The sequence below is a fragment of the Epinephelus fuscoguttatus genome, linkage group LG1, assembly GCF_011397635.1.
Source record: "Epinephelus fuscoguttatus linkage group LG1, E.fuscoguttatus.final_Chr_v1".
NCBI classification, from domain to species: domain Eukaryota; kingdom Metazoa; phylum Chordata; class Actinopteri; order Perciformes; family Serranidae; genus Epinephelus; species Epinephelus fuscoguttatus.
The window spans coordinates 5,380,216-5,452,304 of NC_064752.1; the positions used below are offsets into that span (position 1 = coordinate 5,380,216).

The window sequence follows — 72,089 nt, forward strand, 5'->3', positions numbered from 1 at the left end:
TTTGAATTTAATTGACTCAGGAGCATGTTTTATTCAGATGGGGGGAGAACAGCAGGAAAGGTAGGATGGACCCTGGCAGTCGACGCTCTGTGCTGATGCAAGACTTAAAGACAGACTGACTTCGTGTGTTGCAGAGATTAGGGACTCCGCTGCTGAACCTCAGGCATGCTGGAGACAAAGTGGTGGATTTTGTCTCTTGAAGAATAAATGTGGAGTCAAATTGGGTTATGGTGAGAAGGGGAATGAAATAAAATATTATTCGCTGCATTTTTAACTTTGCCTTTTGTTGGCTCAAGAATAAATGAGTTTGCAAGATGCAAGAAACTAACCCTTAACATAACTTTGATCTAAGCCCCTAATGATCAGACTCATGAAGTCATGGAGTTTCTGCTGTTGGTAACAGAATATAGAACATCTTTTAAAGGCATTTCTACAGATCCAACAATACAACCCTCACTGATCTGTTCTTAAGCTCTTAAACAGTTTCTCCGACCTGTAGTAGGCTACTTTTTGAGGTTTTATTATTAATTTGTTAACGTCCTTTATGTGACAATGAAATCTGGGACTGGTTGCAGAAAGCACCTGAAAGGGCAACTTTGGTATTTTTCAACCTGGGCCCTATTTCCCCATGTGTATGTGTGCGTATGATTCATGGGTACAACTCGTAGAACAAGACGTGCTTTCCAGCCACTAGATGGCGCTATTTTCACCGTCTTTAGAAATTGGAATTGCTGCTGAGGCTGTCAGACGATAGACTTTATTTATTATTTTATCCACTTTGCTTCAACTGATCACCACCAAAATTTTATCATCTGTTCCTTGTCCCATTATCCACCTTTCCTGAAAATGTCATCAAAATCCGTTCATAACTTTTTGAGTTATTTTGCGGACAAACAAACAAACAGACAAACAGACCAACGCCGGCGAAAACATAACCTCCTTGGCGGAGGTAATGAAGGGTTCACAGTTTCCACTTCACCACTGTGTCGTTCTGGTTGTTCCTATTACAGAGAGTGTTACTGCTGTCAAGGTCTGTTTACCTCACGCGCGCGCACACACACACACACTTTACAGATAAAAAGAAAGAGGTTTACATGACATAGCACTTTACGTCTTGCAATCTCTCAACACATGAACTAGTGACAGCACCCTCATTTTCCACCATAATGTGATACATGATTGTACAGTACAACTGTAAATGGGCTTCAGAGGCATAATAAATATCCTGACCAGTTGTGTCAGCATGTGTAATAGACCTTTGAAGGTGAGTTCCTGAACCACAGTTTTGGCACTGCTCAGGAAGTGATACTCAATCCAGGTTCCAGGTACTCTCCAAGGCTATTCAGTGCAGGCTGGGACATGCTCTTGGACCCCATGGCAGCTACGGGGTATGACATATGCGTGATGTAACTGGAGCTGCCATGGTGCATGCCAGGTGCTCTTTGGGTGCTCTCAGCCTGACATAAGTTTTTGGGTACATTCAAATGGATGGCGGTCGATCTACAATAGAATGTTTTCATAAATTAAAAATATTGTTAAAGTCCTTTATTAAGGACTTTAACAATAATAATAATATCAGAATTATAATTCTCACCCATATCTTTATTTTTTGTTTAAAACATATTCTGACTCAAGGCTGACTGCAGACCCCTCAGCGTAACAAATCAATCATCTCTCATGTTCTATGACTGCGCTCCAGCTGTTGAACCTTTTGCCAAGTGAAACCAGATTTCACTGCACATGTGTTGTGCCCCAATTTATATGGTGTGATATGATGCCATGACAAGATATACTGCAATTAGTAAAGCAGGACTTGTATTTGGCTAAGTGCTGTAAGTAAGTGTGTTTCAGTATAGGCCACAGAATATCCAAAATCTGTGTATTGCTGCCTTGTTAAGCATTTGTCTGTTTAAAAGTTTAGTGTTTACACAGTGTTAGGGTGAACCAGTCGCCAGGATAAATGTTGGAATTATATGTTTCTGCAAACCACAGATACATTTGTACATTATTATCTAGCGCATATGTTGAAATTTTATTTTACCTTTTTAACTTGTGGTTCAAGTTGGTTAGGTTTGGGTACAAAAACCACTTGGTTATGTTTTGGAAAAGATCATGTTTCGGCTTAAAATATCTAGTTTTGGTGGTACCGTCCCAGCTGGAAATGCAGCGATGCCTCATAACAAAACTTAAATGTTGGCACGAAACATTTTTGCAAACTACAGCTACATTATATTTGTATATTATTATGTTGTGGTGACATTGAAACTAGTCTCACTCACCAGATCTTTCTCAAGAAAAGAAAGGTCTGGCTTGGCTGACTGTCACTTTAAGATTGAAGAAAAAAACGCCCCGGCTGCTTTTATTTCTTTCAACCAATCACAATCGTTCTGGGCGGTGCCACAGCAACAGTGCGCTTGCAAAAATATTGCTGGGGGGAAACAGTTTTTGGTGTAATACGCCCACAAAAATATCGCCTACAGGACGCGAACCATGGCAGAAAAATGGCTACATCCCCGCAAGATCAAACACCGCAAAAGTTAGTAAAGGACATGTTGAAAACGGTTGAAGACTGCAACACAACCGGAGGTGGTATGGCGGGACTTCAGTGGTTGGCTCGTTCCGCCCAATGAGAGGCTGATCTCTGCAGCAAACTTCCGCCCACTCAGACTACGTTGAAACTGTCTTTATGTTTCAACAGCACTGTGGTTACATGTAGGCACAAAAATCACTTGGTTATGATCATGTGGCTTAAAATACCTGCTTTCGGTGGCTCAACCCCAACTAAAAAAAAACAGCAACTTTTTGTGGCAATATCCCAGCTTAAAATGCAGCAATGTCTTGGTAAAAAACAACTGCCTTTTTGGCACTATCCCAGCTTGAAACGTTATGATGTCCCTGTAAAAATGACTGCTTTTTGTGGCTTTATTCCAGCTGAAAATGCGGCGATGTCTCAGTAAAAAACATCCAGTTTCTGTGGCACTATCCTGGCGGGAAACACAGCAATGTCCCCGTAGATACAGCTACTTTTCCACTGGCAAAAGTGTCACGAAACACTGTGACAGGCCGCTAAAAAACACTCAATAATTCAGTAAAAAACAATCAATTTTGTTGTTTGTTGGTCTCAAACTGTGGTAACTGTGGTATCTAGGCATCATCCACCTCCCCTCCGCCCCCTGATAACAAAGTCAGCTCAGATACCACGCAAGTTTAGAAATGTTGATATCATACATATGAGAGGTACAAATGTAATGTAGCCAAAGTGCACAGTTTGTGTGTTATTACTGACCCACGCTGCAGTCAGAGAAACACATGCTCATTTTTAAAAAGCATTTGGAGACACTGATACAGCTGTTACATATTTAAAACTTTGCCTCACATTTCTCTCTCTGTTAAATCTCACTGCTGCTGAGCTCTTGGCTACAGAATGGTGATTTCACTCTTTCCTCTTCTTCACTCATTCATTTTTCATAATGATGTTTAAACTCCATCCCGCTGCTGTTGCCCATTTGCTTGAAGAAAACTCAGCTGCAGGCTGCTCTGTCTGTGCACACTGACACTTGTTGCTGTGTTGTGGTGCATTTGTGTGCTGTGGGGATACTGACAATTAGCTGATGAGGTTTACATCACAATTTACTTTATGATTTATTGTTTAATTTTTTAACATTTGCTTTATTTGAAAAATAGATAATGTGATGCTGTTTTGCAGACAAACACGCCTTTTGGATATCTCTGAGCCCCCAAACTTATCCTACAATGTCCCTGGGGAAAACCTAGTACAATGATGGGTGGGAACTGTCCCCTTCACACACTCAGGCACACAGCAGGAAGCAGGAAGAAGCTGCTGTTGATGTCAATAGTGATTACAGCTGCAGGTTAAATCTCCTGTGCTGCCGACAGACTAAACCTGAAGCTCTCTGCAGGCTGTCGCCACCTTTAACAGCCGACCTGCTGGCCATAATGCAACCTGACAGGGACGAGCAGCCAAGGAGAGGTGAACAAAGCTTTGCAGTACACCTACCTTTGTTTTGTCACCACTACTTACTGTTCTCCACTGCTAACGGGATAAGAAGTGAAAGGCTCCATGTTCAGACAGTCAACCCAAATTTGTTTGATTTGCACGCCAGGTGTTTTGTTATACACCAGAAACCTGTCCACGTCCACATTTTGGACCTCTGTAGTTTTCATTGTTAATGGTCCATCCTTTCATGCAGGAGTCATCCAACTGTATAACCATGCATACATGCACCACACCATGCATCATGGGTAACCATTCATACGGACGTAATGCAGAAAAGAAAACATGGTTCAGGTTTTTATTTATCCAGACTTGTATCTTTCATACCATATTTTAATGCATTGTCACCAGAAGAAAAAGTTGTCATTGTACATTTCTGCGAACCACTAGTATGTTACATTTGCACCTTTCTTATGTATCGTATCAATGTTTTTAAAGTGTAGCAGATAAACTGACTTTGTCATCTTGAGGTTGAGGGGATGGTGGATGGTGTGTCACTTAGGCTAGATGCCTGCCAAGCTGCAGACCACTGTTCGAGACCAACAAACAACAAAACTGCTTGTGATTTCATAAGTCATTGCTGTGTGTTCAGTGCCTCTAAGACACCAAACATGGGTATTTTGTAGCTACCTGACGCTGTTTTTCCAGCGTTTTTTTTAGGCATGAAAAGCAGTTGCTTTTTACGAAGGCACTACTGCTTTTGCAGCCAGGATTGTGCCCCTCAAACTGGGTATTTTAAGCCAAAACATGATCCTTTCCTAACTATAACCAAGTGGTTTTTGTGCCTAAACCTAACCACATGTTAAAATGTAAAGTTTCAATGTATCCGCAACATAATAATGTGCAAATGTAAAGTATCCCTGGTTTGCAGAAACGTACAAAGCTAACATTTTTACATTTTTTCTGGGTTGCAGAAGTTCATCTTTTGTCTTGATGCTTCAAACCAGAGAGTTTCATGTCCATCCAAGCGTTGAAGTTTTCCAACTGTCACATACGGTAAATCTATGTGAAAATGAACTTTTACTTCTGGGTCCCAGCATAATGGAAGGAAAATGAATTCTACACAGTCTGTCAAACTAACCAAGTTAATCACTTTAGTAAATTGTTCATAATTCATTCAGACAGGAGTTCAGCACAGTCCTAGAAAAGTGTCATATCAGCTGTTTACAGGCATGAGGAAGAATACCAGTGCCCTTGAGGTATGTGAAATGGAGGTATTAGAAGAAAAAACCCACAAACACTTGTTTACAAAGACTTAAAATTAACAGCTTATTATATACATTACTGGCGCAAGTAAACCAGAAACTGTGGTTGCTTGTTAATAAAGCATTCACAGCACAAGGCCAATTTATTACACTGAACAAAAATATAAATGCAACACTTTTGTTTTTGCTCCCATTTTTCATGAGCTGAACTCAAATATCTAAAACATTTTCCATACACGCAAAAGACCATTTCTCACAAATATTATTCACAAATCTGTCTAAAATCTGTGTTAGTGAGCACTTCTCCTTTGCCGAGATAATCCATCCAACCTCACAGGTGTGGCATATCAAGATGCTGATTAGACAGCATGAATATTGCACAGGTGTGCCTTAGGCTGGCCACAATAAAAGGCCACTCTGAAATGTGCAGTTTTATCACACAGCACAATGCCACAGATGTCGCAAGTTTTGAGGGAGCGTGCAATTGGCATGCTGACTGCAGGAATGTCCACCAGAGCTGTTGCCCGTGAATTAAATGTTCATTTCTCTACCATAAGCCATCTCCAAAGGCGTTTCAGACAATTTGGCAGTACATCCAACCGGCCTTACAACCACAGACCACGTGTAACCACATCAGCCCAGGACCTCCACATCCAGCATGTTCACCTCCAAGATCATCTGAGACCAGCCACCCGGACGGCTGCTGCGACAATCGGTTTGCATAACCAAAGAATTTCTGCACAAACTGACTGCAGTTTGTCGTTGTAACTGACTTGAGTGGGCAAATGCTCACATTTCGATGGCATCTGGCACGTTGGAGAGGTGTTCTGAATCCCGGTTTTCACTGTTCAGGGCAGATGGCAGACAGCATGTGTGGTGTCATGTGGGTGAGCGGTTTGCTGATGTCAATGTTGTGGATCAAGTGGCCCATGGTGGCAGTGGGGTTATGGTATGGGCAGGCGTATGTTATGGACAACAAACACAGGTGCATTTTATTGATGGCATTTTGAATGCACAGAGATACCATGACGAGATCCTGAGGCCCATTGTTGTGCCATTCATCCACAACCATCACCTCATGTTGCAGCATGATAATGCACGGCCCCATTTTGCAAGGATCTGTACACAATTCCTGGAAGCTGAAAACATCCCAGTTCTTGCATGGCCAGCATACTCACCGGACATGTCACCCATTGAGCATGTTTGGGATGCTCTGGATCGGCGTATACGACAGCGTGTTCCAGTTCCTGCCAATATCCAGCAACTTCGCACAGCCATTGAAGAGGAGTGGACCAACATTCCACAGGCCACAATCAACAACCTGATCAACTCTATGCGAAGGAGATGTGTTGCACTGCGTGAGGCAAATGGTGGTCACACCAGATACTGACTGGTTTTCTGACCCCCCCCCCCCAGTAAAGCAAAACTGCACATTTCAGAGTGGCCTTTTATTGTGGCCAGCCTAAGGCACACCTGTGCAATATTCATGCTGTCTAATCAGCATCTTGATATGCCACACCTGTGAGGTGGGATGGATTATCTCGGCAAAGGAGAAGTGCTCACTAACACAGATTTTAGACAGATTTGTGAATAATATTTGTGAGGAAATGGTCTTTTGTGTGTATAGAAAATGTTTTAGATCTTTGAGTTCAACTCACGAAAAATGGGAGCAAAAACAAAAGTGTTGCGTTTATATTTTTGTTCAGTGTAAATTGAAGATGTTTAAGTTTTCATTTTCTACAGTGTTATAGGAGATTTTGTGAATGAAAGGTCATTCTTGACCCTAGATGATGAAAAAAAAACAACCTCACCACAAAATCCATTTAGTAAGTGGTCACTATATTCAGTCACCTCAACGGAAAACCTCTAAGGCAGAGTCATGCACCAGGTGAGGGACCCACGAAAAGCTGTATAATGGGTAAAAATATGTAAATTCACAGTTTTAATTTTCAGAATAAAATAAATGAAAAAGATGTGCAGTATATGTGTAATACTTTGACATCTAAATCACTATTATCAAGCCGCACTTCCTTTTATTTTGAAAGTCAGCAACACGAGTCAAACCTTTGACCCCTTGTCACATGTCACTGACATGGAGGACTCCAGCCATGAAACTTTGCAGCCCGAGGATGATAAATCAAGTTGAAGACACCCAAGGAGGATCCTTCTGAGGTCTGATGGTGGTGAAAGGAGCATGCTAAAATGTTTCCTAACCTGGCAGTGATTGAGTGTTTTCACCATCCAGTGAAAGAGACGTCTCCTCTGCTGGATTTGTAATTCAAGAGCAGAGAACCCGGCTTAATGTTAGTGACTGTAGCCTGTGTGTGTTGAATCATGGGTGTGGTTGGGTTGCGGGACCTTTATTAACAAGTGCAGGCAGATGTGGCCTTGACTTAGACATAATTCCTGGTAACAGTTTGGTTCTGGTAGTGAGCTTTATAGGTATGGGTGGGTTGGGTTTTAAAAAATAGACCTTTGCAGGACTCTGCACTAAGGACCCTTTCACACCTACCTTGTTTGGTCTGAACTGTTCAGTTTGAGCCGAACCAAAGTTACAGGTGTGAAACCTTCCCTGGACCACAGTCCAGACCAAACAGCCAAACCTTTGTCCAACAAAAAGGTGATGTTGGTCTGGATTAAACTGAACAATTGGACTTTATGATCAATTGACCTATGGCTAAGCCACGCCCCCTCCACTCACTCGGACAAACCATCAACATTCAGTGACCGGCGCTATGGCAGGTGTCACAGTACACGACATTTCACAGGAGGCAGTTGATGATTTTTTGGGACATAACGATCAGATGTCAGTGAGAAGTAACCAAAAGGGCCTAAACTACGCATTGGAGGGATATATTCATCATTTTATTGTTGAGAAGGTCGATGAAAAGCTTAAATTACAAGCCAGAATTTACAGCTCACAGTGTACGCTTGTGAACCGCATCTCGCTGCCGTCACCATCAAAGACAACAAGTTAAAGTGCCACTGAAGTTAAGGTTTTTGGCTCAGAATATGAGAAAAGGATAACGGCCTTTTTACCATCTTTACCAAGAGTGTCTCTCCGTTAGTTTGGTGCTACAGTATTTACACTGAATCATTCACCATAACGTTTGCCAACCTTTGTTATCTCTGCCATTACAGATAAGTTAATGAAGCTAAGCTCCAGAAGTTAACGTTAGCTTAACTAGAGCCCTTTGGACAACAGCTAACAATGATGTACGATCACCAAAGTACAAAACTAGAACAAAACAGGCTAATGAACTCCCAGCAAACAAGGTGACGTGATGAACAATGCAGCTAGGAGCTAACGTTAGGCTAACTTTAGCTAACGTTAGCTAGAGATGTTAAAGATAACTTTATATTTCTTTCCAGCAAAGTGACAATATGTTGCCCCAAACACGATGTTGACTTACCTTAGAACAGATGTAGACGTCATTGTTAATCTTATTCACGTTGAGTTGATGTTGTGGTCGAACGTTACCACACAACTTTATCCAAAGGAGACACTTTTCTCGGTTGAGATGTGGTTTAAAGGGTAAAAAATACACCTGGTCGCCCAGCCTCTCAGGATACCTTGTGTCGGAGTTGCATGTACCCCATGCACACCGTTTGACCATTTTTAAACTTCAAATCTCCGAAAAAGCTCATAAAACTGAATGAAACTGACTTTCTGTAATGCATTTCAATGGACGTCCAGGCAGAGAATGTCCGAGTGTATGGGAATGGCTATACGCACTGTGATTGGCTCATCGCATTTGAGGGCGGGACTTAGCCACAGTGCAAAATGCCAGACACAGCTAAGAGAGTGGAAACAACCAGGGAGGCAACTCAAGTGGAGAGAAGCAAGGGAGCAAACATGTCCACATTATGTCTCATATTGCATATTTTTGCAATGAATGGACAAATAAAATGCAAGTTTGCAAGGTTTCCATGCAAAAAGTTTTTTGTTTACTCAAATGATGGATTTAAAAAATGCATACAGAAAACATGCACTTGGTGTTGTCAGGCTTGAGGCTCGTCCTACTCTCCAGTGTGCTATGTGTGAGCTCAGTCCTGCGTGTTCTTTAATGAAGCAATAGGAGAAGATATTCGGTCTCAGTTAATGTGGTTTATTAAGCAGTAAAGGAATAAAATTACAGAGCTCTGGGTCTCAACTTCACGTCCCTGACGAACAACAAAGGTGTGCCAGTTCACGAAGTCTGACCTCCTGTCCTTCCCCTCACCCAGTATATTTGAGCGTAACAGAGTGTCATTGTGCACGCGAGGCGTTGTCCTCTTCTCATTGGCGGTTCCACTTCCTCCTTCGCCACACCACGCCTCTGCCTCATGTTAATCTGACTCCTTCCTGCTGGCGGTGGGGGCGTGGTTCCTGTTTTGAAAGACAAGAGAACAACACAACTCCCTACACGTGCTGTACCTTACAATCTGGACATCACTTTCTATTCTTTTTACCATATATGAAACTAATTATCTAAGCATTGCGGCACGTGCTCCTCAGACTTCATGTCTCTTCCTCTCCTGTACTTCTCCACTTCTGCAAAGCAAACACATTCAGATCAGCTGAAATCATCTCAGTGTTCTCATTGTTCACACATCTAAAACTTATATAGTGAAACACAACATATAGTAAAACACATAAAATCATTCTATTCCCAACAGTGTTCAAAGGCCTTAAGACAGAGAGAGTATATTGTAACTTTTCATTGGTTGGATAAAGGTAAAAAATTCCAGCAACAGCACAAGGGTTTCATGCTAGTGTTTGGTGACTGGATCCACAGGACAAACTGCCAACTCTACATTTTCAGATTTAGATCACATACAGTGCATCAGATATGCTGCGCTGAGTGAAGTGAGGCGAACTGAAGCCATGTCCAAACTGCTACAGGTACTGATAGGATCAAAAGAAGTGAAACATGTGTTTGTCACTGTATGACCACAGAGACAGGAATGTGTGATATCCTCAGTGGGTATGCATTTACAATGTTAAAGTATGGAAACAGCTTCTCAGTGAAAGTGTGTGTGAAAGTGTGTATGTCTGTATCAGTGACAGGATCAGAGAATGACAGTTTTCCTCTCTTCCAGTCCAGGTGAACTCTGATCCACTGTGGCTGCTTCTTCACTGAAAGAGCAGCGGAGGAATCTGGATCTGGGTCTGCTGTGTACTCACCATCACAGAACACAACTCTGAATAATCCAGACTGTTTGTCTTTGTTACTCAGGACAGACTCCGCTAATACTCCCACTGCCCAGACCGGACTGTAGCCAACCTCAATGTCCCAGCTGTGAGTCCCTGAGTTAAAGCCCTCAGAGCCCAGGATGGAGATGAAGGAATCAAACCTCTCTGGGTTGTCAGGAAGCTTCTGTTTCTCTCCACATCTCACACTGGTCAGATCTTCAGACAGGATGAGCTCTGGATGAGCAGTGTTTGGATCCAGAATCACAGGAGCATAGGATACCATCTTCTTCATCTTGTTCCAGATGTTGAAGGTCAGGTTACCCAGATGTTTGGCCTCGTCTATCAGAGCTCCTGAGGGCAGCTGTGGATCATCCAGCAGGGGGCGCTGCTGGACTCTTTCCACTGCAGCCTTGTAGTTCTGCAGGAATGAGACGTCTTCAGCTCTCAGCTCCTCCTCTGTGGCTCTGACTGTGTCTGAAAGAGCTGCTATCTCTGTGTTCAGAGCCTCAGTCTTCTCCTTCATCACCTGACTCTTCTGCTCCTCTTCCTCCCTCAGAGCAGAGATCCTGGCCTCCTCTTCCTCTTGTAGAAACTGGTGAAGTTTCTTAAACTGCTCCTTAATCAGCCTCACTGTGTGTCGGGCCTGGACCTTAATGTGCTCTGCTGTTTGATCACAGTTTCCTTTAACTTGTTCAAACAGCTTCAGTTTCTCCTGTAAGGGCTTCAGAGATTTCTGCAGCCCCTCTTTGTGCTCCTGTGCAGCTTCATCGATGGGTCTGAATCTGTGGTTGTTGTGTGTTTTTGAATCTTTGCAGATGATACACACTGGCTGCTGATGTTCCAGGCAGAAGAGTTTGAGTTTCTCAGAGTGCAGACTGCAGACAGTTTCCAACTCTGCTAAAGCGTCCTGATCTCTCTGCAGTAAGAAGGTCTCACACAGGTTCTTCAATGCCAAGTTATAAGGTGGATCGGGTAAAGGTGTTTTCTCACAAATTGGACACTTCTGTATTGTTTTCCCTCTCCACCAGTTCTGCAGACAGCCTTTACAGAAGCTGTGGCTGCATGACAGGACGACAGGATCATTAAATATGTCCTGACAGACAGGACAGCAGAGATCCTCCTCTAATGGGGACGCCATTCTGTCTCTGAGTGAAAATAGAAACACAGCAGGTACACAGATAAAACTTCAGTCAGTCAGTCAGTCAAGTACTTTTACTGCTAGATTTCTTTTTCCTTTTTAGCTATCATCCACTTCTCCAGTATTCCAATACTCACTATACTTCCAGTATTATTTCCTGCAGCTGCTTTTTCCCCAGCTGACGTCCTGGCTTTGCTGTGAATCTATCGGCTCTCAGTGTCTGTGTCAGAACAGCAGCCTTTCTTGTTATGTCTCAGCACAGGTGAGTCAGGTAAGGGGTGGAGCTTTTGTTCTGCCCTTTTGTTCCAGGGCTGAATTGCCTCTAGTTTTTAGTGGCTGTCATAGACTGAAACAAGTTCTGCCAGCCCAATTAACACTTTCCTTGCCAGAGTATTATTTTTAAGTTGCCAGCCACCAGCATTTTTGATCATATTCACTAATCTTTCAAGACCCACAGAATAATTTGTCCGATGAATATGAAACTAAAGAAGAGACCTTCTGCTTTTAAACACAAACAATATTTTATTCTATCTTATTCCATTCCTTTTTAATCAACACTTGAATTTTTCAATTAAAAAAAAAACATTTTGCACAAAATTAATTTCACACATACATGTTTTGTTTTTCTAATTTCCCTTTATCAGTTTGAATTGTATAAATGAAAATAATAATGATACATTCAGTGACTGTTCAGTGTTCTGTTGTCTCCGTCTCCTCTGTGATCATCTTATCCGTGTCACTGTCACCATCATGAGGATCCCATTTCTTCCCACCAAACGTGTTTGCCTCTTCATCCAAATCGGATTCAGTATGTTGATCAAAACAGGAAGTGTTGGAGTCTGAATCCATCAACATCTCTACGGCATGCGCAACCTTAAACTTCTCTGTCTGCACCGGCATTTTCGTGCAGTTTACAAGCTGCTACATTTCAGTAAACAACATCTTTTGGTTTCCAGCGGCTCTTCTTCATTGATTGTTTTTGGATATAGCAGTGCAGTTCTATTTCACAAGATGTGAAACAGCGCCTCCTCTCTTATAGCAGTGAAAACATGGGTTACCGGAATAACTCGACAATGGCGGGAAACATTCTGTCATAAATGACGGAATATCTCATCAGTGGCGGGGAAAGTGTTAACTTACAGATCATGTTGATTTTAAGTATTAAAACAAAGATATCTGCAGGTAATTTGTTTTAAAACTTTATGTTTACACCTGCCAAGTGTAAAGATATAACCACAGCTCTCATGATACAACTGTAGAGTACGCTCATCAGCAGTCGCCTGGCCGTTCACACCAGAATTGATTCTGCTCTCTGCTCTGATTAAATCACATGTAGATCCCTGTCTCTGTCTGCTTGTGTGTGGTGTGCATTGGTGTGAGCTGCATATGAGGACATTTCACCGGTAATTGCACTGACCTTATGAGGACACCACTGACTTGTGAGGATAGTGTCTCAGTGTTCTCAGAATGCCCCCATAAGTCCATTATACCTGAATTTTTCTGTCTGTGTGAGTGTGTGTGAGACTGTGAACAGCTTAATCGCGAAACATGGGCACTGAAATTCATGTGACATGTCCATAAACTTTTTTTTTAAACCTATATTATTTTTATGAGTTAACACAGACTCTTTAAAGCAATCCTCTAAAATGAATGGAGCTAAAAATGTAAAGCTTCTCTGGAGGATAGTGCTTCAGAAAACATTATGGGGTCATTGAAATCAAAAGGGTTTATCCTCTGAGTGGCATGAATGTACTGAGCAATTGATCACGGCAATGGGCCAGTTTGATCATCATAGTGTTTGTGACTATTCTGGCCTGACAGTGGTGCAAGAGGGCAAGCCATTTAGGCTCCACAACGGAAAAGGTTCATCCTCTGGGGATCATGAAAATGCTCCATAAATCCTACGGCAATGTGTCTGCCATGTTTTCATTGTTTAATATCGAAGATGAAAAAGTTTGGCCTGGGGGTGGTACTTAAGGGAAGGTCATGGGATCTTTACAGTCAAAAGGGGTCATCATTTGGGGAACATGAATATCCACAGCAAATGTATTCAATCTGACAATTAGTTGTTGAGACATCATGCTAATAATTTAAGTCGTAAGGACTGAATGATGACTTTCGATTCACTTATAATCCACACAGGTATGAAAAATGGTCTGTACCTTTACTGTTACTGGTTCAGGACAAAGAGTTCAATGAAGTGATGAGAGTTTAATGCCAGCCTGGGTGTGATGACTGGTTACTCAGGACAAACTGCCAGATCTACATTTTTTAGATTAGGATCACATTTTATGCATCAAAGATTTCACAGTAAGTGATACGATGTAAACTGAAACCATGTTCACACAACCCAAGGTGAAAAAACAAGACACTAATAGTATTTGTTCTGCAAATGAACTAAGTAATATGGAGTATAAAGAACCTACCAAGCTAAATAATGTCAAACTGTGCAGTATCCATTGTGGGTTTTTATTCTTCTTATTGATAGTTTTAAAGTGCTAAAATATCCAAAAGACTATTGAGTGCTCCAGGAATGAGCTCTAGAACTCAATCAAGTTAGCATTTTTGCACTCCTACTTCCCTCATCTCAAAGTCAATGAGTCTATTGAATGGGATTTTTCCTTTAAATGCCTGAAATAAGTTCTGTGGTTGACACAAGCTTGAGAGACTTTCATGTTTTGTTTTACAACATAAAATACATCAGTAAATACCCCACACATGAATTTTAAAGCTGATGATGTCTTAAAAAAGGCAGTTGCTAACAAGTGGCTAAATGGGACTACAGAACGTTGTCATGCTGAACACGGCTTTGCAGCCTTGCTGTGGGGATGACGTTAAGTTATGTGACTGTGGTGTGGTTCGTTCATAGCCTAGCGTTAGCTTTTTTACCTCTGGCGGATGTATTTACGCTTCAAAGAGCATAAAAGTGGAGTTAATTCGTGAAGATTATCTTGCTGAACAAATCGTGTAAGTGTCCTAAACGTTTGCGTTTGCCACAGATCTTATTTTTTGCAATGATCCAAAATCCAACCCATCCAAAAATCCCAGTCCCATTTTTGATGTAGGAACCAAAGCGACGCTAACTTACACGTTAGCTTACAAAAAAAATCCCTGTAGCACACAGTGGCATACAATACACAGTATTCATTCAGATTCAAAACTAGAATTTATCAATCATACATAGTAACATTTTAAACAGAAGATACACTTGGTGTATACATAGAGTTTTAGCATACATTGTCAGGTCTCAATCATTCTCAGGGATTTAATAATAGAACATGATCTACGGCACAGGCCCTCTTTATATTTAATAACAGCATGAATGGAAATAAATATGACAACATTTACACAAACAACTAATGCATAGTAGTTTACAGACATTGTAAGTCAGCTTTATACAGCACAACTCCATTAGTGACACTGGGCCTCATTCACAAACACTGCGTACGGACAAATCTGTGCTTAACCCGTGTGTACGAATGTTTGCCTGAAGTTGTTTGTACTCTGGGAACAAATTTAGAACTGCCTCAGACTGTGCGTACCCACAAACCACAAAGGCCAGACTGTCTCCGAAAATACAAACACACACCTCTTAATAAATGCACAACATATCAAAACGAGGGATGCATGATTGCATTGGAACTTTTGCAGATAATCAGTGTCGATGTATCCACTTTTTCCCCCACCTAACTTAGTGATCATCAAGTCTCCTGTAGTAGAATTAATATCATATTATGCAAGCATACTCTTATTGTGATGGCCCACCAGCAGATGGAGACATGAAATACAATGCTTTTTAATGTACGCAATATTGGTTCATAGTGTGAAATAAGAAAAAGCATGTTGGCCAATTTCGATTCCGAATTTTAAAGGCAATATCAGCTGATACTGATGATGTGCCAGTATTATTGTGCATCCCTAATCAAAACCGTAATTACTTAACAAGGCTTTATTATACAGTATTTAGAACCATTAATTAACCAATGTATTGGTCAAATGTATTGACACCCTTTCATCCTCATCAATTATTAGTAAAAATAAAATCCGCTAGGAATACTGCACATACGTTCATTTGCAGCTGACTTATTAATTGGTTTAGAATAATTCTGATTCACTGCACTTATTTTATGCGCAGAGTAAGAACGTCTCTTCACACATATTAGCGAATGCGGCCAATTGAGTCCACTTTTTTGTCAAAATAAACAGAACTCCATCCCGGTTCTCTGGAGAGGAAAACTGAGCACTGGATCCTAAACCTGGCATTATTTAAGTCCAAAATAACTGAGAGGCCACCAACTACTGTACACTTTGCTTTCTGCAGAGTCATTCACTGGTAATATCTTCAGTGGCAATTCTTGGTTTGTGTTAAAGTATGGAAACAGCTTCTCAGTGAAAGTGTGTGTGAAGGTGTGTATGTGTGTGTCAGTATCAGCATCAGAGAAAGACAGTTGTCCTCTTTCCCAGTTCAGTTTAACTCTGATCTTCTGGAGCTTCTTCTTCACTGAAAGAACAGTGTTAGCACCTGGTAGTGAGCACACTGTGTATTCATTGTTACAAAACAGCATTCTCCATAATCCAGATTGTAAAGCTGTGTCTGTCTGTCTTTGCACAGATTCTGCTGCTACACCCACAACCCAGATCGGACTGTCTCCAACCTCAACATCCCAGCTGTGAGTCCCTGACTTAAAGCCCTCAGAGCCCAGGACAGAGTAGTAATAATCAAACCTCTCTGGGTTGTCAGGAAGCTGCTGTTTCTCTCCACATCTCACACTGGTCAGATCTTCAGACAGGATGAGTTCTGGATGAGCAGTGTTTGGATCCAGAATCACAGGAGTGTAGGAGACCATGTCCTTCATCTTGTTCCAGATGTTGAAGGTCAGGTTGCCCAAGTGTTTGGCCTCATCTATCAGAGCTCCTGAGGGCAGCTGTGGATCATCCAGCAGGGGGCGCTGCTGGACTCTTTCCACTGCAGCCTTGTAGCTCTGCAGGAATGAGATGTCTTCAGCTCTCAGCTCCTCCTCTGTGGCTCTGACTGTGTCTGAAAGAGCTGCTATCTCTCTGCTCAGAGCCTCAATCTTCTCCTTCATCACCTGACTCTTCTGCTCCTCTTCCTCCCTCAGAGCAGAGATCCTGGCCTTCTCTTCCTCTTGTAGAAATTGGTGAAGCTTCTGAAACTGCTTCTTAATCAGCCTCACTGTGTGTCGGGCCTGGACCTTAATGTGCTCTGCTGTTTGATCACAGTTTCCTTTAACTTGTTCAAACAGCTTCAGTTTCTCCCGTAAAGGCTTCAGGGATTCCTGCAGTTCCTCTTTGTGATCCTGTGCAGCTTCATCGATGGGTCTGACTTTGTCATCAGCATGTGTTTTTGAATCCCGACAGATGACACACACCGGCTGCTGATGGTCCAGACAGAAGAGTTTGAGTTTCTCTGAGTGCAGACTGCAGAGAGTCTCTGACTCTGCTGAAGCTTTCTGTTCTCTCTCCAGTAAGAAGGCCTCACACAGGTTCTTTAAAACCAAGTTGCAAGGTGGATCGTTCCTCGATGACCTTCTCTTACAAACTGGACACTTCTGTGCTGGTCTCTCTGTCCACCAGTTCTGCAGACAGTCTTTACAGAAGCTGTGGCTGCATGACAGGACAACAGGATCTTTAAAGATATCACAGCATACAGGGCAGCAGAGATCCTCTTCAGATCGTGAAGCCATTTCCTCTCTGAGTGAAGTCGAAAAACACGGCCGGCACACAGGTAAAAGTGACAGTCAGTGTGCTCCCTCCACTTTAGAGCACTTTCTCCTTCAGATGAGTGTTTTATAAAATCCCATCCACTGCTTGGAATATTCTGTCTCCTGCTTTTTCTCCGTCAGTGTTGTGGTTTTAATCGGATGGTAAATCTTACTGTCTCTCTGTCTCAGTGAATAACCTGTAATAACCTGAATCTCCTGGTTAGACTCAGCAAGACAGGTAAGGGGTGGAGCTCTGTCATGCCCGTTTCTATTTTAAGCTCAGCTTTTAACTGTACATACCAGGGCTGAGATGTTTTCATTCCTGGGTTGGAGACCAAAATGGGGACAGCTGGCCTGTAGCAGCTGGGGTTTCATTTAAAAGAAATCTTTACAAGAAAGATAGAAACATTTTTTGGCCTTCTATTATCGATATTTGTCATCCATGCCTTGATTTTAGCTTTCAAACCAGCTCATGTCTGACTGACTAAGCAGGCTCTGCAAGAGTATATGGACAATCCATGGCAGAGAAATTGCAAAGTAATTGAGAGCATTCTACATAGAGGCCCATCTTTTACATTTCCGCCTATTTTAGGTATGTGTTTATAAGTCTGTATCTCCTATTTGCATTGAGATATTTGCATTCTGTTTTTTTCTATTATGTAGAGGGATGTCCTGCTGTCAGGTATGACAGGTTTGGTAGCTCTCAGAGCTTGTATTGTCAATTTACATGGATTTACAGTGGTGGAAAAAAGTTTTCGGACACCCTTAAAATTTTACACAATCTCAAATATTATCATGAAATATTTGTGGAAAAATCTTTTTTGTGTTTCAAAAGGTGTGGCTGCATTAGACAGATATAAACAAATACAAATTATATTTTTTTTGTTTATTGTTTACAAGAAAAACTAACAAAACTAAATTCTTGACAGTTTCAATATGTCAGTTCTCAACATTGTCGGTATCAAAGTCAACAAATAACAGAGAATGTGTTCAAAACTGAACAAAAAATAAATAAACCATCACATCATCAAATTAATATTTAGTAGTCCTGCCATTGGCACGTAGTAGAGCTCTAATCCTGGCTGGCATGTTCCCCACGAGCCTTTCACACTGTTGATGGGTAATCTTGTCCCATTCTTCTTGAATTACTGCTTTTAATTCTTCTAAATTCTTTGGTTTATGCTTTGAAACAGACCTTTTGATAATCCACCACAGATTTTCAATGGGGCTCATGTCCGGGGATTGAGCTGGCCACTCTAAGACCTGGATACTGTGCTCCTGCAGCCAAGTTCTACTGGCCTTGGATGTGTGGCAAGGGCATTATCTTGTTGAAACATCCAGTTTGTACCTCGACGGAACAGTGCACGCAGAAGGGAGCATGTGGGTTTGGAGAATGGTACAATACTTGGTAGAGTTCAATGTGCCATCACAGACAGCGAGATGACCAACACCAGCAGCACTCATGCATCCCCAAACCATGATACTGCCTCCACCATGCTTGACAGTAGGTACTGTACATGCTGGAGATAATGCTTCGCCTGGCCTTCTGCGTACCCTCACATTAGTAGGAAGAAGATAAAGCTGGAAACTGGACTCATTTGACCACAAAATCTTCTTCCAATTCCTGGCTGTCCAGTTCTTGTGTGCCTGGGCCCAACGACGCCGGGCTAACCTCTGTCTCTCATTGATCAGGGGCTTCTTGATAGCCTTGTAGGACCTTAAGCCATGATCTAAAAGTCGGCCACGTACAGTGCAGGTTGAACACTGGACACCAGTTTGGTTTGACCACTGCTGCTGAAGCTCCTGTGATGTCATTCGGCGGTTTTGCCTGCACATGCGGATCAGGATGCGGTCATTTCTTGCTGAAGAAACCCTTGGACGCCCAGATCTTGGTTTGTCTTCCAGGCTGTTGGTTCGTCTGTATTTCTGCAGAGTGTATCCAACTGCTGAAGGACTGCATCTGCACTTCCTGGCTATCTGGCGGCAGCTGTACCCTTCCTGGCTGAGAATCTTTATCTTCAGGCGTGTTTCCTGCGTTAGGTTCCTTGTTTTAGCCATTTTTGTGTCTGAAGAACTTTCAAATGTGCTGGCTTTATGTAGACACGAAGCTTGGCAACAAAAATTGTGTCTTTTAATAAAAAGAACGACCTTCATCACTGGTACCAAAATGACCCAATACTCAAAATTTCTTATGTATTTTTATGGAACCAATCAATTTTAAGATTTTAATGGCTTTTTTAGGATTTATTTAGTATTTTGGCTGTGACTGTACTAAAAGAAATTGCACTTGAAGACCTAAGAGTGATTCTTAATGCAATATTTCACAAATGCATGGGGTGTCCGAAAACTTTTTTCCACCACTGTATATGACTTAACCTCCATTTGGCCAGGCTTTTTTTTGAGCTCTTTTTTAGTTTTCCTATGGGGTTATAAATCAAGTGATAGCACACAGAAAGCTACCACTGGTGCAAGGCTATCACATTTTTTCTAACACTAGAGATGTATACCTTGCTAAAAATCACTATGAGAATTATTCACCGACCAACCCTACTGGCTCACGGACTATACAGGCAACTTAAAGTTTATCAAAAGTACAAAAAAAAAAAAAAAAAAAAAAAAAAATCCCCAATGTGATTCAATTTAGTTTCATTGTGAATTAGAAAATTGTTTGGGGGGCCAGCTGGCGCCCTATCAGGGGCCAGATTTGGCCTACGAGCCATAAGTTGAGTATCACCTGTTTAGCCCTAGAATGATATAAAAGACATAAAAACTAAAAACTGTGCAGCAAAAATCTCAAATTACTAAGACACGACTGATTGAATGCCAACACACATATAAACATGCTATTTCTATATATTAGAGGACAGTAAACTTATTATTTGGACATTAGTTTCTTTATTTCTGCGAATAAATTAAACAACTTTTGTTTCATTAAAAACTGGAACATTACAGTTTCTCAGCCTGCACCTCTGTCTGCCGGTAACACCCGGGTGAGACGGTGTTATCTTTGGCCCAACCTATTGATCTGTGTGCGTTACCATTTGTCAGGCCGGCAGCTGGCATTGATAAGGGTTCAAGATTGGCTTCAGTAGCTGCTGGCTATTGATCCGCCCTTCTTTCTAATTGAATACACACACTCCTGGGTATTGATAACAGAGAGCTATAATTTGATACAACAGTAGCGGGTATCGATCAGTGAATCTGATGATGTTATCAGGCGGCAAGGAGTATTGATAAATGTGATGGGAGGAGAGTATTGATAAGTATTCTGCAGGTTCAACAAGGTGAGGTCAACTGAGAGGGAATGGCAGTCACGACAGTGTGTGTGTGTGTGTGTGTGTGTGTGTGTGTGTGTGTTAGAGTCACTCGTCTCGCTGCTGAGACCTCTATTTCTTGTCCTGGTGCTGTATAATACTTAAATTCTCTCTGTGACACACAAATAAAGGCCAGGTAAAACTCATAGAAGCAGTTGGATTCACCCGTCGTCTCACCGCTCGCAGGTTAAATTCTGTACAATGTACATTTCTAAAGCACTAATCCCTTCAGTACGAGGCCCAGTTGCCGAAGAAAATTTTGGATTGCACCTTTCTGCAAATCGCAAATACCTTACATTTGCACATTTCAAAAATCCTCGCTGCTACAGCAAGCGAATATGCCATCTGCGGTCATTCTGACTCGACCAGCAGACTTCACTACAAACCGACTGGCTGTAGAAACAGGTGAGGTGCTTTAAAACCAGCCGCTGTATGGCAGCCAGTTCACACCGCTGCATCTTTTCGTTGCAACGTTCTAAAATAGTTTTGTCTCATTGTGAATGTTTGTTCTGAACTGGGCTTAACACATCCTGCTGACTTTTTTTTTTTTTTTTTTTACATTAAAAGCACTCCATGAAATGTCACATGATGCCTTTGGGCCCCAAAAGACTTTTTCCCATTGACTTATATAGTGAAAGAGATCTCTGTGAATCAGTGGATAAATGTTTCTGAGAGTCACAACCCCCATGAAATGACTTGCTTCACGATCACAATTTGATCCATTTGGTCCAATAACATTTTAAAAGTCCAGAGGAGCATAGGGCATTTGATTAGGATGCCTCCTTGGCCTCCCTTTAAAGGTTTTCTGGGCATGTCCAACAGGTAGGAAGCTCTGGGGCACACCCAGAACACGCTGGAGGGATTATGTATCTCATCTGGCCTGGGAACACCTTGGGATGCCCCAGGAGGAGCTGAAAGCATCATTGGGGAGAGGGATGTCTAGAGTACTTTGCTCAGCCTGCTGCCCCTGTGACCTGGCCCTGGATAAGTGGATGAAAATGACTGGATGAATGGATGGAAAGAAGAGCCGCATTATTTCATTATTTTATCCCCATTCAAGTTAGCGGAGCACTTAACCGTAAGTTAGCCACTCACTTACTCTATGCACCCAATGATGTGGAAGATCAGGGTCATTTTATACCTGGAAGTCGAACTTTTTGGCTTCATGCACCACTGAGCAACATTCATAAGCCCCTTTTACACTGCCAGATTTTCGGCGAATGTTGGGCTGTTTGCCAGCAAGCTTTGAGCATTTAGACACACAGAGCCGGATTGGAACTCTTTTAGTTTAAAAAGAATGAGGCGCCCTTCCGCCACATGAGGGGCTGTTGATGACATGTGGGAGGAGCTGGTGATGACGCCGCACGTGTGACCCATTGGCGGTGGATAAACAGAAAACAGTTGATAGCAGGAATTAGCTAGCAGCTAGTAGCAAAAGGGAAACGCAAACCTGACAGACACTGTAAAGATGAGCAACTGGGGAGACAAGGAATTGTGCGCCCTCCTTGTCCTCGCAAACGAAGAGGCCATTAACTGTCAGATGACGGGGATGGTGAAGGACGGGCTGACTTACGAGAGAATCGCTGAAGGAGAAAGGGTTACAGAAATGAACGGAGTCCTGCCTCCAACGCAGTATCCAGTATACACTCATTGGTCTGTGCCTTTTGAGCTGTTTTGAGATGTTAAGTGATGCGTTTAATTGTGAAGCTGGAAAGCATAAAGCTCAAAACAATGGCAACGGCAAGTGACTGGAGTGACTGGGAGTAATCATTTCTCTTTAACACACACACACACACACACACACACACACACACACACACACACACACACACACAGACAGGCAGTCAGAGTCTCATTGCAATCATCTAATATTTTCGGTCCCACGCAGTGAGTTCTGAGGAAAAGCAGGAAGCCAGTAATTTCTCCCAGGTGATGTCTCCATGACATCAGATGGGAGCTGTGTGAACAAAATGTGTCTGGTGAAAGAAAAATGGAAACAAGATGAGAGAGCATGAGGAGGTTAAGAGCTGAGAGAGTGTGTGAGAGGGATCTTAGCTAATTACATGTAGTTTGAGACAAATGCTGAGAAGCATTTCTGCCGATTAAACATGTGCGTTTGGTACCAGGATGTATCATTTGTCCTAGAGGCTTTATACTATCATGACCGGATAAAAGTGTTTCAGAGCTTCATGTCTTTTAAACACATAAACCAAATTAACACCAGATGCGAGATAATCATAACTTTGTAGAGTTGTGAAATTCATATTTTACAAACCGCTGTGCAGTGTTTGGGCATATGATAAGTAAACAGATGAATCAAACTGGCCATGCTGGAGCATATTTCATCATCTCACTGGCACAACTCGCCCACATCAATACAGCCACTTGCTTTGTGTTAATGCAGTGCCATTTTGGGACTAAAAGCCTGCTCTGCCTCACTGAAGCATCCATCAGTCAGTCCATCAGTCCACCCTGAGTCTGACCTTTACAGTATCACTGTCCTCAGAACTGTCCTCACCAGGCAGACTAGGATTTTTATTTCTCGATTTCTTATCCTCTGTTTAATGATGGTTGTTACAATTTGACGTAGATGTCTTCTTTCACACCTCTTTCAAACCGTCTGTCTTCTCTGGCCAAGATGTGAACATTGCTGTCTTTGAAGGAGTGTCCCTTCTCCTTTAGATCTAAATGGACAGCTGAGCCTGGCCCTAAGGAGCTGGCTCTCCAGTGCTGTGCCATGCACTTGCATTTCACCAGGGATTGCCTCCAAAGATGTCCATGGTCTGGGCCTCTTCATATCAACACATCACAGACAACACAAAAGTCCACCAGTTACATGTGTACACTACATTACTTTGCTTTTGCCTGGGTGTTTTGTCCTTAGGGTGGACAAGCTTCTGCTATCTGCGTCGAACCTATGGTGCAGTTTTGGAATCCCTCCTAAGGCAACTTAACACCTATTCACACCTGGGCCCATCTAACCCTAATGAGGCACATGGTGGCCAGGTGGGTCAACGCCTCACATGTGACCTTGACGGCTCTGTAAGAGTTCACACCCTCACAGAGTTTAAAGCACGAGACTCTGCCCCAGTCAGTTAGAACTGAAGAATTCTCTTGGATGAGAAGTGAACCGCCTTCAAGAAGCTAAAGTCCAGTTGCCTGTGATATAGCACTTAAGATTCCCTGCCCATTGTATCTCTGTGTGCCCACAGTGAAACCGAGAGCCTCGATCAATCATTATAAATAGTAATCTCACAACATATAGACAGTCGGAGATTTGTGCGGTCTATGGAGATTTCAGCTCCTACAACAGAAAATAGAAGCAAGAGGATTGCAGGGAGTTTTGATTTGCACATAACATGTGCATCTCTCAGGGTCAGCGTTTCTACTGCTGAGCTTAGTGTATCCTTTTGGGGCGTTATGAGACACAAACATCAACTCTGTACATACTCTGTATTCACAATACAGTCTGTTCCATATGTTCCATATCGTCTGGCTGTGCAGAGCTGACCATATAGATGTTTCTTTGCTGGATACTCCAACCCCAAACTTCTTAAATTTCCATTAAAATCAGTGAAACCTGTTGTAACCAAATTAACCACAGTGGCTGTTTGTGAGAAGCAAACTATAAAACAGTACAGTAAATTGATGTAAGAGATTCAGCCCTACAGAGTCAGCCTGTCCCTCTCTGCCCCCCCCACACCCCACTGTCCACACAAACACTTCACACAGACTGCCTTCTCCCCTCTTGCCTGCCCTGCAGGTGGCACTGTTGACACCGTTTAATCAGAATAATTAATATTGGCAAGTGGTCCATAACTTTAATTTTAGAGACAAAAAATGTAGGCTTAGTGCCCTGTGGTCCATTGCCCAGTAGGAAATGTAGAATACTCAAAAGTACTTTAAAAGTGCTTGAGTTACTTTTCTCAGGGAGTAACACAGTAAAGTAACTGATTACTTTAAAAAAAAAAAAAAACTAATGCAGTAACATACTTTGATTACTTTTAAAGTAACCCTTACCCAACACTGCTCAGAACAATGACACGTTTTTTTTTACCAGGACAAATATAACAACCAGCTCACTTACAACATATTAGTACCAATGTTTAGAAATGTAGTTAAAGTTACTAGATGTGTGTGAACCGTTGGTCTGATTAACAAAACAACCATAAACAATGCTCGTCAGTCAGCAGAAATATTTTTTAATTTTTATATTTCCCCCGTATCAGTGGAAGACACATCATCATCATCATAACCTGGGTTATTTAATAATTGATTTACAAACAGAATATCAATAAATGCAGACACAAATAATCGTAAAAACAAAAAAAAACATGTTGCTGTCAGTATAAATGTTTGCAGTAACTGTGCAACCTTATAATTATTTCAACAGTACATTGCACCATCTGTGCAAATACAAACTGTACAGCATTACAAGACGAAGGAGGTGTTGCAGCCGACTGACAGCTGATCTAGTTATGTCATCGTCACCAGAAACTGACATTGCTTCAGATGATTTAGAAGAAAAGACGGCTAGTTTATCTAAAATACTTAAATATTTTTTCATCTTAGTCCCGCTCACTGAAGACAGGAGAAGCAAATGATCTCTTGATGGGATGAAGTGTACGTTTGAGGATTTCAGACAGTTGCTTCTCAAAGGAATACATGGTGTTGCACTCAGTTTTTCAAAAGTTACACATGTAGTTGTGTGAGGAATCAAAAAAGAGAGCCTGACATTTTCTATTTCTTGGGTAAAGACAAGACAGTGTACGTTGGCACTCAAGCAGCATGCAGCCACCCAGCTCTGGCTGCGTTTAGAGATGAATCCTAGCGTAGGAGTGGACTAAACCATCTTGCACCTGTAAGAGACGAGAGGGTCCTCAGAGAGCTTCCGGTCTTTATTTTTCTTACACAAAGTTCAGCCTCTCAAACAATTTATTCCACCAATTTAATGCCATTATGGCACTTATTACTAACAAATAAAAATGGCAAATAAAATCAAACTTGTCATTCCAGGCTTTTTAAAGGCGCCCCCTCCCACTACAGGGGGTGCTGCAGCATCCCTATTTCCTGCAGTGATGCTCAAGTATGTAAGCAAGTACAGTTTTACTGACTACTAAATTAGGCATCAAAAATCAAACCTAGAACACTGCAGGATGAGCTAGTGGACACATAAATCATAAAACAACCCTCAACCAACCTCCGCCTTCCATGCCCTCTAACAGCACTTACATTTATTCAGTTACCCCCCAAAATTTTCTCCTACCAGGAACTTTCATCCATCTGAAACTTCAACCAAGACGAGAGGCATCAATGTATTTTAAATAAGAGAGAACACATGGGTCGTGTGAACTATACTCATACCTCTATTTACAGTTGACTGGAGGATCAAATCAATGTGAATGCCTGTAAGATAGAACCGATGCTCCCCTGCTGGCTTCATGTGCTGAGCAAACATCTTGGCGATTGCTTGCTGAGCTGATGTTGCATGTGATTTGCTTCCAAACTCACCACATTTCAAGTTAAAAGGCCAACACCTCATGTTAGACTAAGGCTTAAACATGTCAGTTGATAACCAGCTTTACCCCGAACTTTCACCTGGGAGGCCAGTGTTTGTTTCCCATATGAATGTAGACCCAAAACACAATGTTTTTTTTTCTAAACGAACCACATGCTTTTGTAGCCTAAACCTAACCTAGTGCTTTATTGACGTCCCAGAACGTCAACAGCAGACGCAGGAGGATGCCTAACGGGTCGTATGTAGACGTGAAAGTTCTCTTACAAAGTGGCGATATGTGACGACTTGAGATGAGAACGTGTTCGTAATTCCCACTTGCTGCATGTTTACAAACTGAAAGTCATACAATGATGAGGTGAATAGAAAAAAAACAAAAATGATCTTGCCCAATTGACCATTGCGTTGGGCCACATACAGTATATTTTTAACACTTTCCCTGCCAGAGTATTATGTTTAAGTTGCCAGTCACTGCCAGCATTGATCATGTTCATTAATCTTTCAAGACCCACAGAATAATTTGTTCTATAAATATGTGAACAGTGTATACATGAGGCTAAAAAACAGACCTTCTGTTTTTTTAACACAAAAAACCCCAACATTTTATTCTATCTTATTCCATTTCTTTTTTATCAACACCTGAATTTGTGCATTTTGATTAAAAGAAAAATTCGTTGTCACGTTCAGGTTCAGTATTTTTGTCTTCCTCTCCTCTGTGGTCGTATTGTCCGTCTGTACTTCCTGTCATGGAGATCCTGTTTCGTCCCACCGAACTCGTTTGCCTCTTCGTCCAGATTGGATGCAGAATGTTGATCAAAACAGGAATTATTGGAGTCTGAGTCCATCAACATCTCTACAGCTTGCGCAACTGTAAACTTTTCCATCAGCGCCAACATTTTATTGCAGTGTACAACCTGCAACATCTTCTTCCGGCTTCCAGCAGATGATCTTCCCCTTGGTTTGTTTTTTGGACACGGCAGTGCTGTTCTGTTTCACAAGATGGCCCCCTACCTTATAACAGTGAAAACACAGATTGATGGAATATCTCATCAATTGCGGAGAAAGACTTAAAGACAATCCACAGGCTGTTTAATATCAGTCCGCAGGCCACAACTGGACACTGGGCTGGACTTTGGACATGTAAGCACATACACAACACAACCCAATGTTGAGAGAACAAATGTAACCGAATATAACAAGTTTGTTTCAATCTCTTGCTCTCTTGACTTTAGCTTTTTGTTTACTTTCCTCACCTCTGTTTCCCTTTCTGTTCACCGAGCTGAACTGCAAATCAGAGTGACTTTATTTGCTGACGGGCTCCACTGGGTCTGATGCTGATTCAACATGTTGAATTAGCTGGAAAAAACCCAATAAGGGTTGACTAGTCAGCTTGGTGTGTTAAGACCCTTCAACATATTTTCTGTGCCAAAATAATTATTTCTAAACGTAATTTCTAAGAAATGGCTGGAAAAATAGTGAGCACAGAGAAACTTCTCTTCTCTCTACTGATAAATGTGAAAACAGTCTTTGAGTATCAAACTGCACAGTGAAGGTCAAACATCTAAGTGAAGTAACAATAAGAAAAACACATTTTTGAGTAGAGGGGGCTTTAAATATATATATATATATATATATATATATATATATATATATATATATATATATATATATATATATTTCATAGTTGTTTTTCCTCAGCAGTGCAACAGTTTTATTTTCCCAGCATTTAAGCCTCTAGTTAGGCTGCAGACATTTTGTTCTCCCATCTCTCTTGTGATCTCTCCCTCTTCTCTCTGTCTCCCTCTATACAGCAGACCCTGCACATAGATAAATGCAGTCATTTTCATCCCTGACTGCTCAGCCCAATAATTTTCTCCTCTCAGTCCTTTATGTTGAGCAGGGGCTGTTATACTGTGAGAATAAATGACATCTCTGGGCTCACCGCCATCACTCAGGATGAAGAAACGAGCAGCCGTAGACTCTGCGTGAAACCAGATAGATTGAACAGGTCGATCAATTCATGTATTGATCTGTTGGTTTCTTGGAACTGTGGCTGTCTAGGAAATGATGCATAACATTATCCATCAAATATGTTGAGAGGAGACATAAACGATGCTGCAGATACTGAAAGAACACAGTAAGGTGTGTGTGTGTGTGTGTGTGTGAGAGAGAGAGAGAGAGAGAGAGAGAGAGAGAGAGAGAGAGAGACAGACAGACAGACAGACAGACAGACAGACAGACAGATAATTTAACTTTCAATATACTCCAGAGCTGATATGGAGACATTTAAGAGTGTATGCATGTGTGTGTGTGACAGACTACCTGGAAGCTCTTACAGAGAGAGGTGAAATAGAGGGCAGACCGCCGCTCTGGAACAACCAAAGAAAAGATGTAGAACGAGAAAGGGTTTGACAGACAAAGAGGAACAGAGAGAGAGAGGGGGTGATGAAAGACAAGGTCTGGTGACAAGGTGAAAAGAGGAGAGCAGACAAGCTGCCACCGACATTCACGTCCAAGACAACCGCTTGGCCTTTTCATAAAAGCTTACACACATGCACGCACACACACACACACACACACACACACACACACACACACACACACACACACACGCATGCACACAGTGTAAAGGTTGGACAGCATGTCGTCCAACACGTCAAGAAAAGCCAAATGGTATTTCTTTTAGAGCAGCCACCTTTGAAACTACAGGTAAGTGCTGGTTGTCATGGTGACAGCCAGATGCTGTATATATCAAATGTTTCAGCGTTAAAAAAAAAAAAAAAAGTCACATTCACTGTGACTACGATAAATATAAGTAAAGAATAAATCATAAAAACTCAGATTTGGATTTTACAGTTTTCAGAATGTCATAGCAACATATCATGTTATCTGTAACTGTGAAAGACGTCCCCAGAGCCAGTCTGAGACACCAGGGATCACTACACCTGTGGCCCTACCGCTGCCTGCCGCCCGGCACCCAGCACCTGACCCTGATTCCTGTCTCTGCCGGTGGTGGGCCCATAGGGTGTTGGTTCCATGTTACTTACCACCAGATGCTCACCGGTGAGCCCTCCCCCAGGTCTGGCTGAGCACCTTCGACTCTGAGGACTTCATCCTATACTGGGCGAGGTGCTCGAAGTCCAAATATGCCGTGTCATCAAGGTCTCCCAAATTGCTCTTAGTCTGGCCCCTCCCTAGGCACAACTTTGCCTTGGGAACCCTACCAGGGGCTATTAGCGCCAGACAACACAGCTCCCAGTTTCACAGGGCCATGCAAATCCCTTCACCACATTAAGGTGGCGATTCTCGAAATCTTCATCTCTGTCAGTAAGTGCTACATCGTAGGCGACTGGACTTGCTTGCATTTCTTGAAGATGTTTCGCTTCTCATCCAAGACGCTTCTTCAGTTAGGGTTCACACCCACACAGGGTTTAAAGCCTGTAACTGCATACCAGTCATTTAGAACTGAAGAAGCTTCTTGGATGAGAGGCGAAACGTCTTCAAGAAACGTAAGCAAGTCCAGCTGCCTACGATATAGCACTTATGATTACCATGACCTGGATGTCTGAGAATCTTCACCAACAAGTTTGTGTCTGTCCCAACCCTCACCCATGGTCATGAGCTCTGGGTAGTAACTGAAAAAAAATTGATTGCGGATACAAGCGGAATGAGTTTCCTGGCTGGGCTCAGTTAGAGATAGGGTAAAGAGCTTGGACATCTGGAGGGAGCTCGGAGTAGAGCCATAGCTCTCTTGCATCAAAAGGGGTCGGTTGAGGTGGTTCGAGCATCTGATCAGGATGCCTTCTGGGCGCTTCCAGGTGGAGGTGATCCGGGCATGTCCCACTGGTAGGAGGCCCCGGGGCAGACCCAGAACATGCTGGAGGGATTATATATCTCATCTGGCCTGGGAATGCCTTAGGATCCTGAGGGGGAGCTGGAAAGCTTTGCTGGGAAGAGGGACGCCTGGGGTAATTTGCTTGGCCTGCTGCCCCCGTGACCTGGCCCTACATAAGCGGGATGAAGATCGAAGGATGGATGTAAAAGACAGAGGAAGAAATGGCAAGGTGGATTAGATCACAGAGGAAGAATACGAGGAGAAAAAAAACAGTTGTTGTGTATCATGGCTATTTCAACTGAACCAGTGGCAACTCTCCAGCTTATTTTTAGGTCAGAGAAAAGAAACAGCGTTGTTGCTCTTTGTTTTTAGGATAATCAGATGATAAGTTGATCAGACCTCAGCCGTCCTCTCTCCTTTGTCTTTCAACTTCTCCATAATTATAGCTGGATTTAAAAATACAGCTTTTGCCAAGCCTGAAAAACCCCTCTGACGTGTGATTTTATATGACAAGTTCTTCATTCTTTTTCACGGGTCCATGTTGAATCACATCAGGGAGGCTTGAGGTTCTTCTTTACTGAACAAAGGACATATGTTCAGATTAAAACCACTAACAGAAAACTTGGAGCCAGTACAACACACTGCCTGAAATGAGGTCGTGTGTGTGTGTGTCTGAACAAACATCAGCTCCATAGTAACGACTGATAATCTGACTACAGATTGTATAAATAACGGTTGTAGCCACCGTGACGTCACCCACTGGTTTCTGGACTCCATTTTGGCCATCACCATCTTAGATTTTGGGAACCAGAAGTGGCCATATTCGGAGAAGAGGGTGAAGCTAACCCTAACACTAGCTGCTAGTTTGGTTAGCACAGAGCATTTACATTCTGTGGCCCCTGGGAAACTTTAACTCCTTTGCTTGGAGCAGTATCTCTGTCCCAACCCAGAGGGGGCAATCCACTGTTTTCCAGCAGAGAACCACGGCTTCATATTTGGGGGCAGTGACTCTCATCACACACACTTCACACTTGAATGCAAACCGCCCAGTGCATGCTGGAGGTCACGGTGTGATGAAGCCAACAGAAGCACATCATCTGCAAAAAGCAGTGATGCAATTCTAAGGTCCCCAGACCAACCTTGAGATCCTGTCCATGACAGTGACAAAGGACAACCCTGGTGGAGGCCAACACCCACTGAAGACATGTTTAACTTGTGGACACAACTCTCACTTTGGTTATACAAGCTCACAGTAACGACTCCAGTACTCTCCCTTGGCAGCTCTGCAAGGGTAAAGAGCTGATCCACTGTTACATGACCAGGATGGAATCTGCATTACTCATCCTGAATGCAAGGTTCGACAATTCTAAACTCCTAAAAACCCACAGAATTAAATATCAAATAACCCCCATGTGAAATGTAAGAGGGGGTTTTGTGTTTGTGTTATAATGAAACAGAAGGGTTAACTTCTTAATCATATTTAAAATGAAAGAATATGAAATGTAAATGGCTTTTATGGAAACAGATAATTGTTGATGGATTATGAATGCCTTCATTAATAAATTAGTGTTTTTTTCATAATTATAAAATGATGTAGAAGAATTTATTTCATGCATAATGTGGGTCAAATGTAAATGTAAATGTAGTTCAAGATCCACAGAAGCTTTTCTGCTCAATGTAGTCCATTTCCTCAATTTCTCTTTAATGCGAGATCCTCCCAGTTTCATTAAAATGAAACACGTACAATATACTGTGTGGCTGGATATGTATTTCATATGTATTTTTTAAAATAAAATCTATGCTGCTGCTGTAAATACTCTGGTTTGTGAAACATCTGTAATGGGGTTACAACTTTGCATGCCTCCAAGCAGAACTGCGGGGGGTTTGAAATCGCAAACTGCAGTCTGTAAATTTATAATATGGGCCAAATGTAAACAGCCTACCCCAGAAGAGAGGGGGATACATCAAGGCAGAATGTTAGCATATTTGTGGATAGATTGTAGGATGGTAAAATAAGCAAATCTGTGCAGCTTTGGATACTCTCATATGATGCCTTTAAGCATATCCTGATGTATTTCTTTTAATTTTAAAAAGGTGAGGGAACATTACGCTCATCATGTTTTCGATCTCTGTCAGCTCCGTTCTGCTTCAGGCGCCTACAGCTGCACATATTTTTAGTGGGAGCTGCAGAGTACAACCACACAACAGCTGGAGATTAAACTCATTATTTACTCCCCCTCATGTCAGAAGAAATACAGTTAACATCTTTACTACTTCAAAAAATATGCAGAGAATCCAAAACAAATGAACACAAACAGGATAATGAGGGATCTCAGAGCATGCGGGGACTCGGTGACAACAGGTGTTGGTGTGGCCCTGCCTGTCCTCAGCGGAGGGTTACAGGCTGCATAATTTCTCATAAAGCAACAGTTAGAGAAGAACAACTAGACGACTATGATGGATGGTCTGTCCTCACAGTGTGTGTGTGTGTGTGTTTCTGTGTGTTATGCCCTTGTTCTTGCATCTTTGTGAGGACCAGTCTGAGCCTTGAGAATGAGGACTTTTTTTTCTGATCGCCACTTTTTTCAAAAGGCTGTTTGAGAGTTAAAGGGACAGTTCACCCCAAATCAGAAATGCATATCCTGTAGCACTATATATCGATTTAGATTGTTTTTGTTGCAGAATATTGGAGCTATTGACCTTAGAGATGTCTGCCTTCTCTCCAGTATAATGGATCTAGATGGCACTTGGGTTGTGGTGCTCAAAGTGCCAAAAAATCCATTTGAAAACCCCTGTTACTCGAGATAATCCACAGACCTTATTGTGAACAGTTTCATGAAGGAACTATTTTCTTTCTACCATATTACATCCACCAACCATATCACCATGCAAAAGGAAGCATGCACCTACTCAAAGGGCCTTTGCTCATGACAGCATGCGATTTAAAAATTAATGGCATCCTCCTTGGCTGAGCTGTATTGTTAGCAAGCTCATGGTGCTACCCGACCTGGCAGTAGATGCATGTTTCCTGTGCAGCTCTCACTCTGAAGTCATTGAAATCCAATGCTTAAGCAGTGACTGCGATGTTCCGTCAATCAGTGCTTTAATGTGAGGCTGCAGAGGAGTCTTTGAGCAAGATGGTGCAATTGCAGTGGGCTAACAAATTAACGTGGCTTGTGTGAAGCAGGATCTGGTGGTCTTGTTTGTACGACATCAGCATAGTGTTGTGGGTTAGACCTGAGTTTATTTTGTCTTAATAAAACCTGTAATTGGAGTCTAGAGTCAAAAAAGGTTGTGAATCTCTCAGTTAGGGTGACAGTAGATCAGCTCACATCCCAGCTACATCAGCTGATCTCAAACAGCCTAATCAACTGATTGAGCAGCTGACTGATGGAAAAGAGTCAGCTGATAGATCACATGATTCCTGTCTATGCAACCAATTAGCAAATCTCATTCAGGGCGCCCTATTTAAACTGCTCTGGCCTGCATACTGTTGCTGCTTCCTCTGCAAGCCACTTTGCAACCTGCCTCCACCCCAGCTCCTCCTTTTCATTCTGTGTCTGACTTATCAGTGTCATCTTTATTTGTCATTGATGCTGCTCTGTTCTGTTCCTGGGGGGTCCTTGCTGCTGCTCTCCCTGCCTTAGGCTTTCTATGTAGGCACATGGAAGGGCAGAGAGGTGTGCCCTCTTCACCTTAGGCTTTCTGTGTAGGCCCGAGGAAAAGCAGAGAGGCCCCAGGACAGAGCCATACCACCAAATATAATATTGCAATGGAAATAACGTTCACTTTGACAAAAGTGGTCCTGACTGAAATTATTTATATGTCCACTAATCGGGAGATTGTTGGTTCAGTCCAGTTTTTATGTTGAAGTATCCTTAGGCAAGACACTCAGTGGTGTAGTCGTAGTTCATGAGGCAGATGTACTATTAGTTAGGTATGTAGGAGGAAGTGGGGATATGGCTTTTTGGCTGATAGGTAGGTATACTGTAAACAGGCAGAAAACGATATGGTATGCCTCTTATACCCTTTTTTATCCTCCACTACACCGTTGAAGATACTGAGCTCCAAATTGCTGCCAAAGGCTCTACCATCAGTGTTTCAAACTTTACCAAACTGGTTTAGGCAGGCAGCTGATGTCCGCTCTTTCCAGTACTTTTTAGTTTTATGGAGCACTGGGCCATACCAGCCCACTTCCACCCATAGTAAGGGTTAGGAAATGTATTATGTCATGAAGACTGTTTAAGACCAAATACGCTTTGAGGCTGTGATCAAATGTTTATGTTCAGTCAATCAATCAATGAATTTATTTGCCACATGAAATCATAGAAGGTATAACTCCAGTGAAATGTAATCCTGCATCCATTGTGTGTGTGTGTGTGTGTGTGTGTGTGTGTGTGTGTATGCGCGCGTGTGTGTGTGTGTGATCAGGTGATTGATATTTAGCTGACAGTGCAGTCAGACCGCAGGAACTAAACACATTTACTCCCCATTCATTTTCCTTCTAGAGGTCTACGAAGGAAACACACACACACACACACACACACACACACACACACACACACACACACACACACACACAGACTCAGCATTTAACAACAAAGCAACAGCCTCCTTCCCTCAGTCGTTTAATTCTACTCTTAATTTCCACTCATTTATTTGCGTCTCTTTGATCGATTACAGTTGGCGCTTCGACTGTTTTTCATTCTTTTCCTTCGGAGTTGATGTTTTTTTTCCAAACTTAAATCTCACCCTCACACACATCGTTTCTTATTGACGCAGTGCATTTATTTTCCTCCTACACTTTTTCGTCTCCGAGGCTCTTTACAGATAAGCACATCCAACACTTCAGTCCTAACAAGAGTGCTGGGATTTAGATTTGAGAAATGTCTGGGCTTCATCGGGAACAATTCAACATCTTTACCTTGTTACACAGCAGGTGTGTGTGTGTGTGTGTGTGTGTCCCTGTGTGTATTGTGCATATCTACCATGTATTTGCAGTGTATGGATTTAGCTGGTATCACTCAGGATGTCAGCTGTCAGGTTGGAGCAGGACAAATTTAATTTTTAATGCACAGTTCGGTTCATTTCTCATGTCTGATTGGCTGATGACGCCATTCTGTGGTCTGTCGTCTGTGAATATCAGACTGGTGTTTGACATAATGACCTACTATTCACTGAGCACAAAGCTGTTGATTGCTGGTTACAGGTGAGATGAGATGTTGATTTAAATGATTACAGGGTTACATAGAAAGAAAAAAATAACAGCATCTATGTTAGAACAATGACTAGTGTTGTGGGATTCATGACATTTTGATCAAAGAAACAAAACAAGATGGTTTCAGATAACATTAAAGACATGCTTCACAATTTTTGTCTGAGAGAGATATGTGCAAACCAAACAAAACCAAAACTGTCTACGTGGATAGACGAGGGTCAGGGTCGTTCTCATGCACTGTTCATATGCTTTCTTGTGAAGTGATGAAGTTCAAATAAAACTTTTTGGGTGCAATGAGCAAAGGTATGTTTGGAGAAAAAAGGGTGCAGAATTTCATTAAAGAACACCTGTCCACTTGTTAAACACTGAGGTGCTTTGATCATGCTTTGGGTTTGTGTCACAGCCACTGGCATGAGGAACATTTCATTTTTACACCATCTGTAAAAAAGCTGAAGATGAAGAGAGGATGGCTTCAACAACAGGACAATGATCCTGAACACACCTTGAAATCCTCGATGGACTACCCCAAGAGGAGCAAGCTGAAGGTTTTGCCATGGCCCTCACAGTCCCTGGACCTGAACATCATTAAAAATCTGTGAATAGACCTCAAGAGAGCTGCATGCAAGATGGACCAAGAGAGCTAGAAGCCTTTTGAAGGAAGAATGGGTGAAAATCCCTCAAAAAAGAATTGAAAGACTGGCTGGATACAAAAGCATTTAACAGCTGTGATACTTGCCAAAGGGGGCGCTACTAAGTACTGACCATGCAGGGCTCCCAAACTTTAGCTTTAGGCCCTTTTCCTTTTGTGTTATTTTGAAACTGTAGAAGATTGGAATGAAAAAGTAATCTTGCTTAAAATATTAAAGAAATGTGTTATCTTTAACTTCATTTTCTACTTACTGAACTAATCACAGTCAACAAAATTTTGACCAGAGGTGCCCAAACTTTAGCATGCCACTGTAGATAAATTTGAGGATGGCTTTAATGTTTCTAGGTGTTGAAAAAAGACAAAATTCATTTAACCTCCTGAGACCCGAACTTTTGTTTGGTATGCAGTTTTAATTTCTGTATTTGGGATCTGTTGGACAGAATCAGTATAAAACACTCAACGTTGTCAACAAAATTTGAGTCCCACTGTCCTCAGACAAGATGATAACAAAGTCCTAATGTCTTCATACAAGTACTTCCTAATTAACAGCGTCTTAGCTTGTTACTGTTACTGAAATTGGTCAAATGTGTTGCCATATCAAACTACAAACATTATTAATCATAAATAAACAAGTTTCAACCCTAAAATATGATCAGGTTTTGGACATGTCCACTTTTGTTTCAGGATCAGCTGCAGACTGACTTGGCAGAGATGGCTGCCATCTTGTTTTTACATGCATTAGTGTGTTGTGGTCTTAACACCACTAGATGGCACAAAAAAGTGTCCACAAACGAGGACAACGGGTCCAAGTTAAATAGAATTAAGTATAAGCTCAAGTTAACCCAAAATGTAATGCCTTCATATGAGGACACAGGGTCTCAGGAGATTCAGACTCAAGAAAAACTAGCAAACTAGCATTTCAGCAAATCCACATACTGTACTTTATCAAATAACAAAGCCCTCTGGCAGACATATGAATTATGACTGCAATTATAAATATGCTACATACAGCCCAGTAACTGCAGATAGATCATCGCCATCTGTCAGCGTTGCTGAAAGTTTGACAGATGACACATTTTTACATTCAACAGATGGCACAAATTAAAGTCCAGAACAAGAGCAACCACACAATGTGTCAATCTGCTTTGCTGGCTGGACAGAAATACAGATGGAAGTAATGCATGTGCAGAGGAGATGAATATCCCCCTCAGGACTCGTTAAGCCCAAACACTTTGCAAGCAATAATTGACATGTGTGGTTTGATGTTCTTAATTTAAAGCTCCGACAGCATCTCGTCAGCAGCTCGAGCATCTGCATCTCACCAACATTATCAGATTACACGTTCTATTCATTGGTAAAATATGTTTAATATTTTACATTCCTGGTAACATCATTAAATTTGTACTGTAGTCTGATCTTCCTATATTTGGAAACCAGCCAGCGCACCACCAAATCAATATTTGTATTTTGTTCTGATATCTAGATATTACATGCTCCAAGCTGAATAACCCTCAGTGTTTGAAGTCAGACTTTATAATAATACCACATGGAATCACTGGGGAAGTAGAAAAGTTTTCTGTTTCCACGTTAAATGTTGCTCCAGCTGTCAGAGTTTTTAAATACAAAAGACACAAAGCTCTCCTGCTTTACTGAACTCAAGAGCAACACAGGCTCCTTCCTGTTTTGTATTTGACTGACATGTTTGTTCAATGAGCATCACCTGTTCATCTCGTCGTGCCTGTCAAAAATCTTTACGTGACGTTCTGCTGTCTGACTAAATCTTGCCAACATGAATGTTAATAACTCTGTCAGCATCAGAGCACCTGTCTGGGAATTGTTCTTCTTTAGTATCATCCACCTTGAGATGCTCTCCAGTTTTCCATCAGTCATATGTAAACCCGTCTACAAAGGCTCTACGTTCCATTTGAGGTGTCGGTCAACTAGTTTTGAGAATGAACAGTTTATGAAACAACAGCTGCAGAGACTCATGGGTACTGTAGTATTTGTACTATTTTGACAAGTACTAGTTTTAAATCCAAACCAAACACCAAAGTTACACCATAACACAAACAAAGTAACTGATCTAGGCAGTGGTAGACCAAAGACATGTACTACAAAGCAGGGTTGGGATTTGATGAGGTAACTTTAGGGTTAACTCTGGGTTTTTAGTACTATGAAGCTGGTTCTCTTCTTCCTGAGATAAATCACCATGGTAACTTATGCTGAACAGCTATGTTCAGAGTATCGGATCACAGCCTGTCAACACTCCAACCTCTGACCAATCAGACACTGTCCGTACCCTTTCATCTTATATGGTATGAAGTACTTCATGGTTCAAAAGGTGTCGGTTGTAAGTACCACCCAGCCTCTTCCACATGAACACGCTCATGGCTAGATATAAAAACCCAGAGTTGACTGAACTAGTTGATAACCAGCTTTGTAGTACTAGTTATCCAGACAGCCAATGTTCGGATTGGTCAAACCAGATAAAGAGAAGCTATCCTGAGTAAGTTGAACTGGTTTCGTAGTACAGACCTCAGCAGCTCCTGAGGTCAGCGAGGTAGAATTATATGTTTTTATGGCTTTGAAGAGAGTATAGATAGGTTTTACTTTTGGTTCAGTTCCCTGTTGGAAAGCGCTGTCTGTTTGGAAAGTACTCAGCATGTATCTAGATAAATGAGACTGGGATTATATTGCAAGAATTATGTGAGAGTTTCTAAACAGATCTTTGGATATAGTTTCTGTTTTGAAGCATGGACCACTGTGACTTCAGTTCATCAAGAATTTTATTAGTTTCTGGATTCTTTGTTCACTGGAGTCATGCGAGAAAAACAGTGTTTTCCTCAAGAATTCCACATAACACAGGGTGAGTCGCTGATATACATTGGTAGGCTGACATATTTATTAAAATTATCTCGGAGACTCTCTGTCAGAAAACATTTAAGTTTCCTTCAAACTAACAAACTAAACTTCGTGATGTTATGGTGAAACCAACTCTGCTGTTTCCTCTGTGAGAACCTCACATTAACTTCCCTCTTAAACTTCAGTCTAATTAGGTCTGATGGAGAGGACTGGATAAATAACTTTACTGAGTATTTTCCTTATTTGTAATAGTGAGGCTACACACACACACACACACACACGCAGGTTGCTGTCATTAATCCTTCCAGTCTCTCGCTGACTCACACACACAAAGACACACAAACACACATGCTAGCAAGTGTGTCTCTGTCACACACACTAACACGTAAACATAATTCACCTGCTACCTTCATTAATCCTCCCATCAGGACACACACACACACACACACACAGAGTTGATGTGAGTGGTGTGTGTTGGCTGTATTGAAGTCTGAGGTTGTTAAACGGTCCTGAGGGACCACTCCATTACACTGTCTGCTAGCAATTAGCACCAGTGCTAATGACAGGACAGTGACTGATGGTGCACACACACACACACACACACACACACACACACAACCATGGATACACATGGTTACACAAATGCACACACAAGAATGGATGCAGGAATGTACACAGACACACACGCACCAGAAGTACTTCATTATTCTGCTTACTAGCAATTAGCATCAGTGCTAACGACAGCAAAATGATGGAGGGTGCACAAACACGCACACAGACACACACATGCACGCACAAACTACTTCATTATTCTCTCTGCTAGCAATTAGCAGTGATGACAGTAAACACACACACACACACACACACACACACACACACACACACACAGCCCTGCTCAGAACTTTAAAGTTGAACACACTGTCACTAAAAGTGTGTGGATCGAGGAGCTGAGCGAGGCTCGACACTCTGACTGAATAATGGGTTCAGTTCCCACCTGGCTGCAAAAGGGCATTCAGCAAGTACAGCATTTCTTTGAAGTGTTACAGAAATCAGTTATCTGACCCACAAAACAGACGCACTCTCATTTCTGTATCAGTCCACATTGACTGAGACATTAAAATAACACTAGCAAGCAGATACAATAAAAAGAGTTGTGTTATTTTCTTTTGTTTTTTCTCATGTCTGTGCGTATACAGTACATTTGGGATATTTAGCTGGAGCAAGAAGATGATTAGTCTAGGAGGAAACAGCTAGCCTGGCTCTGTCACAACACATCTTCACTCCTAACTCATCAAACACAGCAGCTTGGTCAGTGGCCCTTTGCTTCAAACAGTGATGACGCTTTAGGTGCACCTCCACTATCTGTTTTGATAGGCCTTGTTTCCACCAAAAACTTTTGGTATAGTAACTTAAGAACCATGGACATGTAGGCTACCTAGTCCCTAGAACTGTTGAGCATTTCCACAGCAGACAGTACTCTTAAATGTGAGTGGGGTTGTTGTTACTAACTGCTTCGTTCAGCTCTTGCTGTGTTCTGTGTGTTCCGACTGGTACAGAGGAAATGTCTGCACCTAGTTTATTGCCCACAAAACGGTTGCATGCCGACATTTTCAGAACAAGCGTGAGAGTTCTAGCATCAGCCTTTAGTACCTGATCAGTGTGCTAGGTGCACCCCAACAGAGGTGTGATGAAAAATGGGGACGGTTCTATTGGTACTATCCACAACTATTCACCATGAAAATGGAAAGTTAACTGTAATGTGTACCAAACTGAACTGAACTGCTTGGTGGAAACAAGGCTGTAGTGTCAGTTTGGGTGCCAATTTCTGCTTGTTACATGCCACAGTGTCTTTCAAAATAAACTTCCATCTTGACACAAAACGTAGGTTTAGCCACCGAAGCAACTCAGCATTTAGGCAGCAAAACTACTTTGTTAGGTTTAGAAAAACAATCATATTATGGGTTAATGTAAATTGAACATAGCATTAGTTCAGGCAGGACATGATGCCAAGCTCAGCTCACATCCCAGCTACATCAGCTGATCTCAAACAGCCCAATCAACTGATAGATCAGCAGATTGATGGAAGTGAGTCAGCTGATAGATCACATGATTCCTTTTCATGCAACCAATTGGTGAATCTCATTCAGGACGCCCTATTTAAACTGCTCTGGCCTGCCTACTGTTGCTGCTTCCTCTGCAAGCTGCTTTGCAACCTGCCTCCACCCCAGCTCCTCCTTTTCATGCTGTGTCTGACTTATCAATGTCCTTTCTGTTTGACATTGACGCTGCTCTGTTTTGTTCTGTTCCTGGAGGTCTTGGCTGCTGCTCTCTCTGCCTTAGGCTTCCTATGTAGGCGCATGGAAGGGAAGGGCCTTAAGGCTTGCTGCAAAGGCGCATGGAAGGGCAGAGAGCAGAGCAGAGCCAAATCACCAAATATAATATTACAATAGAAGTAAAGTTTCCTTTGACAAAAGTAGTCCTGACTAAGAGGTTCATGACAGAGTTTCTAACTTGATTTTTACCTGTGAGCATGAATATGATAAAGACTTAGTACAGAACTGTCAGCAGTGCAGAGAGATCAACAAATATTCAGTATTTTAAGCAATATAAATCCAAAATAGTAATGACGTCTAACCTAGACTGGAACTAAAATCTAAATTTGTCTGTTTCTGCTGTTAAGTTAAGACTCGTGGTACAAAAATCCCGAAGCATCATATATCACCAATGAAGTTTAAAACTTTGTCCCTTCATTCAAAAATATGTTTAGGGTTAAGGGTGATATCTGATAACTAAGCAGTTGCATGTAGAAGCAGGTTTTAGAAGTATCAGGTTACTCAACTGCATATAAATGATTTCCAGCCTAAATCTGATTTCTCTAAAGATCATCCGCTACAGGAAGTAAAATCGAACCCACGACTCAGAGGTAAGAATATTAGATTTAAAAGTTTACTGTTTCCACAATTCAAAACAGGGTTGGCAAACAGTTCAACAAGGTAGACAACTGGTGAACAGGCTGGAACAGAGAGTGGAGAGCAGCCTGTAGATATATGCTGGGGAGCTGATGAGGGGATTGGGACCATGTGGGCAGGTGTGTGTGTGAGAATCAAGACTTTGTGGATGGTCAACTGAAGACAGGCAAGAAGTAATATTAAGAACTGGTTGTAGCCATGAAAATTTCTCACAAAGACCCAGTTTGTTGCGTGTCCCAAAACTAGAGTAAAGTTGCGCATTTTAACATGGGGGTCTGTGGGGACTGACTGGCTTCTGGAGCCAGCCACATGTGGCCATAAGTGGTACTACAGCTTTTGTTACTGCCCTGGAGGTTGCTACTTTGGCATTTCCAGCAGTGATTGTACCAAAATAGGTTTGGCTGTGGCTGGAGCAGCTACTGTACATGACTCACCCACCATATCTACACTACAGTCCACAATCATCTCCGCCCCATGGTCCAGAGATGGTAGCCCTAAAGAAAATGATAGGTTAGCATTAGCTGGGCTTAGAGTTAGGGTAAGGGTTAGGTCTCGTTACTACCCTGTCCTTGAAGGAGTGTTCCTTCTCCTTTAGATATAAATGGACAGCTGAGTCTTGACCTGACGAGCTGGCTCTCCTGTGCTGTGCCATGTGCTTGTGGAGTGGTTGTTTTTTTCACCAATGTACAAATCTGTGCATTCCTGGCTGCACTGAACTGCATCCACCACATTACTCTACTTCTGCGTGGGTGTTTTGTCCTCAGGGTGACAAGGTTCTGCCTCAGTGTGTTGACTGAGACTTACCCGCTCCTTATGTTATGTTGGTACCTGTTGCATTTCAGTTTGACACAGTCTGGCAGCATTACACAGTAACGCTGTCTGTCACTGACAAAGTGGTGGAATCGTCTTTGTGTCCACCACAGACTGTACAATAAAGATGAACAACATGACAGTTCCCCAAAAGTGAAGCCAAACATCTCAAGCCCCCACTGGTGGCTGGCTGCAGCACAGGACATGGGCCGAACTAAAAACACGTCAAATACATTTTTCCCAAAGGTTTCTGTCATTTTAGGTTGTTCTTATCACGCTGTTGTACGTTCAAGAGTTATTCTCCTGATGAGTTTGATTAAAACAGGAGTTCGAGATCATGATCGAAAACTGAGTGTTCCAAACGGTGTGCTCACGATCAATGGCACTGCTTGTGATTGGTCGGATGGGTGTGTGGGCAGGAACTCCACACCGTGGAGATCGCTACTGTGCAAGGTCCGACTTCAAGTGACATCACCAGTACAAGATGGCAGCGGATGTATCCGGGATACTCTGGCTTCATTTTCGTACAGTGGAAGTTAGTGAAGGTGCGTCGTCCATCTTCTACACAGTATATGCTGTCCACCAACTTCTCTTCTAACTCCTCAGAGGAGCTGCAGAGTTGGTGAGAATTATCTGCCAGATAATCACGTCAAGGTTCACATTATATCTCGTCACTGGTTTATTGTTATCAGGGAAATCTCTCCAGTAACACTTAGGTAGACTGTCGGTAGACTGTCGGTAGACTGCGTTTTTTGGAAGCCATATAACACACAAACCAAAACCCCTCCTCCACATTGTAGGCTGTAAAGATAGTCCTTTCAGTGAGGGAATGCTGCATTGACTGTGGGACGCGCACTCACATTCAGATGCATAGATAGTGCACACAAGCACAGCTACAGAAATGTCATGTATTCACACACACAAGCAGATCAATACTTGTTGATTGAGAAGGGACCGCTGAGAGTTCTTCTCAGCAAAGCAAATGAGGTTAACTAAATCACTGACAAATAGAGTGATCACTGTGTACGTGTGTGTGTGTGTCGCTGTGTGTACGTGTGTGTGTGTGCAGTCCATCACCTTGACTCTAATTGCAGGCAGACAGTGTAATAGAGTTCTTGCATGTGTAAGATGTATTGCCACCACTCTCCCTTTCATCAATGCTTCTGTGTGTGTGTGTGTGTGTGTGTGTGTGTGTGTGTGTGTGTGTGTGTGTGTGTGTGTGTGTGTGACTCCTCTTAGCATTTCAATTACTGCAGAGCTGAATCACTGCATGTAAAAACATCTAGGGACATTTTTGATTGTTAAAGTGATGTTCCACCTCAGATCTATCTTGTTAGTATGAGACACAGTGCCACCATGTAGCAGCCCCATCCCTCTGATATCTCTCCACTAATGCCTGTCTTTAGGTCCTGTGTACGTCTGTGTGCATCTGGGGCCTACGTGTGTGTGTGTGTGTGTGTGTGTGTGTGTGTGTGGGTGTGTTTGTAATGAATAAGAAGTGAATGTAAAAACTGAATTTCCCCAGTGACAGATAAATAAAGTTCTTCATCCTTTAAATCACATTGACTGTAAACCAAGTCATTGTGTCTGACTAGTCTTGGACATCATAGGGTGATTCTCAGAACTAGTCCCCAGAGGGAAATGTTGGCATTGTATGTTTCTGCAAACCACAGATACGTTATATTTGATGGTTGCCAAAGACCAACGACAAAAACAATTCTTTTCACAAAGAAATTGCTGCATTTCCAACCAGACTAATGCCATGAAAAGTGATTGTTTTTTACAGAGACATTGGTGTGTTTCTGGTAAGGGTAGTGCCTCGAAAAGCGATTGTTTTTACAGAGATATCGCTGCATGTCATGAAAACACGTGCATAAGGTCATATTCCGGTTGGAGAATATTCCGAATAAGACCCCTGGCATATGCCTGTTATAACCAGAATATTGTGACATGTATACACCTTAATCGGAAAATGCCCCATACCGGAATATTCAGTTACGTCTGGGCATGCTCGATTCGCAAGGAATCCTGGGTTGTCGGTGTTGCTATGGTTATGGCAAGCGGGGAGAACAGCAGAACTGGCTTCGTACCTTTATCCACAGACTCCGGGGGGCTCTGGCTGGCGTGAACGGCATAAGCTGGAAGGAAAGTCCATAGACTCGTTCGCCTTCTCTTCTCGCTCTCGTCTGCCATTGTTGAGGACAAAATGGATCAGCAGGAGTGTTGTAGTTAAGGTGTGGTGCACAAGCACAAGTAGGACAACAGGGGTATGTTGGAAACAAACATTACAGCTTATGTTCATTGTAAACACAACTTCTTCTTCTCCTTATTCTTCTGTATTTCCAGCAGACCAGACGCCTATAGGCGTATTGCTGCCCCCTGCAGGTTGAGTGTTGCCTTAAATAAGAGCGTTTCTGGTAGGCCAGTAGCCCGGGGTCTTTTCTGGAATACGCCCAAGTAGTGTCTTATGGAGGCTTTTTATTAGTCATAAACTAGAGGTTGACTGATGGGGCTTATAATGCATTATAAATATACTCACCTATACACACATCAACAATCAACTGTTGTAAGGACTCATAGTGTGTGTTGGAGAGCGACAGGCCGTTACAGATATCCAGCAATTTTCTGCTTTCGAATCACATATTTAGCGAAAAATGGCTGCTGCTCTTCTATTGGTCAAATCTACTCGACCTGTTAAGCTTAAAGTGTTGGTCAGTTTCTCTTCATTTTGCTGTTGTGTTAGTGATCTCACTTCAAACTGCCACTCTGATGTGCGGTGTCTTGTTTGTAGGAAGTGCAGCATCAGGCATCAAACGAGTGAGCTGCAATAGAGCAAACATCACCTGATGTCTCTGGTGGATGCAGGGCTGGTGCTTCATTTTGGTTGCTGGTACTTAAAGTGTTACCGCCAGAGAAAAGCCTTAAATAGCAAGTAAAGTGAGACACATCAAGTCAATCAGCCTCCTTCCCCCCTCAGCAGTCTATCCAGCTATTGTATCAGTGTCAGCTCATCAGAGCAATACCTGATTGGATGGTGTTAATGAGCCTTGGATCTGAATGGAGTGTAATTGCAGTGGTCTGTTTTGTTGTGCGCATCTTGCGGTTAGGATTTTGTTTGGGTAGATATAAAGCTTTCATGAATTAATAATGAATAATTGTGGTTTGATGCATTGGTAAACACAAGCCACACTTAAGAAATATCTCGACAAGAGTGGATCCAGTGTCTGCAGAGCCTACATAGGGATATTGATATTATTTTGTAATGCCACTTTTTGTCTTTTTCTTTTTAATCTATTAGCTTCAATTTGTAAGCGCATCAAATAGGCTCCGTTAATGACAAAATGTTTGCATGAATATGGAAACTGATCAACATCAACACAAAGTGTGGTGTGCTTTTACACTGCTTTGTAACCTGGGTGTGTCACAATACAATCATGTCTCATCCAGGGAAACTAATCATACACAGTTCTATTGTTGGATTGATGTATTGATGTATGGATCAAGACATTAATCGCCACAAGTGTTATCACCACATCCAAGTCAAAGAGCTATACAAGCATCAGATTCTCTAAAAATAATTACCTGGCAGTCTTTGAATTAAAGGCATTTACTGCTAAAGAAACTTCAGCCCAGTAACCAGAAGGAAATATTGCCATTGTACGTTTCTGCAAACCCCAAATATGTTGTGTTTGTGCATTTCATCCATCCAATATATGAGATTACTTTGTCATCTAGAGGGCAGGGGATGGTGGATTACAGGGCTGTATAGTGAGATGCCTGCCAAGCTGCAGAGCACTGTTAAAGACAAGCTAAAAAAAAAACAGCTGTGATTTAGCGAGTCATTTCTGTGTTTCCAGAGATTTTTAGTCACCAGGTGATTTGTCCAGCAGGGATCATGCCACGAAAACCAGGTATTTTAAGCCATATTAAACATTCAGTGCATTCTGGTGGTTGACTTGCTACCCTGCACTTAGAAACCTAACCTAAGAACATTTTAATCAAACAAAAATTTAAAAAATCAAGATACCAGCCAAGCTCCAGAGCACTGCGGACCACTGTTCCAGACAAACAAACAAAACCATCTGTGATTTAGCAAGTCATTGCTGTGTTTCTAGAGATTTTTAGGCACCAAACACCGTCAGTGCTTTTCCAGCGAGGATAGTGCCACGACAAGTGTTTTTTTTTTTCCAAGACATCACTGCTTTTCCAGCTGGGACTGTGCCTCCAAAACTGGATATTTCAAGCCATTTTAAGCCCTTTTAAACCACAACATTGTTGAAAGGTAAAGTTTGCAGAAATGTACAGTTCAGACATTTATTCTGCCGGTTAAGTTGCGTATGTCTGCCTTGCACCTGAAAGTCTAAAAAGACAAAGCAAGTCAATGCTGTGTCTTCCAGCAGCTTGTTACAGCAGTCACCAAACATGGGTGTTTTTTCGCAACCCAATGCTGCATTTCCAGATAGGATAGTGCCACAAAAACCATTTGTTTCTTTACCCAGACATTACTAGGTTTCTATCTAGGATTGTGCCACCAAAAGCCGTTGTCTGTTTTGTACCAAAACCCTGCTGCGTTACAAGGCGGGATAGTGCCACAAAAAAAAAAAAAAAAAAATCATCACCGTGTTTCCAGTTCCAGTTTCAGCCACCAAAACTGTGTATTTTGAGCAAAACATGATCTTTTCCTAACCATAACGTGTTCCACGCCTCCATAGGTGGCACATTTGGAAATATGTGTTATTCTTGATGGTTTGTTTGTAGTGTGTAGGATTTAGTTGCATTTAGTGATGAGGTTGCAGATTGCAACCAACTGAAATTTCTCCCATGTGCGAAGCTTACAGTGGCTGACAAAGGAGGCCGGTCTCACTCTGAAGTCATCGAAATCAGGCGCTTGTTCAGTGAGTTGTGGTGTCAGAAACCAACGAAAAAGGTGTACTTTAATGTCGGTATGATATGGTTGCTGTTATAGTTTAACGGTGCTTGGCAGTGTCAGCGGGAAAAAGTGGCAGGACAAGGACGAAAGTTAAGGCAGCAAAAGTCCAACTGGGGCGGGTGGGAGGGGTGACGGATGGGTCCAACAAACAACGACCTTCAACCACATGCTTTTGTTGCCTAAACCCAACCATGTACATTTGGAAAAAAGCATCAACTGCATGTATTTTGAAAGAGACTGTATGCGAATGTTAAATTTCCTGTGAAAACGGAAGTGTATTTTGAAAGAAGACTATGCATGTAACAGGCAGAACTTAACATGGTGTCCCAGACTGTCAATAACCAACACACCCAGGGTGCCTTGCACGTCATATGTGGACATGGAAAGTCCATTAGCAAACCTCAATATGTGATGAAGTTGGGGTGAGAATGTGTTGTACAAAAAAACACACGTGGCTCTTGAGCTTGTGTTCGATTTGTCCTTTGTAGGTGCATTTTTCAGTGATCCAAAAAATTCAATTAATCAGTCCAGAGAGGGAGATTTAAGGCAGAGGGACCACATTTTTATTTGGTTTCATATTTGATTACAGATTTTGCTCAGTAGTACACGGACGCTGCTCTTTTCCTGAAGAAGACATTGCATCTGTATCCCATGAGCAGATGTTCCAGTTACCTTGTACACCCCTACAGTTTAATGAACACAGAAATGTGACTTATATCATCAAAATTTTAATCCAAACACACACCTGAGATTTAAGACTCTTTCTGTTCTCTCCATCCAGTCTGACCCCAAACCTCTGCTGTCCCCTGCTCGTCTTACATTTTTCAGAAATGCTCAGCAGGCACAGAGAAGTTCAAACCGGGTGCAAAATTACTCTTTCACTGTGCAGTGCAGAGGCTACACATCAGTTTTTGTAGAGTGTAGAGAGGTCAGCTGACCTCCATTATGTTTTCATGTTTTGCTCTGGGCACCTCGATGGAAAATATTCCACCACACTGCCTTTGTATGCTCTTCAGTCATTGACAGAAATGTGTGCATGAATGTGTGTGTGTGTGTGTGTGTGTGTGTGTTCACCCTATCCCACTGTGGTGCTGATCACAAAGCTAATTGTGATGAAGTGTTAATTAAAATGGATATGTGGATGGATACTGGGGCTCTGTCAGGAATCAGGCCCGGCTGGTAAACACTCGACTAATCAGACAAACTACTTTACCTTCTAATAGCTGAATGAGAAGCAGCCCTGCGGCTCTATGGGGACGGAAACATTCACTTACTTGTTCTGTTCAAGCTGCAGCAAACATTCATATAACAAAATACTTGTATATCAAACTGTCATGGCTGTTGAAGCTGTCACATCAAGGCCTGTACTTGATTATTTTAATCACAGTAATCAGACCCCAGTGAAAGCGCCACTTTAATCAAATACAACTGTAGTACAACTAAACACATCTTTTCACCACATTACACAACGTCATGGCTGAAGAGTCAGAACTTGTTGGAGACATGAAGTGGTTAGAGCTGGCAAAAAGACTGACAAACAAATCTTTACAACTGATACATTTTCTGCATCTGCTATGTACTGTTTAAAGGAAATTAGACAGCCATAAGCCAACACTAACACACTTTCACGTTCGCCTGCCTACTCTTCTTTTGTCCGTTACCCAGCTAACTACGAGGGATGATGATGGAAGTACTACAACTTTTAACAGCGGTGCAAAGCCCACCCAGTACGCTATTAATACTGTTGCCAGACATCTTATTTTTCTGGTAACATTCTTCCACTGACACTTGTTGCTTATCCACAGAATATTTTGTTTGTATGATGCTTTTCTATTTTTATTTATTTTCTAAATTTAACCCATTTTACCAGGTAAGTCCCGTTAAGATCGATGATCTCTTTTTCAAGGGTGGCCTGGCCAAGACAGCAACGTACAAAAAAAGTTACAGCCAAACAACAACACAACTTAAAAAAAAAAAAAACACAAAATAAAATTTCAGTCTTGACCACTTTAGTCAAAGAAAACTTTTTTTTTCCATTTGCAGTATTATATTTGATGGTATGGCTCTGTTTTGGGGCCTCTTTGCCTACACTGAAAGCCTCTTCCACACGCCTACGTGGAAAGCACAAGGTGAAGAGAGCACACCTGTCTGCCCTCCACGTGCAAAAATGAGGAAAGCCTGAGGCAGAGAGAGCACACCTCCCTGCCCTTCCATGCGCCTACATGGAAAGCCTAAGGCAAAGAGAGCAAACCTCCCTGCCCTTCCATGTGCCTACATGGAAAGGAGAGCAGCATCAATGACAACAGAAATGACACTGATAAGTCAGACAGCATGAAAAGGAGGAGCTGGGGTGGAGACAGGTTGCAAAGCAGCTTGCAAAAGGAGCAGCAACAGTAGGCAGGCCAGAGCGGTTTAAATAGGGCGCCCTGAATGAGATTCACCAATTGGTTGCATAGAAAGGAATCATGTGATCTATCAGCTGATTCACTTCCATCAATCAGCTGCTCAATCAGCTGATTGGGCTGTTTGAGATCAGCTGATGTAGCTTGACATCCTGTCCTGCCTGAACTAAAGCTATGCTCAATTTTTGGAGCCTGTTGCAACAAAAAAATGCGTTGAGCATGAACGACTGGTTTGTGCAACGACAACTGATTTGACTGATGACGTTCACATAAAACTGTTGACAGCTGATATTTACAGCTGATATTTGACCATTTTCAGACCACATCATCATTATGAAGAAGCTGCGACTCCAGAGGCTGTTTTTTCAGTTTTTCTAACCTGCAGGTGTGTGTGCCTGTGTATTGAAGTCTAGATAAAATCAAAACTGTGCCTTTTGTTGTCAGCTTCACCGCAAAGAGGGAGTATAAAAATGAGAATGTCTATGTGAGCAGTAACTAGACCATGTCTTTACAGTGTGACCATGAAAGAAATATTGTGTTGTGTGAGACATTAAAGTGCTGTATTGATGAAGTGGGATCTCAGAGGGAAACATCATGGCCAACATGAGCTGGAGGAGATATTAAATACTGAATACTGAAAACATGCTTTCACACACACACACACACACACACACACACACACACACACACACACACACACACACACACACACACACACACACACACATTTAGTATTTATATGTTTTCATGATGTCGTGTTTATGTAAAATGCAGAAGAATCGCAGTCGACTAAGGGGTCTCTGACTGATGATTGGGGAAGCCTTAAGTCAAACCCTCAGGTGTTAGTCAAAGCTTGTGAAAATGTTTAGATTTGACTGCAAACACATGAAAATATAAATAAATGGTCTTCTTTTAATTTTTCTTTGGCAATCAATCATAGTATAAGCAGGAAAATGCCCTTCAAGGTGGCTGTAATCAGGAATTAATGGACTACTTTGAGGCAAATGATTGTGGCCACACCGTCATTCATTAATTCCAGATAATGCACATCCTGTCAGGCACCATTCCTTACTGAATTCTGCTGATGCTTTCATGCAAAGGGACTCACAATAAGTGTGTTTAACTATGCGGATACAACCCAAAAGGTTGCAAGAATCGTGCAAGAATTTCAACTTCAGAAAAGGCAAAATCACCCAGAAAATATTCTTTAAAAGTTATCTTACTGACACTTTAATTTAGAGCAGGTCTAGACCATACTCTGTAATTTACATGGACCCAACAATTCCCACCTCAAGCAAGTAATTGGTGACTGTATCTTTTGCTCTCTGTAACTATGCTCACGAGAAGTTAATGAAAATCATGTCATTGATCTTGTGGTTTAATGATCTGCACCTTGTTAGCATGGAGACCAATTAGGGCCGTCTCAGAGTGCTAAAAAGTGACGTCGTGCATCAATCATCAGGTGCAGCACTGCCTGTCACTCACATGCTAGCCCTCTAGACACACACACACACACACACACATTGACTCCATGTCTGTGTTAGTGCAGACCGGGGGGACTGCCTTTGTATTACACTTGTTAACATCTCCACTTTTTTATCTGTCAAATTAACCGTGCAGTCCCAGTGGCAGGGTTAATCCTCTAGGAGAGAACGGAGCAGCAAGCTATCAGGTAGTCAAGTTCTGCAACAAATGTTCTTGTCAAACAACTAATTTCATCTTTTACCAAATTACCTCAGGTGGGAACGGGATGATAAGCAGAGAGAGGATTCACAGAGCCTGACACTGTCGCAGAGGATAAATGAGAGAATTTAAAAGGTGCTGTACAGATCATTTTTAATCGCAAGTATATGATGGTCTAATTGGTGTAATTAGGTTCAGCAAATGAGATCATGACAGAGATCGGTCACCTCTGTCTTATAAAAGAGGTGGTGATGGCTTGTGTCTCTGCAAATGAGAGACCATATTTCTCATAAACACTGACTGTCCTCTTCATCTTTGCTCCCAGATGAAGAGGAACATGTCCTTTCAGTCCCTCCACCATTTAAATGTTTCACAGAGTACCTTTAATTTGGACCCACAATGACTGATCACTGAGTTTGTATTGGAATTTGTTGGCTGCTGGATTTGTTCACAACTTTAGCCCTTTCATCTGGAACGTCTTTCCAACTCTTCGGTGCGCTGAAAAATAAAGTATGTGGACAAAAGTATACCTTTGTTGAGGATCTTGGTCCCTTAGGGTTCACTTTGGTGGATTTCTGACTTTCCATGGTGCACCATCATCAGGTTGAGATTTCTCTCTAATTTGTAACAAAATTGGGAAGTCACTTGGGATCATCGGGAAATTTTATCCCCATTCGATTTATGGTAATACTGTTTGGGCAAATGCAAGCCTGGTCTCACTCCGAAGTCGACGTCAACAACCAACGCATCAAGGCTACCTTGCACGTCATGGACGGGTGTGGACGTGGAAAGTCCAGAACGTCCATATGTGAGAAGGTCGGAGTGAGAATGTGTTGAAAATACATACTGTAGTGCACAGATTTGGAGCACCAAAGTACATGTTGTCAAAAGCTCTTCATCCCTTGAACATTTTAAACGGAAATTATCATTACAGTCAATTGAATTCATTGTGAGCTATCGACAAAGTGTGCAGATCCCGTTTCTTCCATGTGATGGCTGCATTGACGTTGTGTTTGAATTTGACATTCATGTTCCCTCAAGGATAAACTCTGTTGATCCAGTGACCACAGCAGCCACATTGCCAGCACGTTCTCACTCTGACCTCATCACATATTGATGTTTGGTCATGGGCTTTGCACATCCACATATGACGTGCAAGGTACCCTGCTTTGGTTGCTGATGTTCTGAGACATCATGTCAAGTTCTGCCTGCTACATGCATTGTCTTCTTTCAGAATACACGTTTACAAATATGTACAAAATACATTCACATTTAACGTTTGCATACAGTCTCTTTCTAAATAAATGCACTACGTCAGGACAACAATGCGAACATACAGTTACTTTAGGCAACAAAAACACGTGGTAAGGTTTAGGAAAAAAGAACAGGGTTTGTCTTTAGAATCTTACGGACATGAACACGGCTCTCTCGGGGGAAAGTTGGTGTTTGTTGGACCCATCCACCACCACTCCACCCAACCCAATCGGACATTCGCCATCTTAACTTTCATCCTTGTCCCATCGTGTTTCACCCTGATGCCACTGGGCGATATGTGGCAACTATAATGGCAACACCCTACTGATTGGTTCAGTAGGGGCTTCGGAGTGAGATCAGCCTCACTTGCAGCCAATAGGCTCCAACTGGCATTACACTGGAAATGGACAATTGTGTTCACTTGTGTCATTAACTGCACTTTTAAGAGGAAGAGGTTTAGTAGTTTTGTCTCATTTGTATCAGTCATTATAACATTGCACTTAATTGCTAAGATCTGGGAAAACAGCAGCGGGATGATCTGACAAATGATCTAAACCACTTTATTTGGAGGACAAACTAAAAGTGAGAGCAACTGAAATTCCAATAATAATCCTTCACTGCACTGGAAAACTGGGTAGAATTTTAAAGGATTCAACAAAGTCACACAATAACACAAACAAACGAAAGGAAAGAGTCTGGATTTGAAGAGAGCACGCGTTTCACTTTCTTTTCTGTTGTCAGTCGGAAATGGCTGTTGTCAGGGAGATACTGAGCATACAACTTGATAAATGAGACTTGGATCATACTGCACGAGTTGTGTGAGTTTATAAACACATAGTTTTCTATCCTTGCATCCATCCATCCATAGTACGCCAATCATCCCTCTACCCAACAACGCTTTCCAGCTCCTCCTGGGGGATCCTGAGGCGTTCCCTGGCCAGTTGAGTATATAATCCCTCTAGTATGTCCTGGGTCTGCCCCAGGGTCTCCTACCAGTTGGACGTGCCCAGAAAACCTCTAATGGGAGGCACTCAGGAGGCATCCTGAGCAAAAGCCTGGGCTTGCACCCCCACAGCACTCAGGTGAGGTTGGGGGTTTATAAAAAGGTAGCGACCAGGTACCAGACCATAAGCAGCAGGTATCCAAGCGACACAGTGTCAAAGAAAAAAGTAAAGAAAAGCAAATATAGCGAGGCGAAACATCAAATGAGTGAATCCTTGGTCGACTTTTACTTTCACTTAGCTGACAAGCGTGTTTACAAACAGTAACCGAAAATCAGGGGGTGAGTTACTAATATAGGGGCGGCACGGTGGTGTGGTGGTTAGCACTCTCGCCTCACAGCAAGAGGGTTGCCGGTTCGATCCCGGGCGTGGGAGCCCTTCTGTGCGGAGTTTGCATGTTCTCCCCGTGTCAGCGTGGGTTCTCTCCGGGCACTCCGGCTTCCTCCCACAGTCCAAAGACATGCAGATCTAAATTGTCTCTAAATTGTCTGTAAGTGTGAATGTGAGCGTGAATGGTTGTTTGTCTCTATGTGTCAGCCCTGCAATAGTCTGGCGACCTGTCCAGGGTGTACCCTGCCTCTCGCCCGATGTAGCTGGGATAGGCTCCAGCCCCCCCGCGACCCTCAAGAGGATGAAGCGGTTAGAAGATGAATGAATGAATGAATGAATGAGTTACTAATATACAAATGTTCATTGTGGGGGTGAAGTATTCCTTTAAAGCATAAGACAAGATATTGAATCAGGCTCTGCTGAAATCATTCTTTCTCTTCATTTACACACAACTTAAGAGAGCCCAATAATGCACCAGGAGGCTCCTTCTTCCCTTCAGTCTAATTCTGTGTGTCTTGCTAACAAACAGCTCTGGTGCTTTGGGCCTGGACTGAGAGTTAGAAAGGTTAGGATAAATACACTGGGACTCCAGAGGCTGTCAGTGTGATGGATGAATGGGTAGCTGGCAGATGGAGGGTTTAGGGGACTCTAGAAAATGAAAAAGGAGATAGAGGGATAAATAGATGGGGTGATTAATGAATGTTTGAGGGGATGGGTGATGGAGGACTGGATGAATAGATACAGAAAGATGTCACATAGGTATCCTTTAGGTGGTGATAACCTGACACACTTATCAAAATGTTTAAACTGTTTGGTGTTCGATGCAGCGAGATAACTTTTCAGCAGGAAAGTTTGAATTCTGTTTCCAACTCCAGAATTCTGAGCAACAAAGCCACTGATCTCAAGGCAGTGATAAACATGAGAAGAAATGGCAGGTTAGTTGTTTTTTTCACAGGCTGAAGGCAACAGGAAACAAATGTAAACTCAGGAAACCGACAACAGCAGTGACAAAAGCTCAGGAACACGGCACGGCATTGGGGGCTTTGGTGACAGAGCAACGAGGGAGCCTGAGGACATGAGAATTCACAAGCTGTTGGTCATCAGATACCCTGTAATAAGCTCAGGAAGCCACACCTTAAGACTACTCATTTGGAAGAGTCGACGACGAGACATTAACTCAGTAAACAAAGCCAGCGAAGTGGAAAATGAAATGCAGACACTTTCCAATCATACAACAAAGACTATCTTGAATTCTTTGACCAGTGACCACACTGACTATTGAGCCAGTAAGCCTGTTTACACTCCTGAGTGTGAACCACAGGCTGCTATAGGTTTCCTTTGGTGTGGGAAGTTTCTGAACTTTGTGCTAACAAGCTGTGGCTGCTTTACAGTCGCTGGTCCTCAGGCGCCCATCAGGCCTCATCTGACAGCTGAAGATAAGCACTGTGGGCCCCGGAGAGCTGTCAGACTGACACCTGTGTCAGTGAGCCGTCAGGTTAGCCGTAATCATATTCAGGTGTTACGTTACGCCATGCAAACATGAGCCTCTTCACCTGGTCTTGTTTTTAAAAGAAGTGCATATCATACATATATTATTCTTTCCAAGACTGGACAGTGAGACATCAGCTACACACTTCATGCTTACTATATATCTTACTGATGAAAACTCTGTGTGTGTGTGTGTGTGTGTCTGTTCCACGTTTTTCTCCTCACTGACTTGGTCAATCCATGTGAAATTTGGCACAGTGGTAGAGGGTCATGGGAGGATGTGAATGAAGCAATATTACATCAACTGGCCAAAGGGTGGCGCTATAGCAACCGACTGTGTTCTAGCCACGAGTCCCCTACATTCCACGAACTCCCTTAACTTTTTTAGTCTAATAAATAAACAAAATAAACATGAATAATGTCAAGAAAGGAAATATTCTCAACTGAAAAATACAAGAGTAAAGTTTTTGAATTCAAGTTTCAAACACATTCAAACTCTCAGACTCTCTTTTCACTGTTCCAACATTCATCAACGCTGGTTTTGGAAATAAATCCTTGATTCACGGAGTTTTGAAAACATGTTGTCTGATTATATCGCTGCTGACCTTCTATGGTGATGTCAGTTGCTGATATATTGCTCCAATTGCAGAACTCTGAAGTTTTGTAAACTATTTGACATCTCCACTCCTTTGGTTAATGTATGATTACGCTCTTTTTGTTGTACTGCACAGTTACTTGGATAAAACTGCTTTGGGGGGGAGCTGCTGGCTGTGTGGCTGCCAGTCAGCGTACAAAAGCATGGGTCAAAAGTGTTTTCATACTGTACTCCCACTGCCAGAACAGGTAGACAAAGGTGTGAGAGTTAACTCATTATCCAAAACTGCTCATTATTTTGTCTCGTTCTGTCTGACCTTGAGTCCAATTCAGTCCCTTCTCGTTCACTCACTGTAACAGGCAGCGTAAAGTAGTCATTCAAAAAGATTTGTTAATTTTTTCCAATGTTGCTCACTACTACAGGCCACAGAGCTCACACCTAAGCACCTTTTCATTGAAATCTTAAATCATTCAAACATCATACATCATGCAGCCAGCAGCTCCTCAAAGCAAAATTCCAAATAGGCGTTATTTGGACAAAGTGGTCACATAATGTGATTCTAAATGGTTACATTCTTACCTGAAAAAAACAACAGTCTGTTAAACTTAAAAACTTAAATTTAGTGATGTTATGCAAAATAAATGTACTAATGCTCTAAAACGTAAGTAAGATTACAAAATGATGTAATGCCGAAGAGATGCAGCAATGAATATAAGCAATCAGAATTTAAAATATAAAATATAAAATCTGCTTTGCAATTGACCTATGGCTAAGTCCCGCCCTCAAACGCGATGAGCCAATCACAGTGCGTATAGCCATTCCCATACACTCGGACATTCTCTGCCTGGACGTCCATTGAAATGCATTACAGAAAGTCAGTTTTGTTCGGTTTTATGAGCTTTTTCTAAGATTTGAAGTTTAAAAATGGTCAAACGGTGTGCATGGGGTACATGCAACTCTGACACAAGGTATCCTGAGAGGCTGGGCGACCAGGTGTATTTTTTACACTTTAAACCACATCTCAACCGAGAAAAGTGTCTCCTTTGGATAAAGTTGTGTGGTAACGTTAGACCACAACATCAGCTCAACGTGAATAAGATTAACAATGATGTCTACATCTGTTCTAAGGTAAGTCAACATTGTGTTTGAGGCAACATATTGTCACTTTGCTGGAAAGAAATATAAAGTTATCTTTAACATCTCTAGCTAACGTTAGCTAAAGTTAGCCTAACGTTCGCTCCTAGCTGCGTTGTTCATCATGTCACCTTGTTTGCTGGGAGTTCATTAGCCTATTTTGTTCTAGTTTTGTACTTTGGTGATCGTACATCATTGTTAGCTGTTGTCCAAAGGGCTCTAGTTAAGCTAACGTTAACTTCTGGAGCTTAGCTTCATTAACTTATCTGTAATGGCAGAGATAACAAAGGTTGGCAAACGTTATGCTGAATGATTCAGTGTAAATACTGTAGCACCAAACTAACGGAGAGACACTCTTGGTAAAGATGGTAAAAAGCCCATTATCCTTTTCTCATATTCTGAGCCAAAAACCTTAACTTCAGTGGTACTTTAACTTGTTGTCTTTGATGGCGATGGCAACGAGATGCGGTTCACAAGCGTACACTGTGACCTGTAAATTCTGGCTTGTAATTTAAGCTTTTCATCGACCTTCTCAACAATAAAATGATGAATATATTCCTCCAATGCGCAGTTTAGGCCCTTTTGTTACTTCTCAATGACATCTGATCGTTATGTCCCAAAAAATCATCAACTGCCTCCTGCAAAATGTCGTGTACTGTGACACCTGCCATAGCGCCGGTCACTGAATGTTGATTGTTTGTCGGAGTGAGTGGAGGGGGGCGTGGCTTAGCCATAGGTCAATTGTTTTATGAGACACATTTTTTTTTTATCAGTGCAAATATGCTGCAGAACAAACGCACAAATGAATATAACTCCCCATAAAGCGCACTACGTATACATTAAACATGTAGCTTTTCCATGCCCTCAAATAACCTTTGAATTCTCATTCATTTTCAGTAATCCTTAGGGGAGCAATTGATTTATGAACAGAAATAAATTATGCCACACAGGGAATATAAAAAAATTACAGAGAGAGATTGTGTGAGCATGGGATGGAGAAAATGAGAAGAGCAGCAGGAGCAATTAAATCATATACATATAAGACACGCACAGCAATAAGCTTGGCGAGCCTCCAGAGAGGACTGTATGTCAGTCAGCTGTCTCTCTCTGTTCTAATGATATGCCAATGTCGATCCGTGCCACTGCAGTCCAAACAGCTTGGGTCTAATGAGAGCAAGCGTCAGTTTATTGGATTGTCTTCAGCAGGTGGACGTGGCTGCTCAGACATGTACACCTGCTCTTTAAAGCTTTTAGTTAATTAAGAATAAAATAATTCGTGGTATTGTCCAGCAGTTTGATGCAGCATCTTCCTGTGCAGTTTTTTTCTGTTTCTGGTGCACCATCATTATTATGTTCTTATGGCTTCTTACATTAATGCCTGTTTGTCATGTTTTTTGGACATGTATCATTGAGGGTGATTTATCATGCTTTTTCTTACATCATACCTTCCTCTCAGTACTGTTGTCATGTTTTTTAAATACTATCAGGGAGGTTGAACCCTTGAGTCACTTTAAGCGCACACATTTCTGATGACATGTTTTTATACCGGAGGTTTTCCTGCCTTTGAATATTTAGGTTTAACTTTATCCCCACTGTCAAATCCTTCTGTTAGTTATCATGTGTTATACACTTTATGAATATTTCAACTTTATACATGTGTCCGTTCACACATTTTTTGTCCTTGTCATACATATATTATATTTTTCACTTTATGTGCAGGTTTGTCATAATACATAACAACTCTTATTTTATCTCACTGTTTTTTCCTTTCTGTTTATTTGGCATTGAACCTTTTTTTCATTACTGAATACATTTATGTCATTTTGCAACTTCTGTCAATGTGTTTTTTTTTGACTAGTAGGGCTGTACCAATGTATCAAATGACCTGTGTCACAATTAAGTACACATACAGGTTCAGTTTCTTGTTTGACTCCTGAGAAATTTGTCTTTTTATATAAATGTCATATTTGATGCTTCAGACAGGATTCAAACCTACAACCACCATTAATAAAACTACTTCTTCACCACCAGAGCTATGGAGGCTCTCTGAGCTACATCAGCTCTCACAGAGAAAACCAATGTGATCTCACAGAAGTACATAAAATGAATGTGACACCTTAACGCCACATTATGTGATGGTGGCACATAATGTGTTAAATTATGTGATAGCAGCATGGTTGGGTTTAGGCACCAGAAAACGGTCGTATTTGGTTGAAATAACTACATGTGTAATATGCAGGAGGTGACATAACCAAATAAATGACATAAGGGAATGAAAAAGTGAGTGAGCCTGGTCTCACTCTGAATTCGTCGAAATCCAGCGCTTGGGCAGTGATTTGTGGCGTCAGAAACCAACAAAAAAAGGCATCCTTGAAGGTTGGCATGATACGCGGCCAGTTGCCGTTATGGTTTAACGGCGCCCAGCAGTGTCAGGGGGAAATGCGGCGGACGGAGGATGAAAATTAAGGCGGCGGAAGTCTGGGTCAGATGGAAGGGAGGGGTGGTGGATGGATCCACCAAACACCGACATTTACCTGAGAGACCGGTGTTCGCGTCACATAAGATTCTAAAGCCAAACCATGTTCTTTTTTCCTAAACCTAACCACGTGCTTGTGTTGCTTAAACCCAACCATGTGTGTTTGTTGTTGGAGGGAAAAAAAATTGCGGCGTTGTACCAACGAAGTGTATTTATTTTGCAAGAGACTGTATGTAAACATTAAATTTCCTGTTAAAACATAAGACAATGCATGTAACAGGCAGAACCTGACACGGTGTACCAGAACATCAACAACCAACACACCCAGAGTACCTTGCACGTGATATGTCAATGATGAAAGTCCATGACCTAAACTTCAGTATGTGACGAGGTCAGAGTGAGAATGTGTTGACTGACAGCTTGTGTTGCTGCGCTCCTCTGTAGAGCAGTTAGCTGAAAAAAAAAAAAAAAAGACTGCGGAAATGGTTTGATAATTTTAACCCACGACAGGCTTTTAGTGTGTTTTCTGCAAACCAACAAATCTCCCTTTGTGCAGTGGTAAAACATTTGCACAGTGTCAGCAAGGCTTGACCTAAACTCACTAAAGTCTTGGCACAAGCATCAAAAACTGCCTGAGCTGAAGCAGGAGCTCTTTCACAGGACCAGTTGTTCTTTTAATTAAATTAACCCTTAAACTGGCTCTTATTTTAGAGAGATTTAAAAAAAACTTTCAGGGCTGACAACACAGCATAAATAAAGAAGGAACAGAGTCTGAATTAAAAAAGAAAGTTACACAAAGAAATACAGCGGGAGAACAACTGGGAAAGATGGAGGAGACCAAGTAAGATATTCAACAGTGACAACACTGCAGGAGAGATGTAATTATGTTTAATTACCTTGTTCATTTAAATTGTCCCTGCTACTTGTTAAACACAACCTCCCCAATCTCAAGGTTAATTAAGATTATTGTGACTTGGTGCTCTGGGACTCAAACACTTTATTCAAGAATGTAATGATTGTACAAGACACTGTGTGATTATACGGTGCATCACTGAGACGATGCTGAGTGTCACGGTTCAGTCTGAGCTTCATTTCCTTTGTTTTCTGACATCATGTTGATGAAAATATCATCAGTTTCTTCACTGCAGAGTTTCATACATGCCAGCTGACTTTGCAGAATGATCCCCAGTACAGTCCAACGAGAGAAGGGGCAACTCGGTTAAAGCTAAGAAATTTTTTCATCTGTATCAATAATAACAATTTTTTCTTGAAAGAACAACTAAAACCACAAATGATTTGCTCACTGTACATGGCTCTGGCAGTCGAAGTTTTGTTGACTGTGAACGGTTAAGAAGTAAGACAATGAGCTGATCTCCAAAAGGCATGACGGTAAAGATCAAACATGCTTTTCAACATTTTAAGCAAGATCAGTGTGTTATCGTCGTCGCATACAATTCTATTTGGGCACCACAAGACATTTGAGCTCTCAGACAACTTTTACCAGGGTCTCAGACCTTAATTAGCTTGTTAGGACTCTGGACTCTTGTTCACAGTCATCGTTAGGAAAGCACAGGTGATGCAAATTTCAAAGCTTTATAAATACTCTGACTCCTGAAACCTTGCCCCGTCAATCAGCAGCCATGGGATCCTCTAAACAGCTGCCTAGCACTCTGAAAACTAAAATAACTGATGTCCACAATGCAGGAGAAGACTATAAGAAGATAGCAAAGTGTTTTCAGGGAACTGTTTCCTCGGTTCATAATGTCATTTAGTTAGCTTTAACTGTAGAGGTCAAATTGAGGTCTGGACGACCAGGAAAACTTTCAGAGAGAGCTGCTGGTAGGATTGTTAGAAAGGCAAATCAAAACCCCTGTTTGGCTGCAAAAGACCTGCAGGACGATTTACCAGACTCTGGAGTGGTGGTGCACTGTTCTACACCTGCACAAATATGACCTTCATGGAAGAGTCATCAGAGGAAAACCTTTCCTGCGTCCTCACCACAAAATTCAGCATCAGAAGTTTGCAAAGGAACATTGAAACAAGCCTGATGCTTTTTGGAAACAAGTCCTGTGGACTGATGACGTTAGAGTATAACTTTCTGGACACAATGAGCAAAGGTATGTTTGGAGAAAAAAGGGACACCTGTCCAGCTGTTAAACGTGGGAGTGAATGGATCATGCTTTGAGCTTGTGTTGCAGCCAGTGGCACAGGGGATATTTCACAGATAGCAAACATCACACGGCATCTGTAAAAAAGCTAAAGACGATCAGAGGATGGTTTCTACAACAGGACAATGATCCTACACACACCTCCAAATCCACAATCCACCTTAAGAGGAGCAAGCTGAAGGTTTTGCCATGACCCTCACAGTCCCCCGACCTAAACATTGTTAAATATCTGTGGATAGACCTCAAAAGAGCAGTGAATGCAAGACAGCCGAAGAGTCTCACAGAGCTAGAAGCCTTTTGCAGGAAGAATGGGTGAAAATCTTCCAAACAAGAACTGAAAGACTCTTAACTGGAAACAAAAAGTGTTTAGAAGCTGTGATACTTGCCAAAGGGAGCAATACTAAGTATTGACCATGCAGAGTGCCCACAGTTTTGCCTCAGGCCCTTTTACCTTTGTTGTTAATTTGAAACTGTGAAAAATTGAGAAAAAAAATAAATGAATCTTGCTTAAAATATTGAAATAAATGTCTCATCATTAACATTTTCCCTTTTGGAAATCAGTTCATCTTCTATTAACTAAGCTTTTTGCAGTAAACAGAATTTTGACCAGGGTTGCCCAAACTTTTCTTGCAGCTGTACATTGTTAGCTCAGAGGTTGATGTTGCCTTTCCTTCCTTCTCCCAATGGCAGTTTTCCAATTCCTAATGAGAATAATTTATTTCATACTATGATGTTTTTTGTCTTTGAATGTAAATTATGGGTTGAGACTGCATACAAAAAGCATTAAATAAAGCTTGATGATCAAAAAGTGCCAGGAGAGGACCTCACAAGCCCCAAATGTCCTCATATTCTAGAAACTGGCCTCTGGCCTTGCAAAAGTGGCCCCAAGGCAAAGCAAGTTGAGTTTCCCTGCCTGAGTGTTTGCTTAATCAGTCTGTTAAAGAGGAGTTTGTTTTTTTATGAGAATATGATCAAGACTGCCAGAAACACAAACAACAAAAAGCAAAACCTAGCCACCCTATCACTGAGGCTCAGTCATTTCAAAATCTAAAGCAGATATCAGCCTTTGACCTTTTGAAGACATTTGTCGACCACGGTAGTTTAACAAATCATTACCAGTGAAGAATGTCTTTGGGATAATGAGGCACTTTCTGACCCAGTGCTAAATTGTTTTTCACCCTGTGAAACGTTAGGATGTAGAGATCAGCCAGAGGGCTGCAGGGTGTCGGATAATGCTTCAGCTTCTGTCCTTTGATTGGCTGGGAGACTCATTTTTCTTACTGTCAACAAATCCCACCAAAGAACCGAAACCAACAAGTATTGGTATTGATATATCTTCTTCCTCTGAGCCTCAGAGCTCCATTACTGTCCAAAAAAAACTATTAAAAACACATCAGTGAGCCTCACTGTTGCACTGCATGACATGTTCCTTCATTATGAACACACACTGTAGTTTATTTTGACTCACACCCACAAACACTGGCAGCAGAGCTGTGGTCATAACTGCAATCTCATTATTGTAACGATCTCTATCATGAATTCTGCTGGAAAGCCTCCATCATCCCGCACAGACACTCACAATAAACAAGACTCATGCAGATTAGGAATGTAAAGAATCAAGCATAAAAGTGGCACTTTTAGGCTCTGTGCCGCTGACTAATGGTCCTATCAGTCACACAAACACAAACACACTGCACAGGAACGACTCTGTTCTTAGCAGCCGATGTGACGCTTGCTGTAAGATTATTTTCTATCCGTATGCTTTAATAATTCCACTGAAATTCCATCTGAGTTGAAGGTCTAAACTGTGTATATGAACATACTGATGACTGAAAAGGATCACATTCCTGAGCTTCTGTGTGCTGCTGGAAAATCGAAACCAGAGGACAAACAGCGAAGAAACGCATGCAAGTGAAAGTGAAACTGTGACGTTCATGCGAGGGCCATATTTTAAATCTTAATTACGGATAAAACACTTAACTTCTAAATCAGTGCCAGCCTTGTTTCCTTTCTGCAATAAAGGAGACACATGAGAATAAAGATAAGTAAGGAGGGAACACAAAGCAGACACACTGTTTGTGCGTCTGTGTGTGTGTAGTTCGTGTCCAGTCTCATCACCCTCTGGACTTCCACAGTAGAATATAAATGTAGAGCAGAACAGCGTTTGAGAATTTCCCTCGAGGCCGGAGACTAAACGGTCTGTGTGCCCCTGCCTGTTTTCACGCTCATGTAAAATACATTTGGTTTTATGACACGCTGGACTGGATCAACAAAGAGACTGGATGCATATAACGAGATGACAGCCGCCTCTGGAGGCTTTGTGGCTGTATGGATCATAAATCTCCCAGCAAACACAGCTTGTGCAATCACGGAGGTTCACTGCAGAACAACCAGGATGGAAACATAAAGCAAGCTGACGCAGCTGGACAATCGATTCACTTAATCTTCTCAGAGTCTGAAGTTTGTTTCCAGACACAGGTTAATGATACTTCCACCGTCTTCTACCATCTATTGTAGTAAACCAGGTCTTATCACTATTCACTTAAATCATCAGAATAATGACGGTGGCTTGCATTGTGTGACTAAATTAAGAGGATGATTGATTTATGATTTATTTATTTAATTATGAGCCAGAGCCCGGTTTAAAGCTGACGTTTTTTTGAAGGATAAGAATGTGGACATTGAAGGCTGACTCATCTTTCTTTCCATGGCAAGTCTTCGTCATGTGCCTCTTAAGTGTCGAGGTCCCCGTCTTTTTGCTGTCATATACCAGCATCGCGCTGCACTTTGTACACCCGACGAAGCCGACACACACGCTGTCACCGTCAACAACTTGTGCATGGCCAGTGGCGCCGTCAAGGGGGGCACTTGGGTCGGGTTGGGTCCAGGTCGGGTTAAAGCAGTTGTTTTTTTACCGAGACTTGGTTGCCTTCAGATACTGTCAAATAAAGCAATTTTTTTTTTTTTTTTTACCAAAACAGCAATGCAGTTCCTGTCAAGATTCTTTTTTTCTCGAGACTTCCCTGCATTTGCTGTCAGGATACTGTGACAAAAGTAGTTCATTTTAACAGAGATGTTGTTGCATTTTCTGCGGAGATACTGTCACAAAAAAGCAGTTGTGTTCTTCCTTCCTCTTTTTTTTTTAAAGCGCGACTTCACTACATTTCCTGTCAAGAGAGTGCGATGAAAAGCGGTCGTTTTTTACATAGACTTTGTTGCATTTCCTGTTAAGATACGATCACAAAAAGCAGTTTTTTTTTTTTTTTACCAAGACAGCAATGTCTTTCCTGCCGGGATTCTCCCAGGAATAGTGATTATTTTCTCCTAAGATGTTGTGATTGCGCCATGAAAAGTGTTTTTTAGCCTAAACATGATCTTTTCCAAACAATAACCAAGTCATTTTTACACCTTAACATAACCACATTAACCACAGAGTTCTTGAAATGTAAAGATTCAACATATCTGCTACGTAATAACGTACAAATGTACGTTGTTGTTTTTTTTTTTTTCTGGCAATCGTGTTGAAATTAATGTGACCACTTTACACCAACTATTAAATTAAATAATTAAAAGCAGAAACAATGTTAAACAGTTTTTACACGCTGAGTAGTAATTAGCCTGACGAGTGCTCCTAATCTTCACATGCCAGCTGTTGAGGCCTTAGCTAGTCGTGGACGTGCCTCTGTGTAAATACAAAGACTGCAGAATACTTAACAGATGACCCTGTTACAAATTCTAACGTTCATAATTTTAGCAACACAAGACTCCCAGTTTCAATCCTGAATCAAACATTTAACATTCACACCAACTGGTGTAGACATACATGAACAAACAGTGCACACACATCTCCCTCTGTAGAGTCGGGAGAACGAAGCCTCGCTGTGTTATGCAATCAGCAGCTAATACAGACATCTGCACTCAACCACAAACACTCTTCATTCAGCGTCTCTGTGGAGTATACTACAATAATGCCAACCAGTGCACGCACGCACACACACACACACACACACACACTGCTAATAACTAAGAGGTGACAGATATGGAACATGGAAACCACAGCAGCATTATAACCACATAGTGCGTCTGGAGTTAAAGCAGCTCATCGGTCTGATGACAGAGTGGGTTCGATTGCATTCCCTTCAGTCAGTTTTGAAATGCTCTTTTCTAATCAGTGAAAAATCTCTCAGTTTGTAACCCAGCCAGACCAAACCGTTCACGGTTTACATGGACAGACGGTGTCAGTTCATAAGGAGGCCGGACCACACCTGCGGCGCTTTGACATTCCGCTGGACAGCGTCAGGTTGAAACGCTGCCGCTAATGATGCAATGCAAGGATCTGGAAAGTCCCTATAGGGTGGGAGGGAGGGGTGGTGGATGGATCCAACAAACCTCGGACTTTCACCAAGGAGCCCAGTGTTTGCTTCCCGTAAGAATGTAAAGCCACCAAACCCAACCATGTGCTTTTGTTGACACCCCAGTATTGGTTGTTGCGTCCCAGAACATCAACACTAGACGCAGGAGGATACCTAGTGTGTGATATGTAGGCCTTAAGGGCAACTGACAACAGAGGGATGTGATGAATTGGGATGAGAACACGTTGGGTGCCCTCATTATTTGACTGACTGCTGCTCAGCAACAAAGATCTTGATAAAAGAACTCAAGGATCCAGGAAAGGCAGCAAGCTCATCAATTTTGGCATGAACCCTTACCTCAACAGAAAACAGCTTTTCTTTGTCTCTTGGTTGCACACACACACACACGCACGCACGCACGCACGCACACACACACACACACACACACACCAAATCCTCTCCTTAATCCATCCTGCTGCTTTCCTCCTGCAGAACATCCCTCGTCCTCCTCTCCTGACTCAGTGTAACACCCCAGCCTCTCTTTTCCTCCTCTGCTTTTCTTCATTAACTCTTTTTCTCTTCTCCCACATGCTGCCTTCAGCTCGAGGATTCTGCTGACACCCACGAGTTCCTTATTCATCCTCGTGGAGAATAAATAAAGAAAACCACCCATCCTGGATTGACCTGATACTCTGCAGCATCTCGACTTCTCTCTTGTTTCTCAGATCTTTGCGCTGGCTTCCTGTGTTTCAAATCACTGACTTTGAAATTCTGGTTTATACATTTCTGATCTGCTGCTTTGTTATGAAGCATCAAGACCTCTCAGATCACCTGGATCAGGTCTGCCCAGTGTTCAGAGTCCAAAGAAGCAGATTCAGTTTTTATGCTCCACATATCTGACTGGAACAACCTGAGGTCTGCTCCAACTCTCTGTCCTTCTGTTTGAACTGTGACTGTGTTCGACTTGACCACCACACAGATTCTGCCTGACAATATCTCACTGTCATTCAGTCATATTTTGCTATCTGCCACCCTGCTGCGTCACAAGCAGCGTTCTCTCCATGAAAGGAAGAATCTGGATCAATACAGCACATTCAGTTTTTTTTTTCACACTCAACTTTTTCTCATCTCTCACTTAATTTTCCGTCTCCATTCCTCAATCCTCCTCTCCTCCCTTAATCTACTTTCTCCCCTCTCTACCCTGTAGTCTATTGCTTCCTCGTTCCCATTTGTCACCTCTCACCTTGTCTTTCACCTCCCCCTCACCTCTCACTCTGCTGAAACTTCTCTCCTCCCTCCCTTTGTCTTTTCATCTCTAATTTACTTTCTTTCCTTTTCCTCCAAACCTAAACCTCCTCTCCCTCTTTGCCCCTCGCCCCCCTCTCCCTTCTTCACCCCTGCCTTGTGTTCTAATGCATTTCCCTTTCCTCTCTTTTCTTTTCGTCACCTCCTCGGCTTTATTCTCTGACTCACTTCTTTCTGCCCACATCTTTTCCTTCACAACTCATCAACCTCTCCTCACCTCTCTCTTCCCTACCTCCTTCCTTCCTTTATTACTTCCCTTGGATGTGTCCCGTTGCTCTAAAACTGCCATCACAACTTGTTTAATGCTCTGTAATTTTCAGGGCTGTCCCACTTGTGTACGAAAAGAAAAAAAATGGACTCTTATGTTGCATACATTAAATCAGTTTATTAAAGTTAACAGACTCAACATAAGGAATGCTTCAGCTTTGCCTGTGTCAAAAAATATATAAATGAGCCACAGTTGGGTGAGATGAACCTTCGTGAAAAATTGCAGCAGGTGTTCATCATAATGAAGGGAGTCAAAAGGACCATATTATCCATAGTATACCCCATCTTATCCCAGTGTTGTACCATTAGTAGGCTTGTAACAGGGTCAGTTATACAGCAGTATAATGTGTGAGTATCATTATTCCACAAAATTTGGTTCAGTTGTTATTACCTGACGTGCTTAGACCTCCGTACCTAATATGTGGAATGTTTGATACTCAGTTTTTGTACCACTATGTTCACCTTTGGGGGTACCGTGTCTCTGTATTTATGAATTCATTTTATGCTAACATAATCTTGTGTTGCTTAATGTGTGTAGGGGCTCGAGTTTGTATGGTTGTGTATGATGGAGGATTTTGTTTCGCCACTTGTTGTCAGGAGAGAAATACATGGAGATTGCCTCCGAAGATATCCACAGTCTGGGCCTCTTTATACCTATACAACACAGACATCACTAGAGTCGACTGGTTACATGCTGATGGCAGCAATGTCCAACAGACCTGTTGCCTGTTCATTTTACTATTATAAGCTGTCTCCAATGTTGTTTCCTAACTCACTCCAAAGTATTGAAACCAGCGCATAGTTTCAGGAACAGCCAAAAGAAGAAGAAGAAGCTTGGTCAGTGACTTCCAATGTCAGGCACAGATGAAAAAAGCCGCCCTTTCACATCAGCGTGATCCGTGGCCGGTTGCTATTAGTGTTTTACAGTGCCCAGCAGTGTCAGGAAAACACAGAGGGACAACAATGAAAATTGGGGCAACACGAGTCCGAGTATGATAGGCGGGAGGGGTGGTGGATGCGTCTAACACCACCAACTTTCAATAAACCCAAACACTTGGCATTTGTGTGTGTGTGTGTGTGTGTTGGCAAAACGTAACCACGTGCATTTGTTGTTGAAGTTAAAAAACGGAAATTCGTGTTGTACAGGCGAGTGTATTTTGAAAACGGATAATGCATGTAATGGGCGGAACTTGACACAGCAGGTGTTTCTCAAAGTCAAGGAAGGATCCTCAAACGGCCTATTTAAGGATGCTACGTCATCAACCCCCGCTGAAGGACTGTTCCGATGTCAAAGATTCTCCGAGTTTCACCAAGGACTGAGTCCTTCATTAGGAGAAAAAGAAAGGATCCATGTGTGGATCCTCTGCGGGTATAAAATTCCCACAATGCTTTGTGCACCACTCACCGGTCCTTTTAAAAATGGCAAATGAAGGCAACGCAGCCGGCAGAGCAATATGCAATCAAATGTAAATAATTTCAGTGTCCACCATTAAATTGTTATCACCATTAATGTTGTCCATCACAGCAAACAAATCTGTTTTATTGCCAGCATGAATTGCATCAAATAAATTGACAGAGACCAAGTCATGACAACTAAGGCTGTCCTTACATAGGTTAAGGGATGGTTGGTATGTCATTGTCTCTGATGTATTATGGTGCAAATAAATAAACGTAAACATGGTTCTAAAGAAGTAACGTGTTTGTGTTCATACGCCTACGCACACAATACCAGCACCTATTCACTGGGGGTCAGGTCGGCAAGTGAATACCGGTGAGATGCCAATTTAATGAGATTGTGAAGGTAGTATACTGTCCAATCAGCAGTTACCTTAATGTCTGTGTAATCTGCTTTTTCTGTCCTGTAATGTTCATAGAATCATCCCGGAGAAAATGGGCATCACAGGGCAGGTGACCCATGCCTAGGCTAAAAAATAAATGGGACAACCTAAAAACAAAATACAGGGTTGGAGACGTTGTATGGAGAGGACTGTGTGAACTTCCATAATGATGCATACACTATTGAGTAAGTCTTGAATGTAAACCTGAAAGACCTGGGCTGTTGCCATCACAACAACCATGTTTGGTCTCCACTGCTTAGGAACGCAAGTGTCCAGCCACTTGACATAATTTATTAACAGAGGGGACAGGTCCTCCCAAGGAAGGATCCTTGAGAGCATTAACAACCAACGCTCCCAGGGTACCTTGCACGTTGTATCTCAATGTGTAAAGTCCATGACCAAACGTCAATATGTGAGGAGGTCGGGGTGAGAATGTGTTGTTCTCTTGAATTTTCCATCTAACTGACCACACAACCGCACACCCAGTGTACCCAGTGTAACCACACCAACCCAGGACTTCCACATCCAGCGTCTTCGCCTGCAAGATCGTCTGAGACGAGTCACCTGGACAGATGATACAATAATTGGTTTGCAAAACTGAAGAATTTGCGCTCAAACTGTCGGGAACTGTCTTATGGAAGCTCATCTCCATGCTTGTCATCCTCACAAGGGTCTAAACCTGACAGACGTTTGTCATCATAACTGACTGCTCACCATTAATGGCTTCTGGCACTTTGGAGAAGTGTTTTCTTCACAGATGAATCTCGGTTTGCACTGTCCTGGGCAGATGGCAGATGGCGTGTGTGTTGTGTAGGCGAGCAGTTGGCAAATGCCAGTGCTGTGAACAGAGCGCTCCATGGTGGCTGTGATTATGGTATATGCTGGCAGAAGCTACAGACAACAAACACAGGGGCATTTTATTGATGGCAGTTTGAATGCACGTAACGGGATCCTGAGACCCATCGTCATGGCATTCATCCACCGCCATGACCTCATGTTGCAGTGTGATAATACACGGCCCCGTGTAGCAAGGATGTGTACACGCTGAAAACATCCCAGCTCTTGTACAGCCTGCATACTCTCCAAACATGCCACCCACTGAGCATGTCTGGGATGCTCGGCTCTGGATTGGCATGTATGACAGTGTGTTCCAACTCCTGCCAATATCCAGCAGCTTCACACAGAGTGTCTACTAGCTAGCCTACCTACCTACCTAGCTACGAGCTCAATTTTATGAGCTAAATACCTTTTTGTTTATTTGGTTCTTTTTATACCTTTTATCCTATCTTACTGTTTTAGTCCCTCAGCTTTTAGCTCCAGTGTTTCCTCATGGGGGCCTACCACACTGAGAGTTGTTCCTAGTCTCCCGATGTGGGTGCCGTCAGGAGACCGCTCTGACCTGGGTGGCTGTAGGGCACTGCACCTCGGTGTGGAGCCTTATGTCTGCCCGCGTCGGGAGGTCTCTATGGCGGCACTCCCTGTGGCCGTGGACCGTGGGCCCTCTCAGTGTGGACTGCCCCCCCCAGAGGTGGCTTTTTCCTTGCCTCAGCAATGTCTCTTTAGTGATAGCCTGTGTGTGTGTGTGTGTGTGTGTGTGTGTGTGTGTGTGTGTGTGTGTGTGTGTGTGTGTGTGTGTGCACGTGTGTATATGTATATTTACGTATCTCTATGTGGGGTGGGAGGGTTGGGTTTTCTTTTTTCTTTTTGTTTTCTGTTTTGGATCTTTGTTGTTTTTAACCTCTGTGAGGCACTTTGTGTTACTGTTGTATGAAAAGTGCCATATAAATAAAGTTGATTTGATTTGATTTACAATCAACAACCTGATCAGCTCTGTGTGAGATGAGGTGTACAGTGGTAACATCAGATATTGACTGATTCTTTGGGGCATCTATGATCAAGAGCGCATTTCTATTAGTCGTGAAATCCTAATAAACGTCTTCTCTCAAAATAAAACTGCACATCTTAGAGTGGCCTTTCATTGTGACCATCCCGAGGCACACCTGTGTAGTAATGATGCTGTTCAATCAGCATCTTGATATGCCACACCTGTCAGGTGGATGAATTATCTCAGAAAAGGAGAAGTGCTCACTAACACAGATTTTAACTCACCAAAATCGAAAGAAATTAATGTTCTGTGTACATAAAAATATGCGATCTTTGAATTAAACCTGTGCAGAGTGCCAGCAAAAATGAAAGTCCTATGTTTAGAATATAATTCAGTGTATTTGTCTACACCAGTCAGCCAAAATATTAACATCACTGACCAGGGGCGTCCCCTGGGTTTGAGGACATTCAGGGCTTAAAGTGTCTTTATGCTTCTGCATATACTCGACGCAATGTGGATGCAGTTGCTTCGCAGTTGCTTCGCAGTTGCTGTGTGCCTGTCATAGTTCTGCGTCCTGTTGGTCTATGTCGCTATGCAATTCCCCGCCAAAGC

General features: G+C 42.2%; 2 protein-coding genes across 3 annotated transcripts; both read right to left on the bottom strand.

Moving 5' to 3' along the window:
* Window positions 1-9,318: 9,318 nt before the first annotated feature.
* Window positions 9,319-11,761, bottom strand: LOC125897010 (nuclear factor 7, brain-like). Of its 2 annotated transcripts, XM_049590040.1 has the most exons (3): window positions 11,672-11,761; window positions 10,388-11,541; window positions 9,319-9,754 (listed from the first exon to the last, which is right to left on the bottom strand). In XM_049590040.1, the coding sequence occupies exons 2-3, from the start codon at window positions 11,532-11,534 to the stop codon at window positions 9,684-9,686; spliced, it is 1,218 nt and encodes a 405-aa protein (XP_049445997.1). In that variant the 5' UTR covers window positions 11,535-11,541; window positions 11,672-11,761; the 3' UTR covers window positions 9,319-9,683. The 2 variants fall into 2 exon arrangements, with proteins under 2 accessions (XP_049445997.1, XP_049445988.1); XM_049590031.1 differs by having other exon boundaries at window positions 9,319-11,541.
* A 3,486-nt stretch (window positions 11,762-15,247) lies between these two features.
* Window positions 15,248-17,239, bottom strand: LOC125897003 (nuclear factor 7, ovary-like). The gene has a single exon (XM_049590020.1). It carries the CDS (start codon window positions 17,237-17,239, stop codon window positions 15,797-15,799), a length of 1,443 nt encoding a protein of 480 aa, XP_049445977.1. The 3' UTR covers window positions 15,248-15,796.
* Between the last annotated feature and the right edge of the window lie 54,850 nt (window positions 17,240-72,089).

What these genes read in the sequence shown, in the direction of transcription:
- LOC125897010 (XM_049590031.1), bottom strand. Translation starts at nt 11,534, where the DNA reads ATGGCGTCCCCATTAGAGGAGGATCTCTGCTGTCCTGTCTGTCAGGAC.
- LOC125897003 (XM_049590020.1), bottom strand. Translation starts at nt 17,239, where the DNA reads ATGGCTTCACGATCTGAAGAGGATCTCTGCTGCCCTGTATGCTGTGAT.